Source organism: Podarcis pityusensis, assembly GCF_964106645.2.
Source record: "Podarcis pityusensis genome assembly, chromosome: 6".
Classification (NCBI taxonomy): domain Eukaryota; kingdom Metazoa; phylum Chordata; class Lepidosauria; order Squamata; family Lacertidae; genus Podarcis; species Podarcis pityusensis.
In genome coordinates this window covers 81,412,209-81,484,297 of record NC_138030.1, presented here as the reverse complement: position 1 = coordinate 81,484,297, position 72,089 = coordinate 81,412,209, and the positions used below count along the sequence as shown (strand labels likewise).

The 72,089-nt window shown below is 45.6% G+C and overlaps 1 protein-coding gene and 1 long non-coding RNA gene across 3 annotated transcripts; one reads left to right on the top strand and one right to left on the bottom strand.

Annotated features, from left to right (window-relative positions):
- The first annotated feature begins 7,876 nt into the window (after nucleotides 1-7,876).
- Nucleotides 7,877-11,284, top strand: LOC308479196. The gene is made up of 2 exons (XR_013987547.1): nucleotides 7,877-8,044; nucleotides 11,098-11,284. It is a non-coding gene; the product is annotated as an uncharacterized lncRNA (long non-coding RNA).
- A 10,086-nt stretch (nucleotides 11,285-21,370) lies between these two features.
- ATP6V1G3 (ATPase H+ transporting V1 subunit G3) lies at nucleotides 21,371-55,206 on the bottom strand. 2 transcript variants are annotated; one of them, XM_081010804.1, is made up of 4 exons: nucleotides 55,114-55,206; nucleotides 41,835-41,951; nucleotides 23,226-23,326; nucleotides 21,371-22,012 (listed from the first exon to the last, which is right to left on the bottom strand). In XM_081010804.1, exons 2-4 carry the CDS (start codon nucleotides 41,914-41,916, stop codon nucleotides 21,839-21,841), a joined length of 357 nt encoding a protein of 118 aa, XP_080866930.1. In that variant the 5' UTR covers nucleotides 41,917-41,951; nucleotides 55,114-55,206; the 3' UTR covers nucleotides 21,371-21,838. The 2 variants fall into 2 exon arrangements, with proteins under 2 accessions (XP_080866930.1, XP_080866929.1); XM_081010803.1 differs by lacking the exon at nucleotides 55,114-55,206 and having other exon boundaries at nucleotides 41,835-42,229.
- Nucleotides 55,207-72,089: the final 16,883 nt, after the last annotated feature.

Here is a 72,089-nt window from a genome sequence, read left to right as displayed (position 1 = left end):
CTTCTTTATGGTCCAGCTCTCACTTCCATACATCACTACTGGGAAAACCATAGCTTTAACTATACGGACCTTTGTTGGCAAGGTGATGTCTCTGCTTTTTGAGATGCTGTCTAGGTTTGTCATTGCTTTTCTCCCAAGAAGCAGGCATCTTTTAATTTCTTCATCCATGGAGTAAAGTAAACAGACAAGAGTGTGTGATGAGCCGAGCGCCCTTGCTCTGCTCCCATCCCCTGTCATTGTTTCCTTTGCCCTCCACAAGATCATACTCCAACATTTCTTCAATGAAAATAGGGACACCTTATTTAATCATCATTCTCATGATAATGATAATAATGATAATAATAATTTATACCCTGCCCATCTGCCTGGGTTGCCCCACCCACTATGGGTGGCTTCCAACATATATAAAAATATAATAAAACAATGAACATTAAAAAACTTTCCAAAACAGTGGTGCCTCAGTTTTTGAACGTAATCTGTTTCGGAATACTGTTTGAGTTACAAAACGTTCAAAAACCAAAACCTCAATAGCCGACAGCTACGCCTCCGGATCTTGCACTCAGAGGAAGCCGCGTGGCATGTTCTACTTCCGAGGCATGTTTGAAAACTGAAGCATTTACTTACGGGTTTATGGTGTTTGAAAACCGAAACGTTCGGCTTCTGAGACATTCAAAAACTGAGGTACCACTGTACAGGATTGCCTTCAGATGTCTAAAGGTTGAGCAGTTACTTATCTCCTTTGCTCGGTGGTTTACATAACTCCATACCCTCCAACATTTCTGTGATGAAAATGGGGACGTCCTAAGGAAAAGCAGGACATTCTGGGATCAAATCAGAAACCAAAATGGCTTTTGTAAATCTAGGACTGTGCCTGGAAAATATACACACTTGGAGGGTCTGCAAGACATAGGGCAAATTTCTGAAGCCGGTAGCATCCAGTATTTGGGCACGGGGCATCCGAGAGAGTTTTAGACCCCTGAAAGGTTCTGAAAGGTCATCCTCCTATTCACGCAGGGTGATGAGAAGAGTTCTGGGGCAGGAAGGAGGCCCTTTCCCCTGCTCTCCCTGTAGAGACTAGAGTTGAGGGCTGGCCCAAAATTTCTTGGGAAATAATTTTATGGCAATTCATCTATCATCTATCTATCATCTATCTATCTATCTATCATCTATCTATCTATCTATCATCTATCTATCTATCTATCTATCTATCTATCATCTATCTATCTATCTATCTATCTATCTATCTATCTATCATCTATCTATCTATCTATCATCTACAGTATCTATATCTGCTTCTGAACCATTGCAGAATTTCCTGTTTGGCAAAACGTTCACCCATCCCTAACTTAACCAGCCACAAATAGTCTGGAGAATCTTGGGAGGCCATTTTGCCTAGCGCTTTCTGAGACATGAATAAAGGAAACCCGTGTGTGTGTGTGTGTAGACTTGCCCATCCTGTGGAACACTCTTCCATCAGATGTCAAGGAAATAAGCATCTATCTGACTTTTAGAAGAAAATTTAAAGGCAGCCCAGTACGAGGAGGTTTTTAATGTTTGCAGGTGTTTGTGTGTTTTTTAATACTTTGTTAGAAGCCACCCAGAGTGACTGGGGCAACCCAGTCAGATGGGTGGCATAATAATAACGATGACAACAACAACAACAACAACAGAGTAGCAAATGTTTTAAAAGACAAAATAAGGTGAAAATAGGGGCCTCCATTTAAAACAAAAAACCTGAGACAGACGTCAGACAATCAAGACTATCTCTTTTTAAAAACAAAACAAAACATGTGCTCATCTTTCAAGAAGCCTACCCTACAGTCCTTTGTACATGCTCAGGAAAGCTGTCTCTTCATTATGACTTCACACATCCCACAATTAAGTACGCAGTTTCCTGCTGCCAGTGACCTGGCATAGTCTTCGCCATGCTCTTTTCATCACGCGGCAGCCGAGGAAGAATGCCAGCTGATTCTTATTGTGAGCTGAATGTGTGCGGAGGGAATGCTTTGCAAAACATACTGGTTTTCTAGGTAATTCTTCCTTGAGTGTGGTCCTTGGTAACATTAACAAAAGGGCTTTTTAGAAAGCAGAATAAATTGGGACAGACCCGCGATGTGGGAAGAATAGCGCCGCATTTAGTCTGAGAGCCCTCTCCACCCCACCCCAGAGAAACAGCTACCATTTAGAGTTTTGTACATCGTTGCCTGGAAAGGGGAGGGGAGTAGAGTGGAGAGAGAGACATGAAAGGCATAGACAGAAATATTCTCCCTCTATATCCCCCGATTTCATTCCTCCTTAAATCAGAAACAACCTCTCCCCAGCCCCCGATATAGCATTAATACGTCTCCTAGCTTGGCAACCCTGAAACAATAGCAGGTATGGCCCATGCAAATATCTTACCCTTCATTAAAAAGAAAACGGAAAGTCGGTTACTGGATTGTGGCTCTCCATGGTTACCTGTCATTCAAAGAAATCTAGCTCTGAAGAATGCTAATTGGCCGTGTTAAAGCTGTGGGTAATTGAACTGTGGTGATAGGCTGCAGAAATGAACGCTTTGGATTTTTCACAATGTGGACTTTTCTTGCAGTCATCCCACTACAGTTGACCAAAGTGTTGGGTGGTGGGTGGAGTGGAGGAGACAGAGAAATTTTGCTGGGCCTGTCACTTTTCAAAGTTGTGTGTACCAGAACTCTGGCTCCCTGAAGACCGGCCGTGGGCATCTCTGGGTACAGCAGGAAAAGACCCTCGCCATTACCCCTAGAGAGCTGTTGATAATCAGCGTCAACGATACTGAGCGTCCAGGGTCTGGCTCAGTAGGCGGCAGCTTCTTATGTTCCCTGATTTGAGGAAGGGTCCCAGTCTCTCCTCAAGGGACGCGGGTGGCGCTGTGGGTTAAACCACAGAGCCTAGGACTTGCCGATCAGAAGGTCGGCGGTTTGAATCCCCGCGACGGGGTGAGCGCCCGTTGCTCGGTCCCTGCTCCTGCCAACCTAGCAGTTTGAAAGCACGTCAAAGTGCAAGTAAATAAATAGGTACCCCTCCGGCGGGAAGGTAAACGGCGTTTCCATGCGCTGCTCTGCTCTGGTTTGCCAGAAGCGGCTTAGTCATGCTGGCCACATGACCCGGAAGCTGTATGCCGGCTCCCTCGGCCAATAAAGCGAGATGAACACGCAACCCCAGAGGCAGTCAAGACTGGACCTAATGGTCAGGGGTCCCTTTACCTTTATTATGAATGCAATGCGGCTACTGCAGTTTGATAATGAATTATATGCAAAACAGCTTACAAAAACAAAAAGGTAAAACAATAATCTGTTAAAATATACCCAAAACACAATGGTTCTGCATTGCCTGGCCTGAGAGCTCCTCTGTACTCCCTGGGCACTCTGTACTCCTAGTAGATCATGGGATCTTCCCCCAAAAGCTCAACAACTCTGGGCAATCCACCCACCCCATGCACATTCCTCCTCCCTACAATGACAATGGGTAGATCACTGTCAGTGTTTTTTTTTATACTGGGAGTAGATCACAGTCTCTTGGGAGCTGGACATGCCTGCTAAAACGATTTAATTTCTGACTTATTTATAGTGGGGGTTTCCCCCCTGTGTGTAGATCCACCCCAGGAAGCTTCCTGCCTCCAGTAGTGGAGGTAGTAAGAGCTTTGTCTTCCAGAGACAATGCTCCAAACTTTGAGCATGTTTTACACATTTTTGCTAGGATTTTGGGAAATGATATATAATGAGTTGGAATTTTTTTAAAAAATAACCTTTGTTAAAAAGCCTGAAGCTGTCCTTTTAGGAATTCTAGGTGCCCAAACCACAAGGGAGCAGAAAAGACTATTTATGTATGCGACCACGGCTGCACAGATGTCACTGGCTCAGAGACAGAAAGAAGATAAAGTTCCTACCAGAGAAGAATGGCAGATGAAGTTAATGGACTATGCTGAAATGGCTAAAATGACTGGAAGAGTCAGAAATCAGGAAGACCAAAATTTTAACAAGGAATGGGGAAAATTTATAACTTATCTTAAAGACCATTGTAAACTGTAAAAATCGTTAGTAGGATTGGAATATCACTTGTAGTTTAAGGGTGAATTTTGGACACAGTGGAGAGGTAACAGATTTGGATCATCATAAAATATGTGGGAGGAAATGCTGAATAATAGGACCCACGATGGGGAGGATGGAAGTCCAGGAGATTCATTGAAACCTTGTTTTCACAATTTATGTTTGATATATTTCTGTAAAATTTTAATTTGAAAAACCAAATAAATAAATTTAGAAGAGGGAGGCTTTGCGAAGCAGCAAAAGCATGGCTTCCACAAGGGTAATTCATGTCTCACTAATCTTTGGGAGTTCTTCGAGTGTTACCTGTTCTGGTTTGTGGCGTTGCATAGGTTGGCAGCTCACTGTACAGAATATTTCTTCTCCAGCACTGCTTTTGATTGCATTGGGACCCATCTATGCCTGGACCCCATATGCACGGTGAGAATTCCTCTCATCCTAAAGGTTTTGCAACATTGGCCACTCCAGTCCCAGACTAGCAGACTGAGGTAAAGTGTCCCTCTACTTTTTGCCATGTACTCAACGTTTTTTACTCCCTCTCTTTTCTCTACACATCTCACTCCTCAAGTTGCCGAATAACACTTGAGTACATGCTGCCTCCCCCTGGCTCCCAGTTCTAGGAAGGCCACTTGCAAAAGATCCCTGGAGGGAAAGGAATTGCTTCGGAAAGCAAGGCAATCTCCCACAATGCTCTCTGTGGGTCTCATTCCGTCGTGCAGACATTCTGACTTGACACTTGGAAGAAAAGGGCTCACACACCTAGCAAAGAATGAAGAAAAAGAGGACTGGTTTTTCTGACTTTAACACCTCTACGAAAAAGAGCATAATGTCCCGCATGAGTACTGTCTGGGAGTGTCGCTTTCAAATTTCAGAGGCAGAAGTATGACTTTTAGCAAGAGTTAAAAGGTTTGTGCGTATCTACATACAAGATAAATTAGTATTTTGTTGTGATTTCTTTTTATAACCTCAAATAGACATATGAATAACAGTGAAACAATCGCCTTGGGTTGTTGGCATGCAAAGGTACATGTTGGCACGTAAAGGTAAAGGTAAAGGGACCCCTGACCATTACGTCCAGTCGCGGACGACTCTGGGGTTGCGGCTCTCATCTCACTTTATTGGCCAAGGGAGCCGGTGTACAGCTTCTGGGTCATGTGGCCAGCATGACTAAGCCGCTTCTGGCAAAGCAGAGCAGTGCTCGGAAACACCGTTTACCTTCCCGCCGGAGCGGTACCTATTTATCTACTTGCACTTGATGTGCTTTTGAACTGCTAGGTGGGCAGGAGCAGGGACTGAGCAATGGGAGCTCACCCCGTCACTGGGATTCGAAGTGCTGACCTTCTGATCGGAGAGCCCTAGGCTCTTTGGTTTAACCCACAGCACCACCCGCGTCCCTAATCTTAGTATAGTTCACCCCATATCATGGAAAGCATGCTAAGGGCAGTATCCAGCTTGCAGAAGTGAGCTTTCCCTTCCTCTCCTATCTCCTGCATCCTCCATGCACTCTCAGAATTACCTCTGGAGGTTTGGGGGACCCTTTGGAGCTGAGTTGGGTGGGGCGAGGATGGGAGCAAGAGGAGGGTTAAAGTGGTGTTCCTCTCATGGAGAATTGGATACAGCCCTAAATATTTCAACAGGACTAACAGCTTATGATCTCTTAAGCCTGCCAAAAGATGGCAACTGAAAAGCATCTTACTCAAAACGCTCAGCTTGGAGTTTTGTCAGTCAAAATTTGAATCGGTCATCAGTCGTCCACTTTGATTTTTAATAAAGGTAAAGGTAAAGGTAAAGGTAAAGGTAAAGGGATCCCTGACAGTTAAGTCCAGTCCTGAATGTCTCTGGGGTTGCGGTGCTCATCTCGCTTTACTGGCTGAGGGAGCTGGCGCTTGTCCACAGACAGTTTTTCTGGGTCATGTGGCCAGCATGACTAAGCCGCTTCTGGCAAACCAGAGCAGCGCACGGAAACACCGTTTACCTTCCTGCCGGAGTGGTACCTATTTATCTACTTGCACTTTGATGTGCTTTCAAACTGCTAGGTTGGCAGGAGCATGGACTGAGCAACGGGAGCTCACCCCGCCGTGGGGATTCGAACCGCTGACATTGTGATCAGCAAGTCCTAGGCTCTGTGGTTTTACCCACAGCGCCACCCGCGTCCCATTTATTTGTAATAGAACCCCTATAACTTTGTTCTCAGAGTGGTTTAAAAGATGTGCAATTACAGTTCGGACTCTTACACAAGAAAAGCACTAAAACCAAGTATAAAGGTTGCAGCACCAAGAATAATCTGTAAAACATAAGCTTAGCAGCTACAGCAACTGCAAAGCAATATGAAACCAGCTAGGTGGTCTTCTCTTGGCAGAAGAATGAACATGGACTAACAGCTCCCTTTCCACCCAAGAGCGTTAGGATCTAACCTGGCATAACATTTAATGTTCAGGGTTTTGTTTTTAAATTTTTTTTAAAGATAGTGCATATAGTATCCACTGGTGGGGCTGATAATTACTGGGGCAATCAATGGTGCCCACAGGGCTTTCCTCACATTGCAAATAGCAGCTTCAGAAGAGGGATTATCCTGAAGACTAAAAAGGTAAAGGGACCCCTGACCATTAGGTCCAGTCGTGGCCGACTCTGGGGTTGCAGCGCTCATCTCGCTTTATTGGTACAGCTTCCGGGTCATGTGGCCAGCATGACTAAGCCGCTTCTGGCGAACAGAGCAGCGCACGGAAACGCCGTTTGCTTTCCCGCTGGAGCGGTACCTATTTATCTACTTGCACTTTGATGTGCTTTCAAACTGCTAGGTTGGCAGGAGCAGGGACCGAGCAACGGGAGCTCACAGCAAGCTAAATTTGTCCTCCACATCAAATAATTATTAGCCTCTTGTGCCCTTCCTCTGCCATTCCTGAGTCATTCATATATATATGACTGGGGAAACCCAACCAGATGGGCAGGGGATAAATAATAAAATTTATATAGCATTTGTTGTCACAGCCAGGTGACTCTTTGATTCAGTAACCGGATACTTAACTCTTGCTCATTGCATTTGAAAAGAGTTTTTAACTTTTACAGTACTCAGTCAAACCCACAATACGTGGGTTTATTTTTCATCCACAACACAACTTCCTTTTGTAGTCCGCTAGAGTGAAATTCTATATACTGAACGCTTTGGTCTTGGCTTGCCCTTCCCTATTTAGGCAGGTTCTGCACCCAGTTCTGACCTTTTTCTGTTTACCGAATGTCCTCCATGCCACATTAAAGCGGCTGCAATAGTCTGTGACGTGCGAATTATTATGCATCATCTTTAGTTTATAAAAACTAAAGCCGGCAACTGGTGTCCCAGCCAGCTTCCCTTGTGGGCCATTGCACCCCTGGACCGATTTACAGTGGTACCTCGGGTTACATACGCTTCAGGTTACACACTCTGCTAACCCAGAAATAGTGCTTCAGGTTAAGAACTTTGCTTCAGGATAAGAACAGAAATTGTGCTGCGGCGGCAGCAGGAGGCCCCATTAGCTAAAGTGGTGCTTCAGGTTAAGAACAGTTTCAGGTTAAGTACGGATCTCCGGAACGAATTAAGTACTTAACCCGAGGTACCACTGTATTATTTTATTTGTATAAATAAATAAATAAATAAATAAATAAATAAATAAATACCCTACCCCCCATCAGTGTTACATTGTTGTTATGGCGACGTATTTCTGGTATAATGCACTTCTTTCTTGCGCATGAACCTTCCCCCTGGCATGCGCTTCCGTTACTATGGTGACGGTTGGGCCTTCCTTTCGCCCCTCCTTTCAATGGTAGAGCACCTTCTGGTGTCTTGAGCGTCTGTGTGTGGCGACAGTAGATGGCTGCGGGCACCGGGAAATAATAGTGGTGACAGAAACTTGCAAGCAGCCCCAACCTGCCAGCTCATCCATCTATGGAGCCAAGTCCGTGTTGTGTGGTACGGGCGGCTCAATCAGGCTTGAGATGTCTTGCAGCAAGTAAGTCGGTCCAATTTGGGAAATGTCTGTGAAATGCAGTGCATGTCTATGCAATGCTAGGAGATCACAGATTCAGAGATCAGATTCTGAATGGGATGTGGAGGGGGGAGGGGGAGGGAGAAAGAAATTCAGAACAGGCACATTTAATTTACACTTTCGGAGGTGGACACGCAAACTAAAACACGGCGATCGTCTGGGATTGGCGCTTCTCTGAATTTTTCAAGGCAGTTCTCTGGCCAAGTAATGTGGGCAGAAATGCATAGAAAGTGTGCACAGAAATGCCCGTAACATACAATAATGTGTTGCATTATGGGAAATTGCTCTGAGGAAGTCTGTACATTAGGTAGATTGGATACAGAAGTGTGTATCTATGGAGAATTTTTCAGTAAAATGCCGATGAATTTTTGTGACTTTTTTTTTTTGAATGGAACGTGTGAACTGATTTGGAAATATGTAGAGCTGAAGACTCTTGAGAGTCCCATGGACTGCAAGAAGATCAGACCTATCCATTCTGAAGGAAATCAGCCCTGAGTGCTCACTGGAAGGACAGATCCTGAAGCTGAGGCTCCAATACTTTGGCCACCTCATGAGAAGAGAAGACTCCCCGGAAAAGACCCTGATGTTGGGAAAGATGGAGGGCACAAGGAGAAGGGGACAACAGAGGACGAGATGGTTGGACAGTATTCTTGAAGCTACCAGCATGAGTTTGACCAAACTGCGGGAGGCAGTGGAAGACAGGAGTGCCTGGCGTGCTCTGGTCCGTGGGGTCACGAAGAGTTGGACACGACTAAACGACTAAACAACAACAACAACAAGAGCTGAAGAATGGAAAATGAGAAACTGAAATTAACAGATGGCCCACCTACCCAGTTCCTTCCTCCATACAGTGTGGAGAACAGGCCTGGCTCTCAACATAGCATAGGAACCATAGAGGCTGAGGTCTTTTGGCACCCGCCAATAAAATATTTGAGGGGGCTGGCCCCCCCCAAAGATGATGGGCATTGCCATTCAAATGGTGTGCGTGCACTGCGTCATGTGATGATCATGTGGCGTGGGGCTTACTTGGGCCCCTCCAATATTTTATTCAAGTTGGCACCCCGGCACCATAGGTTTTTGTGGGACTGATGTAGCCAAGTGAACAGGCATTAAGTCACCATCTCAGAAGCTGTGCTTTCTTCTGAGTTAAAATTGGAGGCACGCTTCATTCCTTTACCCCCAAAAAGCTGACTTCTTGAGTGTCTAAGAGGAAGAATTTACTAGCCCCAGAGGGGTAACTTACTCTCTCACATACACTGGGGTATGTGAGGTGTGTGGCACCGTGTCAGGACAGCAATGTGGCTAATGGGAGGTCAGGTGTCCCGTGACACCTCTTCTCATTGGCTGGTTCTTCATCCTGCTTGGTTGTAGTGGCAGTGGCCTTAGGTGGAAAGGGGAAGGTCTAAAACAGTTTTTCTCAAACTTGGGTCTCCAGCTGTTTTGGATTACAACTCCCACCATCTCTGACTAGTGGTCCTTCTAACTAGTATGACCTGGGGAAGAGACCCAAGGGCCAGACAGAGAGGATATTTGGCCCCTATTCCTGACCTAGGGCATAAACGCTGGCAATGCAAACTAGTTTTGGGTGACCAAAGACATACAGCAAAATTAAATCTCAGAGTGCTTGGGGAAACATTAACGAAACGAGTCACCACTGTGAACATAAATTTCACAGGCTTCTGCAGCCACATCTCACACTGCAAAACAGATTGCCCCTTACCTTGCAACTTTGCTATTATTAAAAATGACGCACTTACTCTCGAAATCAACAGACGGAGTTCTTCATACTCTCTTGTTGAACCATTGTGTTCAAAATATATAGATGCTTTCTTTGATGGCATCTTTCTCTCAAATCTCAAAAACCAATTTGCAGCCTCCCCACCCCCCTCGAGCTGTCACCCTGTTCGGTGGCACATGGGACGGCATGTCACGGAAAGATGACCACCCCCAACCTGGGGCTCCCCAAAAGGAACAGCAATAAAACACTTCTTAAGGAATGCACTTCACAGCTTATTCTTTGTGAGAATTGCTTCTTTCGCCACAAACCCCCACGCTGCTAGGTGAAGCGGAGCAGGGGCAGTTTCCCTGGAAAGCTTTCCTTTGTTGGAATGAAGGAGGGTCTTCCGTAATAGAGAGAAAGTCCGGCTTGTTACATGAACTCCGGCGAAAGTGAAAATGGAGTTCTAATAAGGATGGCTGGCCTGTGACTTCTTTCAGATCGGAACAACGAAGGCACCCTACTCGTGTTGAACATCATCTCGCCGTAAGCATCTGGTGATGTGTTACACACACCACCTTCTTTTAACACACCTGGTGAAACCCTAGTGGGTTTTTCCCCCTTCCTTTCTTTCCTGGTGCCAAACGGCAGCGCATCACATGATTACACAGCAGCGGAGTTCAACGGGGCCAGTTTTGTGTAGAGATGATATAGGATGCTGTGGCTGATGTTTCTTTCCTTCCATGTTCCAGTTGGTATAAGCCAATTGCTGGCTACTCAGCTTACTCTTCGTTTGCAATTTCCCCTTTCTTCCATTTCTTATGCATTCTCTTCTTAAATCTCAGCTCATCTGTCAGCTCCTTATGCAATGGTCCCTCAGGCACCCTGCCCACTGCTGGGGTTGTGTCGCTGCGGCAGGTTCTGATGAGATCTCGTGAGATCTCATGGAAGTCTCGTGAGATTTCACCAGAAGCCGCTGCATAACCCCAGTAAGCGAGGCTTTGGTGGGGGGTGGCAAGGGGGTGGCAGGAGCTGCTACAATTAAAACAAAACAAAACATGATTTCACCTTGGCTGATCAAATCCGGCCAACCGATTTTGAGTTGATGCCTTGTGGTTGGATGGACTCGTGCTCCTCCGAGACCGTGGGCTGACCTTTATTTTATTTTATTTTTTCAGGTGGAAAGGGTTGCCCGGGAAAATATTCAATAGTATGCATGGCCTCATTAGGGCACAGACAGTCCCTCATGAGACAATTTGTAAAGAGAATTTGTTTACTGCATTCCCTGCTTTCATTACAGATTCTGTCTTTGGCAATCTCAGACGTCAGGCTTATCATCACTTCGTTTCCTGGAGGTAATGAACGAAAATTCAAAGAAGATCCTGATACAATCGGAAGAGGTTAACACTTTGCATATTGCACGGCTTTCAACTATATCTTCCTCTTCAAGCCTTGCGTGGGGAAATTAAATGCCTCGTGTAGATGTCTATAGGGTTAAGGCTATAATGATGCAACACAACACAGCTAGTTATTACAATTATGTGATGTCACAAAAATCCTGGGATGCAAAGGGATCCAGTTAACCTATAAATGTCAGTGTTGGGATACGAGACTCTGGTGAAGGCTTAAGGAAAATTTCTAGAGGCGGAGAGGAGGGCAGGAAGCCTCAAAGTAACAGATGGGCAGAAGGGCGTCACACACCTACATGATGTGTGGGAAAAGTGCAAAGCTTATATCTTTGAAGACAGCACAGTCTGATGGTGGGCGAGCTCATCTTGTGTATAGTTTGGCACCCATGGAAGATAGGCATCTCCTCTTACACTCAGCATCAGTGGGTGATGTGTGTGTGTGTTTCTGGAGGAAGGGAGGCTGAGGGCAACTAGGTTGGCAGAGAGACGGGAGTCATTTTGCCAGCATCATTCAGCCTGCCCCTTGGGAACCCAAGCTCAGAGTAATTGAATTGAATGAGGTCCCCAAGAAGACCAAAGGAACATAAAACCATGGCTGCATACACACGCCATGGATTTACAGCACATGACTCCCCCCCAAAGAGTCCTGGGAACTGTAGCTTGCCCCCAAACTACAATTCCCAGCACCCTTCGCAAACGGCAGTTCCCAAAATTCTTTAAAGTGCTTTAAATGTAAGGTGAGCATTCAGGCCATTAGGTAGTTTATTTGGCCAGTAGTTCAGTAAATCTTTTAAGTGTCAGACCTTTGTATCTCAAAGAAAACTGCAGATAAGGTTTTACTCCTGCAGATAAGAAGGTTTTACTCCACATCGATGCTTTTGAGCTACGTAGAGCAGCTAAACCACACAGAGGATAACTAAGGCTGCAGTCCTGTATATTATTATTATTATTATCATTATTATTATTATTATTTATTGAATATATATATCCCTGAGAGTAAGTATGACTGAACTTAGTGAGGCTTACTTCTGAGTAGACATGCCTAGGATGGTGCTGTTTGACTTTTAGTGGGGTAGGAGAGCTGGGGGGTGGGGAGAATTCACATATGGCAACCAATGCACCCCTTGGGTTTCAGATAGTACATGGGTAGACGAGTCTAAAAAGCCCTGGAAATGAGTTTTCAATAAGGAAATCGATAAGGAAATCCTAACTCCCAACAACCAGTGCAGACATCACTGTTTACACTGGTCCTTCAATTCTCCTTAGTGCTCCAAGCATTTCATATACACTATGTCAGTAATCCTTTGGCTGCTACTCCCAACCTCATTCCACAAACCAGGTAGTGGTAGGCCAGGCAGCTGAAACATGGGGGCAGTGGCCTCCCTAAAACTAAAGGCAGGGCTGGGATTTGAAGAAGGGACATCCTGACTACAGGTGGAGGAGAGATTCAGTTCAGTCAGGGCTGTCCCAGGACATTTTGGGCCAGACGGGGTAAGTGAGGATGTTCATCAGGAACAAAGGTGGTGGAAGAGGAACTAAAAATCAACACTGGGATCTGCTGCCTCTGCAGATCCTGCCACCTGAGGTGGTTGCCTCACCTTGCCTCATGTGTGGGCCGGCCCTGAATTCAGTTCACATTTAAATGTGACTCTACCCAGTTCACACTGTCCAGAACAAGAACTGAAACATGGCCATCCTTCAAAATTCTCCAGGTTTTGTAAAGCAGTTCTCCAGCCATGTTCTTGGGCATAACAATGCAAATACTGAGGTAAGTGTGGCGTAAAAATGCATATTTGAGTGACAATCACATTAAAAAATGCATTATGTTAGAGGAAATTGCTCTGCAGAAATGTTTATATTTCATATGAACACAAATATTGGGAGAGATTTGTGTTAAAACGCTGATGAACTTTCATGATTTATTATTATTATTATTATTGCCAACTGATGCAGAGATAAAGAGAACCAAACACTGGAAGAATAAGAAACTGAGAGAGAATTGACATCCTCAAATTCCTACTCCTGCCTCACTGCTTATTCTTGTAGGCCACAGTCCTATACACACTTCCCTATGCCTCCCTAAACTCATTGGGACTTACTCCTGAGGAGATATAGATAGGATTGCGTTGTTAATAATTACGCTATAGCAGCGCAATTCTAATTACAACTGGGGGTCCAAACGAGTCTCGTAACATCTGCTTTGATTCTCCACATCCTTTTTTAAGGTTACCTCAAGAGCCCCACAATTATTTCCAGGATTCAATTGCTAGATTACTACAGCGACCACAGGGCCCCCATATTGGTTATTTTCTGGCATTGTTGGGCTGAGAAGCAGGCATGCAACTGGGCAAAATGGCCTAGCTGTCACAAAGGGGCTAAATCAGTATCCTGGCTATTCTACATCTGATCACAGGTAGAGGTTCATATGCCTGAATACTTATATACAAGAGGAAAAAACCCTGCACCTGGAAAGTTAGATATCAGGTTTTTAGCTTAGCCGTACCCCATTCTGCTAATTTTCCATGTGAGCCTACACACAAGTTTATCACTGCAGTGGAACCTAGGAAATGGTAAATGGTAAAGGACCCCTGAATAGTTAAGTCCAGTCAAAGGCGACTATGGGGTTGTGGCACTCATCTTGCTTTTCAGGCTGAGGGAGTTGGCGCTTGTCCACAGACAGCTTTCCGGGCCATGTGGCCAGCATGACTAAACTGCTTCTGGCACAATGGAACACTGTGATGGAAACCTGAGCGCACGGAAACACTGTTTACCTTCCTGCCACAGTGGTATCTATTTATCTACTTGCACTGGTGTGCTTTCGAATTGCTAGGTTGGCAGGAGCTGGGACAGAGCAACGGGAGCTCACCCTGCTGCGGGGATTCGAATCACCATCCTTCTGCGGGGTGAGCTCCCGTTGCTCTGTCCCAGCTCCTGCTAACCTACCAACTCGAAAGCACGCCAGTGGCAGGAAGGTAAACGGCATTTCCGTGCACTCTGGTTTCCGTCACGGTGTTCCGTTGCGCCAGAAGCAGTTCAGTCATGCCACCTGTTTCCCTAAAGGACGCCTCCTCTGGGGCTAGTAAGCATATCTCCACATTCTGCGATGCTGTTCTCCAACAAGAAAAAATGTGCACGTTAGCCAAAAGCACGCATGCAAATGCATGTATTTGTGAAATGTGTTGCAGAAACATGCAAAACTGCATACAAATTGTGTATACGAGTGGAAATGTGTATAAAAATTACCACACGGGGCTCCTTTGCGAGGATGGGTGAGATATGAATTGGGGAAAAACACGCACAAAAGAATCAATAAAATGCTGGGTGGTTTTTGTGTAGGCTTTAGAAAAATCACAAACTGCTGTGGAAATAGAATTAATTGAATTTAAGATTGGAGTAGAGGGGGGCTGAGAGAAATGGCAATTGACAGAATTGCTGAGCCCAAATCCAGAGACTCCGAGAATAAGGAAGCAAATGCCGAATGGCTCCCACTTTTCTGTGGTCCACAGGCTTACTTATCGTATCTTAATTCCTTGGCTATTCCATTTCAAGGCATGGGAGCTCTTCTGAGACACATCTAACCAAGAGGAAAGGGAAAGACCAAGAAACTAAAGGTGAGAAAACGAAAGAGGTCCCCAAGAATGTAGTCAGTGGCCTTTTTGGTATAGCAGTTGTGGTGAACCTCACTGCTAAAGATCCACCACACACTGGCTATTTTATAAGAGAGAGAGGGAGAGGGAGGGAGGCAGAAGAAAGCTGGCACCACAGAGATTCATTTCATAATTTATACATGTCAAAATATGTCAAATCAGTGTATAATTTCTAAAATATCCTCTTGTTTCTTTGGGTGAAATGGACACAAGTGAGGGGATTAGGACTTTGCTAAATCCGCAGCGCCATCTAATGGTAAACTGCAATATTTACTTCTGTTTCCTCTTTATCTGTGGGATAAAAAACAACAACCCAGAAAAGCAGTTCATCTACAGGTAATGGTGTGTACATATATTACGGGAGAATTAAGGGCAGAAGAACAAAGAGATGAACAGAGTAGATATTTCAGTTTCTCTGTATTTCTCAGTGCAGGCAAGTGATGCCTGTACAACAGCTGCAAATACGTGCAGTAAAAGCAAGGTACCCCCAGGAAGGCAGCAGAGACAGGAAACTGAACCATGAATGAGGAGGAAGAGAAGGAGGAATAATATTTTCCAGAAAAAAAAAATAGTTCTGCTTCATGGAATATGCTCATTTCAAAGTGAGTATCAAAAACAGAAGGCATTTGCCACCATCTTAAATACAGCTCCTCTTCACAGTGACTCAGCGTCTCATACCCTCCGATGAAAATAGAGATGTCCTATTTCATAATGATAATAATTTTATTATTTATACCATGCCCATCTGACTGGGTTGCTCCAGCCACTCTGGGCAGCTTCCAACAAAAAACATAATATAAACATTAAACATTTGGTTTTTTTTTAAATCCCTACGCATGGCTGCCTTCAGATGTCTTCTATTTTTGCCGATGAAAATAGGGACAACCCTAAGGAAAAGCAGGACTTTCCGGGATCAAATCAGAAACTGGGACTGTTTCTGTAAATCTGGGACTCTCCTTGGAAAATAGGTACACTTGGAGAGCCTGGCGTCTTTATTTTTTGGCTGGATTTTTTTCTTTCTTTATTTAATTCTCACTCACTCAAGGCCTCGCCTTGACATGTTCTTTGGCGCTGCTTTCAGTGCTCCACGCAAGGTGGGATGCCATCACACACCTCAGGCAGAAATGATGGAGTCTGGCCCAAGCACCCCTCTTTCCTTTTCTCCCACTTTGGAAGCCTCGTGCAGAAGATCGCCATCTCCAGCAGATCTGGGGAAGTGACCCACGTCTGAAAACCTAAAAAGCTGGTGCCAGTCCATGTCGAGAGCGATGAGATAAATGGACCAATGGGCTGAGTAAGTATAAGGTCGCTTCCTATGTTCCTATCCCACTTTAATGGTCCTGAAGCAATAATTTATTAATAAATACTTCTATATCAGTGTGAGATGATAGATAGATAGATAGATAGATAGATAGATAGATAGATAGATAAGCTGAAACCCACTGACCAGTTTTCTTTTGGGGGAGGGGAAATTCTCAGTGATTTTTTTGTTTGTTTGTTCTGGAAAAGCAAAATTCTGTTTAAAAGAAAGAAAAGGCTTCTTCCCTCAGTTCTGTTAAAGCCCTGAAAAGTCCCTGGGAAAGTTTGCCCTCTGAAGAAATGGCTACTCCAAATTTGGCACATGAGAATAGCATGGCAGAACAGAGTGGCCGTTTGAACGCGCCGCTGCTACCTTTTTCCATGGGAGGAAAAGATAGCGAGGGACCATTTGGAATGCCGACAAAGTGAGTGGAGAGAGTGAGTTTGCCATGTCCCCCCTCCTCTCTAAATATCCTCTTCTGTAAGCGAGTTTGCTTTTGACTCCGGATTATCGGTTTCTGCTTCACCAGCCTCCCAGTGGTTGAAAATGGAACACGATGCTAGAAAAAGAAGATGTCTTTTGCAAAGTTATTCACACAGGATTAATTGCATTAACCGAGAATGTTCCTTCCCATTGAGGTCTGTGGTGGAAAAGGCCATCTTTGCCAAGTTAGAATGTTATAGAAGCTTGAGGAACAGCCCTACTATTAGGCAAAATGGGCAACTGCTTTTGGTGGCAGATGTTGGGAGTAAGGCGGCAGCAGTAGCTGTTGATCCTTAGGCATTGTCTCTGCCACCACCATATTGGCAGTTGGAGGACTAATCTTCATATGCTACATAGCTTGTTCTGGGACCCTAAAATCGCCTTCAGGAGCAGTGGAAGATGCTGCAATGCAAAGGCTCATTTATGCCAAACTGCCACTTCAAGATTTTATTCTCTATTCCCCTCAAAAAGGGAAAAGGTCCCATCTCCCCCTGTATGCACAAACTATAGAATATTTTCTGCCTGGCAGGGAGAGGGTGAAATCCAGCAGTAGTTAACACTGAAGTAGCCCATCTCCCAACTTCCAAAAGGCATCAAGTCATAGCTCAGTTGGTTAGAGTGTGGTGCTGATAACACCAAGGTCGCAGGTTTGATCCCCGCATGGGTCAGCTGTATATTCCTGCATTGCAGAGGTTTGGAAGGGGGACTTGCAGAAACCTGCCATGGGGCAAGCCCATTCAGTCTTTGTGCACTGTTGTCAGTACAAGTGAATGGTGCTCCAAAGAGATGATAATAAGTTTGCAAGACAGGACAAAACTCTGTATGCATGCCCACAATTTGTTTTTGAATGATACTCCCAGTCCTGGTATTCAAAGCATTTTGCAAGAGTTGTGTATTCACAACAAATGATTATGTGCCTCACAGCGCAGTGGTTTGAAGCATTTGCTGTCTCAAAATAAGGGACACTGCACTGTCAACAAGGGCAAGCCACTCTGTTAATGGCCAGAAAACAACATTGCACCAGAGGCCACTGATAGCTATAAATATAGATAGCACAGAATTGAAGTGATCTTGAAACCATGGTTAGGTGCAGATCTGTTTGCGATGTCCTATAAACCTATATAGATTTGTTTTGCCGTGTATATACAAAACAGAGCCTCTTTGCTGCTTAATGAGAGGAAGCAAACGCCACACGCAGTGATTTGTAGAACCTCAGCATGTTTATATTTCTCTTGATCTTCCAGATTCTTTTACTGTGTTTAAACAGGTTTGAGCAGTTCATGTTTTCCCCACACTGATTGCTGTAAGGTTGCAAAGCTAGGCATACTATGCACCTGAATTGATAGTAGGGCTTATTTTATTTGCAAGGGAGATCTTCCTGCTTTCCCTTATTTATGGCCTGTGTGTGTTATAGCTTTCATTTACCAGCAGCACTAACAGCAGTCCTTTGTCTCCTTGGAAACACCGAGATCAGGAGTCCAAAGATGCTCTCTCTCAGAATCTCTTGGTGTACCTGCATGGAACTCTGCACATGTTTTGAAACCTCTTGTGCACAGTCGCACCCTTCCCCCTTTCCCCTCTACTGCCCCCTTTCCCTAATAAACCTCTCTTGGATATTTGGCTTCATTGGAGGCGACTTTCTCACTAAAATCTTCCCTGCGTGCAAAGGCTGCACAATTAAGTGGCAAATATTTCTGAAGATTCCATTAGTTTTGCATCCACTGGGCTTTGGGGAAACAATTCCACAATGTCTAAAATTTTCCATAGAGCTTGGGCTCAAGCGAGGAACCATTGGTTCAACCAGCAGGATGAGGGTAGGTTTTCCAGGTATGTTTAGTTTGTGGTGGCAACATATTTCAATTATTTGGAGGTCAGATAGGGGCTAATACACATCAGTAAAATACAACCTCTTTCCCTTGCCCTGATCCCATTAGGGTGTTCCTCAGTGGCTAAATTTGTAATAATTATTTCCCTAGTACGATTTCCAGAACTTTCTGTAGAAGGTGATTAAGGGGCTCTGAGCTTAGAGTGATTTTGAGGGGATTGGGTATATACTCTCTACACACACACACACACACACACACACACACACACTTGCAAAGAATCTGTAATCCAATATCTGCTGAGGGATGATATTGTTTCAGGATACTTGGTTGAGATCTTTTAAAGTCAAATTTAAAACTTATTAATCTGACCTAATGATGGCTACTGAGTCTTTTAGATGTTTTATGTGTTTAATATGTCTGGACTATTAATGTTTTGTGGATGGGTTTTTTTATTGTCTACATTATGCCAATAAAGTCTAAATGAATGAATGAATGAAAAAGGTGCATTCACAGAAGGTAAATCTGTTGGTGGGAATTAGCTGTGATGGAACCGGAACATAAGTTCCCACTGGAGAGGAAGGCTGTTGTTGTCTTTGTGCCTTGTTTATGGGCTTCCCAGAAGCATCTTGCTGGCTGTTGAAAAGAGAGTACTGGGCAACATGGACTCTTGGTGTGATCCACTTGGGCACCTCTTCTTCCTCGGGAAGAAGTCTCTTGAACTCTCCTTCCTTCTGGCAATTTCCCCTGCCCTTTTCTAACCTAAGTCACTCCCAGTGCAAACCTCATGATCACCCTCATACAGGACTTCTTTTTCTTTGTCTTGTCACGGCAGGGTTTGGGGGAAGAATGAGCAATAGGGACCCCAAATCCAGCTGGGCAAGCTCACCCCATTTCAAAGTAATTCATCTGATTTGCTATTCTGCTTAGCAGGTGACCGCACCAACCCACTTCGTTTGACATTGGCTCCCCATCTCTTCTCTCCAGCTCTTCTCAGAGAGCCACACAGATTCTCCACATTGTGAGGAGATGGATGCATAAGGCACAGCCAGAGCAAATTCCTTTCATAGAAACATGGAGCTGCAGAGTTGGAAGAGGTCTAGTCCAACCCCTTGCAACGCAGGAATCTCAATGAAGCCATCCATGACAGATGACCATCCAACCTCTGCTTAAAAACACCCAAAGAAGGAGAGGCCACCACTTCTTGTGTGAGTCTGTTCCACGGTAGAACAGCTCTTACTGTCAAAAAGCTCTTCCTGGTGTTTAGTCAGAATCTCATTTCTTGTAACTTGAATTCATTGGTACGGATCCTATCCTCTGGAGCAAGAGAAAACGTGTTCCATGTGCAAGTCCTTTATCTGTTTGAAGAGGGCTATCATATCTCCTCTGAGTCTTTCCTTTTCCAGGCTAAACATACCCAACTTCCTCATAAGGTTTGGTTTCCAGACCCTTGATCATATTGGTTGCCCTCTCCTCCACATCATCTAGCGTCTCAAAACCCTTTTAAAATTGTGACGCCCAGAACTGGACACAGTAATCCAGATGTGTTCTGACTAAGATAGAACAGAGTGGGATTTTGACTTCCCTTGAGTGGGGCACTTGACTTCTTTTGAGCTTTTTTTGGCTGCTGCATCATCCAGTAGCTTCACACCTGCATGTCCATTCCTCCCCCTTTTTACTGGGATCTTTTATCAAAGGTGACTTGGGGCTTGGGACTAACCTGTTCTCCTTCTGATATTAGCAAAACATAACATTATGAAAATAATAATGATCTCTTTGTCGATGCTTCTTAGACAAATGTAATCCACTACTATTAACTTTGTGTTGCATGAGCGGGTCTGAGAGATGGCTGCTCCTTTTTAGAATAGCAAGTGACATATTAGATTATGTAGTCTGCAAGAGATTGGCATCATCAACTCCATAAACTCTGCTCTTTTGGCAGCACCAGTCTTGCCTTCCCTCAAAACCTTTCCCAACTGACCCCTTTTCCTTCTTCCTTGTCTTGCCAATGTAAAAATCTTCCCTTTAGCAGCAGAGGTAGCCAATGTGATATATATCTGGGACTACAACTCCCATCAGCCCAACTGGCATGGCCAAAAGCAAGGGATGATGGGAGCTGTAGTCCAACATCTGGTGGGCACCACGTTGGCTACTCATGCATATATGCTTATGAAAAGCACAAAATAGTGACTAAATATGGAAAGACCAGCTGTTATGCATCGTAGTGCAGGAGAACAAAGCCTGCTTTGATCAATAACATGGATAATCCATAACTGCCGCAGAAGACTCCCTTTAAAGGAGCAATGGGGGTGCAAAATCAGAAAACTTATACCCAGATATTCAACATTATATTTATATCAGAACATAAAACTGGATGGCTCGCTGGCATTGCTGGAATGCTTCCTGTTTCAGAACATAGTTTTAAAGCTGCACCTGGAAAGGCCTAAACTAGCTTGCTGACCAGCTTGGCCAATTCACACATTCAGCTGGGAACCAAATTGGAGCGGGGTGATCCATCTATCCCTAGTATGAAGCCTACCAATGTTAGGTCTTATGAGATTCCTGTCTTAGAACAATAAAAGGGGAAGGGGCAATTACTCTAACTACCAATAAATCCACAAACACGACTTCCTTGTCCTACATCATTTCTACACAATTTTGTCTGGTCTGTAAGGCTACCTAGTGTAGATGATTGTTGCCTCTCCATATGCACCACAGCCACACTCGAAACAAATGTTTTAATTTTAAAACTAATTATATATCTATAATATTGATGGCACACTCGGTTATTTTAAACCCTCCACATATTGTGACAAACAGATTTCCTGCAACAGGCCAAGTCATGCAAAGCAAACACGTTTTAAGTAGTGGGGAACATAAGTACAGAAGTAAAATACACCCACTGAAAAGCTGCTGGTGTCAAACAATTCTTTATTCTGCCATTGCCCATATTGACGTGACACATTCTTTGCTACCAAAAAAAGGGTATGTGTGGACGGGTGGTGGAGGAGAAGGTGGGGGAGAATCCATCCGACCAAATGTTTGCGTGAAACCTTGCAGGAACTGGTCACATCACATGTCTTAGAAACATCTACATGCTTTGGGCTTTTGTGTATATCACATGCACAATGGAAAACAGAAAACAATAAAGGCAGGGAGATTATGCTTTCTGATCAAAGGCAGCTCAAGACAGCTGTGGTGTCAGATGCAGAAAATCCAAATGGCTCCTGCCCAATTCTCACCAGTGCTTAAAATGTAATGATTGACAGCACACTGCCCTGTAACGGTACCCGCAAATCTGCCACCTGAATTGGAAATATTCACTCTGCCAAATAGTAGGGCTGGCATTGCTCCTTTGGAAACTTTTCCATGGAAGGATTTAAATGGTGTATGCATAATTTGCGTGGAGTTCAGGGTCGATGTGATACACCTCGTTTAAGAGGCGTCCAATCACGCTCTCCATGTTCTTATGATAGTTACTAGTGAGGTCCCGGATCTTTGCTGTGGTTTCTTCATCTATTTTTGTCGATAGGTTCCCTTGAGAGCCCATGATCTACAAAGGCAAAACAAGACATATCCCATGAACAAAAGAGAAAGAAATGAACAAGCTTGTGCCACTTTCTCCAAAGCCAGGCCCGAAACAAGAGAAACCTCTCCCTTAGTCTTCTGCACATACAGTCAACATGGAGGAAGCGAGGTGCGGATATCTTCTCTCCTTACAAACCAAGCTATGGAAAGAAGCATAACAAATCTCTCCCAGTGCTTCCCCTTTCCGTAACACGTGTTGCACAGTGATGTATGACGTTGCTTCTGCAAAGCCCAGCATGAAAGTGAGAGACCATGGGTGGAATTCAAGGTTGTGTTAGTTGGTCATTCCACCAGTAAAAGCATTTCTGCTTGCCAGAAGAAATTATCTCCCCTCTCGCATCCGTTCAGGCTGTTCTGGGGCTTCTTCCAACCAGAGAAGATTTGGGGTAGGTGCAGAGGGAGGAGAGGGGGAAGCCCTGCTGCTCTAGTGGAAGTACTAGGGCACTGTGTTAGTTGAGTTCGGTCCCTTATCTCAGCCTACCAAGGTTTCACACATGAAAAGAATTGGAGGAGGGGAGGAATTGCTAGTAGACTACAAATAATGACTGGAATTCCATCCATGGTCTCTCACTTTCATGCAGAAGGAATGTCAGACATCAGGCACCCCTGAATTGAAACACCCACAATGGTTTGATGTGCATGGATGATGTATTTAGAGTTATTACTCTAGTTCAGGGGTCAGCAAACTTTTTCAGCAGGGGGCCTGTCCACTGTCCCTCAGACCTTGTGGGGGGCCGGACTATATTTTGAAAAAATAATAATAATGAACGAATTCCTATGCCACACAAATAACCCAGAGACACATTTTAAATAAAAGGACACATTCTACTCATGTAAAAACATACTGAATCCCAGACCGTCTGCGGGCCGGATTTAGAAGGCGATTGGGCCGGATCCGCCCCTTGGGCCTTAGTTTACCTACCCATGCTCTAGCTTATGTAGTGTGTCTGGAAACAAATGGAAAGTATCTTTAGCTGCAAGCATGTGAGTTGGGCCTTTTGAACAGGAAGTACTGTAGGAACTGGACCTATGCATCTAAGCATCTGGGATGCATGTAACCATTCATGCACAGAGGTGAAATACACATGCTCATTGACATTCCACAGAGAGACTATCCTCAGCCAAGTAAGTGTGAGAAGCAACCCTTAATCCAATCTTCCCTTGGTACTCTTACTCACATTGGACTGCTTATGTCTGAAATCCTTTTCCCTTTGTAGCCTGTAGTGGTCAATCTCTGCTGTAGCTTCTTCTTTGGCTTGCTTCAGTCTCTTTCCCTTTCCTGGGAAAACAAAAAGGAGAGGTGATTCAGCTGGCATTACAGTACAGTACAAGTTAATATTATTTCTACATAGCCTTTCTTTCATGCCTGGAAATCTCAAGCCTGCGGCTTAGAAAAGGGCGCAGAGAGCACCATCCTTGTATTCAAACACAGCGAACTTGCTGCCCGCCACCCCCTTAAGCTGAGCATTAGCCTCCCCTTGGACTAGACGAAACTGCTGCGGGCTTGCATTCAGTGTTTACAGCCCTGCAAATAAACCTGTTAGGTTACCAACCACCCTGTGGAGAACGGATTCAATGGCCGGAGTTCAACGGGCAACACAACATTTCTCTCACAAGTTATCTTTGCTCCCAGTGTAGAGATAAGGAATGAGATTCCCCACCCGTGTTAGTTTATCAGGGCTATTCCACAGAGACTCCTGGTATTTTGTATCTGCATGACATGGGAGCAAGTCTCAAGGTCTCCTGTTCCTCTGCCTGGTGTCAGAGAACACGTCGACAACCCAGGGTTGCTAACTTTTGATTTTAAAAACACTGTTCCTCTTGGTGAAACTGGGATGGATATAGGATAGGTCATGCGTCTGAGCCACAGTAGAATCTCTGGCAGATTAGGCAAGGTGTCATGGCTGGTTGGACAACAGAGGAGTGGTGGGAGGAACCAGCCGGAGAACCAGGAAGGGAAGAAGGATCAGAACCCAGGGAGCAGTGGCTTAGTGAGCGGGGAGAGTCTGTGGCAGAGAGAAGTCAAGAATCGGAGGCAGAAGCTGGTGAGTGAGAGGAAGGAGGCCGAGAGGTAGAGATGAGTTAGGCTGGTCAACAGTCATGGGTGTGTCCTCCTTCCTGCTATGGCAGGCTCCCCTCCCCCTGACTCCCAAAACCAGGCAAAGCATGAAACAGAAGGCACAAAAACAGGCTGCACACAGCTAGTAAAAGCTTCAAAACACAGCTCCGTAAAAGCGAATCTTAAGTGAAGCTGGCTGGAGATTTGACAGGTAACTGGCTCTAAAAAGGACCATTTTTAGAAGGGGGAACCAAGGAGAGCAATTAGAGAATTTGATCGCTTGCAGATCACATAGTGATTCTGTCCAGTGGCACCAATCCCTTAATTGGCATTTGTCTGTGGATATAATCTCTAGTTTATGTAAATAATAAGAGTTCCAATAAGGCTGGGTGAAATAGTGATAAAAGAAAGGTAATTCTACAACACTTTCTGTCCATTGTTAGTACTACTATTGTTTATATGATTTCATATAAACACTCCGAGAAAATTTCTGGCTGTGATAAAAATGACAGTTTCCGTGCTATTCTGCTAAGTGGTATTTTTTTTCATGTTTCCCTTCCAGGCCCAACCTTCCTCTTTTGTCACTCAAAAAGTCCAAAATGGCTTCTCATCAATTAATTTAACGTGATTCCAGATTGTATTACACCTGATCCTGTGACTCCAGGGATGATGGGATTTGTAGTTCAATAATGTCTGGAAGAACATAGGTTCTCAGCCCTGTTTAAATTTGTTGAACTGTGTGAATCTTTCATCTTGAGATCAGCTATTGAGGCAGCGCATAGTTTCTTATTTCTTTTATTTATTTAAAGGGAGGATATTATTATTGTTATTATTGAGTCTGCCTTTTTAACAATGTACATAAACTTCCGAGAGGAAGCACAATTGCCTCCATTGTCACTGAGCCTGTCTTCTTCCTCTGTTCCCCACCTGCTGGCTACAGGAAGGAAACTCGTATGGAGTTTACTGGGCATTTTGATTATGTGCTGACTCCATGATCAGGACCACTTTATTTACTAGCTCTCACATCAGCAACTCAAATGTTCCCAGGCTCCCTAACCGAAAAGGCACTGGGCACTGTCACAATGCGTTCCTTGGTGCAACCGTTGATGACTCCCTATCATGCTTTCAGCTTCAAATCAAACATTTCTTCTCTCTCCCCCCCACCCCCAATTTCCAACAGCCACAGCCAGAGAACAGATTTTAGTTGTCGCTGATGAGAAAAGACATTATTCTGCAAGATTTGCCATATTGATTTGCAGCCAGGAGCCTTTCAGTCAACACCAACTGGATTCTATTTAATGCTGGCAGATTTCCAAGGCACTACAAAGATACAGTTCAGCCACTCGCTGAGTTGCAACATTTACATTTTATGGGGTTCCCCCCTCCCTTTTCTCAACACTTGCTAAATGCAAAGGTGGGTGGGAACATCAAAGGAGGTTTCTAGCACAAATATGCCGCCGACATGAAAGCGAAGGTAAAGTCGAGAATGGGCGGAACAAATCACGAAATGAAGGACGGGAAAGTGACGATCTTAAAGGTAATCTTTAGGGAACACTAAAAACAAGGCCGCCATCCCATGCCCACTTACCTGGGAACAAATTCCATTGAACTCAGTAGGACTTACTTCTAAAAAGGATTGCACTGTAAATTTTGCAAAGACCCGGGTTACTGCAGGACCGGCCCTACCGTTAGGCAAAATGAGGCAGCTGCTTCAGGCAGCAGATGCTGGTGATGCACTAGCAGCATTCCCAGGCCACCATTCCTCCTGGCCTCTCCAGACATTTCACTCTGCTGCCACGTGGCCCGTCCTGAGCCCCCTAATCTGGTTTGATGCCTCAGGTGTAGTGGAAGATGCTATTCCTCCACTGGTGTTGATGTAAGGTTCAACTGGTTCTGTGTGCTGAACTGGGGTGGGGGAGACCATCGTGTCCTTTATCTGAGGCAGCAAACTATCATGGGTCAGCCTCAGGTAAGTGCCCACATTCCTGAGTGAATTGCATTTGTTTACTTGGATTTGTAGGTTGAAATCTTAAAAATAAATCCTATGACTTTTTTGGAACCTGAAAGCATAGCGTTCAGGGATTCCTTTCATATTTTACTGGGGTTTTATAATTTGTTGGAAGCCACCCAGAATAGCTGGGCCAACCCAGTCAGATGTGTGGCTATCTATCTGTCTGTATCTATTATCTATCTATCTATCTATCTATCTATCTATCTATCTATCTATCTATCTAGTAAATGGACCTCTGGCTCCCTGGTGAGAGTTAACCATTTCCATGGCCTCTTCAGCAAGGGAGGGAAATCTGTGTTATGGAAAAATATGTCCATTTCAGTTTCTCATTTTTTCAATCTGAAATTCAGTTCTCCACATTTCTACATCAGTTGCGATTTTTAAAAAAGTCTCCATGATTTATTTATTTTTGTGTAAAGCGATTTTAACCAGTAAAATGTGTTGATATATGCTACTCTTTGCTAATAGACACAATTATATGCACACTTTATCCCAGTATATGCAATTTTGTACACATTACTTGACTGGAGACCTGCACGCCAAACTTCAGAGAAGTGTGAATTTCAAAGGATAGCTGTGTTTCGGTTTGCATATTATTTCTGATACTGCAAATCTGGTAATTTCACCTTCGAATGAGGACTGAATTGGATTTCTTCCCCCATCCCTAGTGGAGAGTTGGGTGCTCCATCTTACTGAGTAAGATCCCTTTAATAAAAGCTATACTGAAAGCAGGGAGGGGAGAACCCATCCATTTGCAAAAGGCAGAGACATGCCCAGGACAGGACATAATAGCCAGGAGGGAAAACTGGATTGTTTACTAATATGAAGTTTGCTTCTGTGGCCTAAAAGTGATTGACAATTCATGGCAGCCTCTTGCATTCCTCTTAACATTAAGAGTAGCACAGACTGGGGTTGGCACGAGACAGAACATGTTCTACAAATCAGCCTTTCGGTGACTTGCTGAGTTTATGACTCCCAATAATTTAGTAATATGAAGTAAAATTGTTTGGTTTTTGTGGACTGGTTTTTTCCCTTCAGTTTTTAGAATTCTGTGTTCAAAACCCTTGCAGAATTGTACGCATGCATGCAGGCTATTCCAGTGTATGGCTCAGTGGCGTAGCGTGGGTTGTCAGCACCCGGGGCAAGGCAAGTAATTTGTGCCCCCTAACCCGTGGATTTGCGCCCCCTAACCCGTGGATTTGCGCCCCCTAACCCGTGGATTTGCGCCCCCTAACCCTAACCCCCAGATGTTGCGCCTGGTGCGGCCGGCCCCCCTGCACCCCCCACGCTACGCCACTGGTATGGCTTATGGCACAAATAGCCAATGGGCTGATCTTCCAGGGTTGTTGGACTCCAACTCCCATCAGCCCTAGCCAACACAGCCAATAGTCAGTGACGATAACTGTAGTCCAACAACAACGACTAGAAGGCACCACATTGGCTATTCCTGGCTTATAGGATGCAGTAGATGATTGGTTCCACCCCCACAGCCAGCATTTTGTACCTGGTTGGTGGATCTTGGAGTTTAAGCTAAAACATAAAGTTGATCCCATAAGTCAGTCCACTCATGGCACAGTCCTGCAGTTCATAAAAGGGGTGCAACACGACAGCAGCTAAGAGCTGTGGCAAAGTGGTTCCCACTTGCGTGAAGAGGCAAACAAGCAAGTTCAAACCACACAGCTCGCTTCACACAGGATATGACGTTAAGGTGCAGTGCTGCACGCATAATCAGCTTAGAGGAGCAAGTCGCAGGTGGATGTTGAGAGCTGTTGTTGTGGCTGAAGACTGTGAGCTATGAGGTCACCAGTTTGAATCTCACCTCAGCCCAAAGGATGTAAAGAAAGCCACTATTTTCTCAGTCACAGCTCACAGGGCTACTCTAAGGATTGCTCAGATAGTGTATCTTTTCTTTGAAAATGTGACATGTGTCACTGAAAGTCTACTCAATATTGATCCAGAGTAGAACTCAAATGTATAGTTAGCAGAATAAAAACCTAAACATGTTGCAGGATTCCCCCCAAAATAGACCAGAGGCAATTAATATTTCTTCCAGCAGAGCTTTACTGCTACTGAAGGCAAATGAGCATAATGGTCACAAATCCGATATATTCAGGATTGGCACTGTCCACAAGAAATCCAGTTTCAAGCTGACTTAACTTAAACTTACAATAACTTATAATAAGTCTAAAACTTATTTTAGACTTGCAACATGTAAATCTTGTCATGCTGTAAGCCGCCTTGAGCATTGTTTTTAACTGTGGAAAGGCAGCAAACAAATAAAAAATGAAATGAAATGAAACTTAACACTATACAGTGGTACCTCGCAAGACGAATGCCTCTGAAGACGAAAAACTCGCAAGACGAAAGAGTTTTTCGTTTTTTGAGTTGCTTCGCAAGACGGATTTCCCTATGGGCTTGCTTCGCAAGACGAAAAGCGAAAAAAACGAAAACGTCTTGCAAGTTTGTTTCCTTTTTCTTAAAACTGTTAATACCCAGGGTGACTTCGAGGAGCAACTCATAGCACGCAGTGTGGTAGCCTTTTTTGAGGTTTTTGAAGACTTTGGTGATTTTGAAGACTTTGGGAAACCGTGCTTCGCAAGACGAAAAAAATCGCAAGATGAAAAAACTCGCAGAACGAATTAATTTCGTCTTGCGAGGCACCACTGTATACAGAATGCCACACCAGAAGGAAAAGAGATAGGAAGAGAGAGTGAAGCCCAGGCTCCTTCTGGCCTTCCTTTTATAGTCAGCATGATCTTGACGGAAAGAGATAACAGAACCAGTTTAAACCAGCTGCACTCAACTTCTCTGAAGGAATAACCCAAACATCACGAACCTTCTGCTTGTTTCCCTCACACAGAGAAGCTTCTAGAAGCTTCCAGAACTCTCTTGAATCAATTAGAACAGGAAAGATCTCTACACATCAGATCAATACTTTCTGCACTAAAAGTATTGTTTCCTGGTTCTGCTGGATCTCTCAGCGGCCTTTGATACAATCGACCATAACATCCTTCTGGACCGTCTAGAGGGGCTGGGAGCTGGGGGCACTATTATACAGTGGTTTTGCTCCTTCCTCCTGGGCCGTGTTCAGAAAGTGGTGGAGGGGGATGAGTGTTCAGACCCCTGGGCCCTCACTTGTGGGGTGCCTCAGGGTTCCGTCCTCTCCCCCATGCTTTTTAACATCTATATGAAGCCGCTGGGAGAGATCATCAGGGGATTTGGACTGGGTGTCCATCAATATGCAGATGATACCCAGCTCTACCTCTCTTTCAAATCAGAACCAGTGAAGGCGGTGAAGGTCCTGTGTGAGTACCTGGAGGCGGTTGGAGGATGGATGGCGGCTAATGGATTGAAGTTGAATCCTGACAAGACAGAAGTATTGTTTTTGGGGGACAGGGGGCGGGCTGGTGTGGAGGACTCCCTGGTCCTGAATAGGGTAACTGTGCCCCTGAAGGACCAGGTGCGCAGCCTGGGAGTCATTTTGGACTCACAGCTGTCCATGGAGGCGCAGGTCAATTCTGTATCCAGGGCAGCTGTCTACCAACTCCACCTGGTACGCAGGCTGAGACCCTACCTGCCCGCAGACTGTCTCGCCAGAGTGGTGCATGCTCTAGTTATCTCCCGCTTGGACTACTGCAATGCGCTCTACGTGGGGCTACCTTTGAAGGTGACCCGGAAACTACAATTAATCCAGAATGCGGCAGCTAGACTGGTGACTGGGGGCGGCCACCGAGACCACATAACACCGGTCTTGAAAGACCTACATTGGCTCCCAGTACGTTTCCGAGCACAATTCAAAGTGCTGGTGTTGACCTTTAAAGCCCTAAACGGCCTCGGCCCAGTATACCTGAAGGAGCATCTCCACCCCCATCGTTCTGCCCTGACGCTGAGGTCCAGCGCCGAGGGCCTTCTGGCGGTTCCCTCATTGCGAGAAGCAAAGCTACAGGGAACCAGGCAGAAGGCCTTCTCGGTAGTGGCGCCCGCCCTGTGGAACACCCTCCCATCAGATGTCAAAGCGATAAATAACTACCTGACATTTAGAAGACATCTTAAGGCAGCCCTGTTCAGGGAAGTTTTTAATCTGTGATATTTTACTGTATTTTTTGTTTCTATGGAAGCCGCCCAGAGTGGCTGGGGAAACCCAGCCAGATGGGCGGGGTACAAATAATAAATTATTATTATTATTATTATTATTATTATTATTATTATTATTAAATGCAAACTGACGACATGAATTAAGTAGTGTATAATTAAAATGAGGCCCATGTGCACCCACTCACATTCATCCCTTGTTTCCTGCAACTTTTATTTGCCTCCTCCTGTCAGAATTTAGACTGTAAGCTCCTTAGGGTTTAGGGTGGCCAGTTGCATATCACTTGCAACAGGGATGCCAACTTGAATAAAATATTGGGGGGGGGGAGGTAAGGCCCATCCCTAATGATCACATGATGTGCTGCACACACACCATTTGAATGGCAATGCCCATCAACTTAGAAGGGATGGTCCCCTCGAATATTTTAGGGGGGGTGTGGGCAAAGGGACCTTGGCTCGTAGGAGTTGACTTGCATATTGCATTTCATTCCTCTGGAAAGTAGGAGACGTGGCAATCCTGTCAGGGGAAGGAGGGCCTTCATTTTCTTGGTATGTGTACGTTGACTGCACAACTGCAACAACAACAAAATGCCCGTCAAATGCAAAGGAAGAAACAAAAATAGCACCACAGAAAGAGCAAAAAGAAGAAATAGAAAGCAAAACTTACTGGGGGGGGGGGGGAGATCGGGTCTACAGTAGTGACTCACCCTGAAAGTGCTACGTGACTTTTTATCACCCCACTAGAAGTAAAATTTTCCATGTTATGGAAACCGAAGAGATAACAGAAGTCGGTATAGCTATCAAAAAGTATCTCTCACACAAAAGGAGGATGAGGAGAGAAGAGCATGAGGAAAAGAATCAAACTCAAGACACCTATTCTTAAAATCACAAAGCTCCTTTAAGTACAAGCTTGGATGGAAAGACCAAGGGAGCTGGTCTTTCACAGCCGAGGCAGCCATGTGGACCTTGCTTCCTGTCTTCCCCTGTGCTGCACATAAGCTCTGTATATGCTATTGGGAACACTGCAAACAGCTAATTATAAAAGAATTCCTATTCCACCGTCTCATAAAATACCAGGGCAGCATACAACGATAAAACATGAAAAGTAAACCATTAAAAATAGAACAAAATAACCATCAAAATGACTGGCTACTCATGAAGATTTTAAACAGTGACATAGACCTGTGGGCATAAAAATGTCATCAAGAAATGCCTGAAAGTGATTGAGGCTTTTAATACAGGGGACAACTGTCTGCACTGCTCCGGACAATATCAGTGATCAGGCTTGAATAAAAAGGCTTGCTTGCTTAGGCAAGGCCAGATTAAGTCTTGTGGTATCTTAAAGACTAAATAATAATAATGGTATAATTTTTGCAGACTACAAGGAATACTATGGGCCTCTGGTGTTTCAGAGATTCCAGCAAAACACAAGTGGTTTACAAAGATCAGTAAACAATAATAAAACCTCAGAGTTTTAAAATCACCCATCTATTTTCCTCATCCATGTCACCATCGTCGCTTTGCACAGAAGTCCAGCACAAACCTTAACATGCAACGCCTGTTCACATTATACTTCATCAAAGACTCTACTTCGTTCACACAGAAAACTACAAATCACTTCCTGCTCCCAAACCTCCAAACTCTCTCCCCATGTATTAATTACTTTGTTTGTGGGGCGGGGTAGCAGGTGGGGAGAGATACCTCAGATAAACAAGGCTATACTATATTAATTACAAATGAACATCGTTTCCTCTGACCTGACTGACCACTGTCACTAGGCCTGGGCAAACTGCAGAGATTCCATGGACCGGGAAATAAGAAATTATACTAAAGGGAAGGGAGAAAAGAGCAGCTCTTTAGGACAAAGGGATTCCTATCTCCATGTGCCGAAACAATTCACTCTTCAAGCATAGCTCTGACTTCGTTAACCAGAAGGTTGGTGGTTCGAGTATGTTTCTGAGCAAAATTCAAAGTGTTGGTGCTGAACTTTAAAGCCCTAAACGGCCTTGGTCCAGTATATCTGAAGGAGCATCTCCACCCCCATCGTTCTACCCAGACACTGAGGTCCAGCACCGAGGGCCATCTGGCAGTTCCCTCACTGTGAGAAGCCAAGTTACAGGGAACCAGGCAGAAGGCCTTCTCGGTAGTGGCGCCTGCCCTGTGGAATGCCCTCCTACCAGATGTCAAAGAGAACAACAACTACCAGACTTTTAGAAGACATCTGAAGGCAGCCCTGTTTAGGGAAGCTTTTAATGTTTGATGCATTACAGTGGTACCTCGGGATGTGAACGGGATCCGTTCTGGAGCCCCATTCGCATCCTGAATGGAACATAAGATGCGATGGCGTGTCTGTGCATGCGCGGGTTGCATTTTGCTGCTTCTGTGCATGCGCATGACGTCATTTTGAGAGTCTGCGCATGTGGGAACAGCGAAACCCGGAAGTAAGGTGCTCCGTTACTTCTGGGTTGCAGCGGAGCGCAACCCGAAAGCGCTCAACCTGAAGCACATTCAACCCGAGGTAAGACTGTACTGTATTTTAATATTTTGTTGGAAGCTGCCCAGAGTGGCTGGGGAAGCCTAGCCAGATAGGCGGGGTATAAATAATAAATTATTATTATTAAATTATTATTCGAGCCCACCCAGGGACAGTTGTGGGCAGGATTCCTGCATTGTGGGGGGTTGGATTACATGACCCTCAGGGACCCTTCCAACTCTACAATTCTATGATAGTAAAGGTAAAGGGACCCCTGTCCATTAGGTCCAGTCGTCTCACTTTATTGGCCGAGGGAGCCGGCGTACAGCTTCCGGGTCATGTGGCCAGCATGACTAAGCCGCTTCTGGCGAACCAGAGCAGCGCACGGAAACGCCGTTTACCTTCCCGCCGGAGCGGTACTTTTTTATCTACTTGCACTTTGACGTGCTTTCGAACTGCTAGGTTGGCAGGAGCAGGGACCGAGCAACGGGAGCTCACCCCGTCGTGGGGATTCGAACCACCAACCTTCTGATCGGCAAGTCCTAGGCTCTGTGATTTAACCCACAGCGCCACCCGCGTCACTGAAAGGGGAAGAAACCAGGCTAGCTCATCTATCTGCACATTTTGCTTCCTAACTTTCTTAATAGGAGGCTCCTTAACTTATGGCTGCTTTTTAAAAAGGAAAGCTCAGAGCCTTCCCCCCTTTGGAGACGGGGCCCTGGTGTACCTGCTCCAGGTGCACCATTGATAATCTGGACTTGGCTCAGGTTCTCCTTAAGATATCCCGATCCCAAGCTGTTTCAGCAGAGATCAGTTCCTGATCAAATGGAGAAAGTAGACGCGCACACGGTTTATATAAACAGCAGATTTAGGATCAATGCTTGGAGGCTGGCACAATTGCCTCCCGCCCATGTCAATTCTATGTACAACTGATGTTTAAAACCATCTAATATGACATGGGAACACAAAGGAGGTGCAAGAAGAGCAGCACAGACCCAAATCCCCTAATGAGAGCACACTCTTATGCGTTTTGGTTCGCCGATCAGCTCGCTGTGGATGCTGTGATCTTGGTGAACTCGTAAATGGGAAAGCACAATCTCTCGGCAGCATATATTGATTACAAGACAGCCTTTGATTCTCTGCAGCCTTCTTGGCTGCTTCAAATACTTAGAGGGTACAAAGTGAATCCTGCTAGTGCAATAGTCCTGCTATTGATGAAACGGAACGTAAATATTGCCACAGGATTGCTACCAGATTATTGGGGGTGAAACTGTTGCCGCTGCAGTTTCAAGGTAATACGTGACCAGAGTTGGGGGCTTGACAAAGGAATCTTCACGGTGCCCAGAATTTTTGGAAGGAAGGAATGTGCTTTGAATATGCTGTACAGTGGTACCTCAGGTTACATACGCTTCAGGTTACACACTCCGCTAACCCAGAAATAGTGCTTCAGGTTAAGAACTTTGCTTCAGGATGAGAACATAAATCGTGTTTTGGCGGCGCGGTAGCAGCAGGAGGCCTCACTAGCTAAAGTGGTGCTTCAGGTTAAGAACAGTTTCAGGTTAAGAACAGACCTCCGGAACGAATTAAGTACTTAACACGAGGTACCACTGTAAATGTGTTTGCAGCCCAGCAGTAGGCAGAGCCAGCTAATTCTGGTTTTGTCCCCATATTACCGTATTTTTCGCTCTATAAGATGCACCAGACCACAAGACGCACTTAGTTTTTGGAGGAAAAAAAAATTTCTGAATCTCAGAATCCAGAACAGCAAGAGGGATCGCTGCACAGTGAAAGCAGCAATCCCTCTTCCTGTTCTGGCTTCTGGGATACCTGCGCAGCCTGCATTTGCTCCATAAGACGCACACAAATTTCCCCTTACTTTTTAGGAGGGAAAAAGTGAGTCTTATAGAGCAAAAAATATGGTACTTTCGGTTGAGTTCTACAAAGGCAACACAGACACTAAGGACGAGGGAGCTGACAGTCAGGGCCATATCTCTAGACCAGATGTAAATAAAAAGAGAGGCAGGTGGTGCTGCCTGAGTTGAGACTGAAGTTAGCAGGATACTGCCCCATCTGCCAAAACGGATCACCTTCCTTTTTATGTGTGCATGCATGCATGTGGATATATGTGCATTAAAAAGTTATTTTGTATCATTATTCCACAATTGCTTCTATGCACCTATCTCAATATTACTACTAATACCAGTTGCCCAATGTATGATTGAAGATTTCACTTGTTCATTTTTTGTTTCCCATTCTACTAGCATCTTATATATTTTTGACAACACATTAACATTGCCTTCTAGCAGGTTTATCTCTAATTGGGAGGTTTGACTTCCAAAGCCCAATTTTTAATCTATTTTAAAGACTTCATCCTCTTAGCCAGGGGTCAGCAAACTTTTTCAGCAGGGGGCCGGTCCACTGTCCCTCAGACCTTGTAGAGGGCCAGACTATATTTTGAAAAAATAATAATAATGAACGAATTCCTATGCCCCACAAATAACCAGAGATGCATTTTAAATAAAAGGACACATTCTACTCATGTAAAAACACACTGATTCCTGGACTGTCCAGATCCGGCCCCCGGGCCTTAGTTTGCCTACCCATGCTCTTAGCCATCTAACGATGGAAATATGCATACACTTTAACATTTAGCCGATGAAAATGGTGACTTCCTATTCTATTTAATAAATTATTATTACTATACTATACTATACTATACTATACTATACTATACTATACACTATACTATACTATACTATACTATACTATACTATACTATACTATACTATACTATTATGATACTATTTATACCCCGCCCATCTGATTGGGTTGCCCCAGCCACTCTGGGCAGCTTCCAAAATAAAAATAATCATCAAACATTAAACATTATAAAACTTCCCTATACAGGGTTGCCTTCAGATGTCTGCTAAAGGTTGTATAGTTAGTTACTTACCTCCTTGGCTCAGGAGACACATATCTCCATACCCTCCAACATTACTCCAATGAAAACAGGGACACCCTAAGGAAAAGTGGGACATTCCGGGATCAAACCAAAAACCGAGATGGCTTCTGTAAATCTGGGACTGTCCCTGGAAAACAGCGACACTTGGAGGGTCTGAAATATGTTAGAGCTGGAGTACAGCTTCTCCTCCTTCTAGCCGCACTCAATCATCCTGCCTCTGATATTGGAATTCTCCCCTGTATCCAGAGGAAAGCAATCCTGTTAACCGAGCCCAGCTCACTGAAATCACCTCACACACAATGCTGTTTCTTGTCTACATGCATCTTATGAGAAATGGCGGGCTTTCATTTCTGTATCTGTTCCACTGGTGTAACTCTGGGGGTTTCTGGGCGAATATCAGGAGGGTGGAAGCACTGTAAGAAGGATCAGACTCAGACCCTAACAAAGCCACATTTGATGAATGCTTAGCTTTTAGACTTGAGGCGATTGCTCACCCCCACCCTGTTTTTCTCTGGCTTGCCATGCCACGTTGGATTGCATGAGGTTGCAGCGCACATGTGAAGCTGTATCGGAAGTGACACGTAGCAATGTAACTCCTCTGGGCACAGCAATGAGGATGACGCTTGGAAAAACTAGTCTTGTCCGTGGTTCTGTGACTTGAGACGACTCTGGATGGAACTGACTGATCCAGCGGTAAATTATCCGCTCGGTGGGCAGCGCAGTCCCATGTCAGTACCTGTCTCTCCGTGAGTAGATTTAAGCTGCGGGGAACACCAAACGAAAGGAAAACCTTTTGAGGCCTTGAGTCGATTTACGGGCATTTGTCTTGCTGACTCCGCTTATTGCAGGATTCAAAGAGAGATCAAGTGTGATTATACAAAGCCTCGCCAGTGCAGAAACAATCTGGCGAGGAACCACATGGATTTATTGAATATCGTTTCAACTTCTGGGATGCTCATTCTTCTGCCTACCCCATGTTATTTAATTGCAGTTGCCAGACTCTATATGTTAGGGTGATCTCTCGGATTATGTACAGATGGGCACAAACTATTTTAAAGAGTTATTCCGCCCTCCCCCCTTCTGCAAAGAGCCTGAAGTGCATGTTTTCCCAGGGTTAACATTCATTGAATATGACTGAGCTTCTATGTGCTCAGCAACTGTGCCGAAGCCTCCAGCAGCCGCTGGCCTGGAAGTTGGGCTGACTCACTGCAAATGTTTCATGATGCCTGAAATCAAATATTTTGATTCAGGCTCATGCTATCTATCAAACCTCAATATGAGGACAGTGTGTTCCTATTGGACATAGACGTTTTGCTACGTGGTAATGTGGCATAACACAAACTGGCTGCTGTGGGGCCATGGCAAGCTGTAGAATCGGAGAGAATATGCTATCCTTTCCCTTGAGATTTAAAAGCTTATGGTTTCAGAGAAGGAAGTACGATAACCAGAGTCACACCAAGGAATGGGAACAGAAGGTGGTGGATGTGAACATTAGCACGACATAAAGCTATTCATCACTCATACAATCAGTGGAAACACTCCTCAGACTTGATATAGGAGACAAATTTTCAGAGTGCATTTCAACAGAAGAGGCACTATTATGGGCAGTGGCATAGCATTCGTTGGCAGCACCCGGGGCAAGGCAAGGATTGCATCCCCTAACCTCCTTGGGGGCATTCGCTGTGCCCCTGTGGTGGTTGCTCCTCACGGAGGTCACATTTGCCCACTCAGCTCCCAGTGAGAGCAGCAGCTGGCACTCCTTAGCTGGTCCAGTGGCATCCCAGCAGTGCCAGAGCCACAGCAGGCCTAGGATGAGTCCTGGCTCTGTTTGGTGGGCATCCTTTCTCTGTGAGGAGAAGGCGTGGCCACAGCCCCAAAGACCTGGCCCAGGAGCAACTCACATCTTTGGAAGGTGGCCGTCACGTGGCCTCAGCGAGGGAATCCATCATGGGGGCACTGGGTTGCACCCCCTCAGCATTCTGCCCCAGGGCCACGGCACCCCTTCCCCCACGCTACACCACTGATTATGGGAAATGCCTTTTGCACACGATGCAAAGATTCATGGTTTGCCAAAAGAGACAAGTGCTTTAACATCACATCTAATCTAGGCCTTAAGTCTTTGACCATTTCGATGGGGCCTCAATATGTGACCTCTTAAAACACCTCAAAAATATTAAGAGAAATAAGTCATTTCGACATTGTCTAATAAACTACTGAAGCAGCGCTGGGCACTCTCAGTTGTAGTCTCATGACATTGCTTCCGTTTTTAACCCTGCAAAATCAAAAAAGGTGTGCTTGACGCACGGTGTGTATATTACGAAGTTCTGGATGTCATGCTAGCACGGCAGCCTCTAAGGTTTCCCACACAGCCATTGGTCCAGTCACACCAGCGACCTGCTGTTTCTTATTTCACTGAATTTGGACACTGTGAGTAAATTGGCAGCGGCACTGCAGCGCTGTGGATGGATTCAACCACTGTCTCTCTCTGGCTTGGGCTGTGTTACACCTGATTGCGTCTCATGACAGGACCTAGATCTAAACCTGCTGTTTTACACAAGGAAAAGCGAAAATTAATGAAAGGTTTGGATCGCATTAACCTTTTCTTTTATGCACTAAGCGGCACAAACAAGGGCCTGTTGTTTGGTCACTCAAGGACACAGCTGACATCAAGGGTCGGGATATAGCAGACGTTTGATTCATACCAGATGTGTAGATCTCATCACGCAAGAGGTGGTGGCAGAGATATGAATTTAGGTTCAGTGCCTTCTGAGCTTTAATATGGCAATAGGTGAAAGTGAGTAGGCTGAATGCCGGATGATGATTGCTCTATATATTACAACCATGCAAAAAATAATAATCATGTAATCAATACATTTCTAACAACAGAATAGTTTCCTTCCAGGGTTCCTCCCCCCTTTTCCTTATCTAGGTGCACACAGAGAGTAGAATATTTTCCCCCACAGGAATAAGTTCACACACGTACTCCCATCACTAGTGTCAGGGTAAAAGGTAAAGGTAAAGGGACCCCTGACTGTTAGGTCCAGTCGCGGATAAAAATTTGAGGAAAAGCTGCATTTGGCTCAACAAATCCTCTATTCGGGTCTGTGGACATAAAATCAAAAGATATCTCCAGGTGTGTTCTCCAGAAGTGATCTAAACTGACCTTCAAGCTTGCATTGATAGCTATGCCAGCAACATGGATGCTGGCTGAAGCCTCTAAGCCTTTCTCCTTCCTGCTGGCCCCAATGATCACCAAGTACCTCTGCTTCCACACGTTGATCACTATTGCCTTCTCCTTTTCATCCTCCATGTGGCAGAAGCACACACCACTAGGTGCCTGAGGATTGACCCAGTTAGAGAAGATAACAGCACTAGTGGGTAGGGAGGAGGCGGTGCTAGTGAACAACAGAACCAGTGGGGAAAGGTTCAGCCTGTTCAGTTCACTGAAATATCCTGGTGCTTTGGTTTGATGGAAGGAAGGTATGAGCCATCTGGGAGTTGACTACACAATGACAGGCCAGCAGGGATGTCCCACTGGCCTGTGCACAAGGTCTTATGGCTTACTCACAGTGCAACCCAAATTAGATAAGGGAAGGATGTCAAGGAGATGAGTAACTACATAACCTTGAGAGGGCATCTGACGGCAGCTCTGTATGGGGGAGCTTCTTAAGGTTTAATGCTTTATTATGTTTTTATATATCTTGGAAGCTGTGCAGAGTGGCTGGGGCAACCCAATCAGATGGGCAGGGTACAAATAATAAGTTGTTGTTATTACTATGACTTGGCCTCCCTGGCCTGTTAGTATTACATGCTTAGCATGGTGTTCATATCCCAACTTTCCTCCAATCTACTAGCTCTTAGCTGAACAGCAAGATCATAAGCCTTTAAAAGAGGCTTCAGAAATACCTTTTCTTGCCTCCTTCCCCAGAACAGAAAAGCAGCAATCGGTGAAGCTTGTAAAAACTCAACACACAACAATCTCTTTGCAAGAAAACGAAGGTCATGTTTTCCAGTTTAACATGTCAGGCCCTTCTCTGTTGAGAAAGGGCAAGCTCAATGTTTTGCTTGACAACTGAATCCAGCACCAACAAGGGCGGACTGCAACTGGCTGGAACAGATTGCCTCGGAACTGGTGCTTTCTGAAGGAAGGGCTTATGGAGGTGGGTGCCACCGGTCTGCAGGTTACTAATTAAAAGCCCAGCACTCAGAGAGGAAGCAATTCTGGATTGTACATACTGCAGGCCACAATGCAACATAAAAACCTCTGGGGCTGTATAAGCAGTTCGCAAACCATCTCGCCCGTTTGGGTGAGTGGTCTGCAGCTAATCTGGTTAATCCAACTGAATCAACCGTACCAACTGCAGTGGAGATGGCCAACCCGTGCGACGCTGTTCTGAACTGCTGGTCCAAAGGAGGGCTTGTGGGAGTGGCTGGGTGCAGGGATACCAAAGAAGGAGGTCCAAAACACCAGAGTGATCAGTTCTAGTGCCTTATGAAGGAAAGGTGTAGACTTACAGCAAATCAGCCTGCCAGGTCTCCCAGGGTTTACTGACGTAGGATGGATGCAGCAGCAAGAAGATGGCTTATCTGCACCCAAGCAAACATTCATGCATTCTTTATACACAAAGCAGCATACGCCACTTGGGCCTGGATTCTCTCCGCCTGACCAGGTGAGGGCACAGGTGGCAAATACCCAGATCTTACAGATAGTTCCCCTTTCTGGACTCAGAGCTCAGCACCCCAAGCCCCCATATAAGGATAGTATCAAAGCAAGCCAATTATCAAAGCAAATGAATATAAATATACATGAGCTCATTGCTATAACAGCTACCAATTAATTGTGGAGGGGTTTTGACTACCAAGATGGCGTCCGCAGTGCTTCCAGAAGAGTTTGCCTTTGGATCAATGCAGACACCCAGCCCTGTGTTGTTGGACTACAGCTCCCATCGTCGCTGACCATGCTGGTTGAGGAAGATGGGACTTGAGAGTCCAACCACCTCTTGAAGGCCGCAAGTGGGTTACAGTCAACTACAGTAGTACTTAATGGAAGTGAATGAAGGGAGAAGGAGCATAGCTCTGAATGGGTTAAAAAAGCCACACCACACACAAAAAACACTGCAAGCAAAACTCTCATTTCATGGACTTGAAGCCAATTTCATTGGTTGAAAGCCCAGCTTCAGATATATCCCAAGATAGTAAGGAGAAAGAGTTTAAGAGAGAAATGGAAGCAGAAGTTAAAATGTTGAGTAAAGATGAACTAGCGCCAGAATTCCTATGCTTATTCTACAGATGTTGCTGCAAAACAAAAAGGCATATGATTTTATATTTATGACTTCATACTCCTCATAAGTGAAGGAAAATGTACTAGCTACTGTAATAGCTAGTCTGGAGAAAGAAGCAAGATGTCAAGATTTTAACCACATTTGGGTGGGAATGTAAAGTAGCAAAGCAACTCTGTATTAATGTGATCAATGCAACTGAGGGCAATTGGAAAAGCCCACAGTTTTGTTCTTGGGTGGATTGGAATAACAACAACAACACCAACATTTATACGCCACCCATGTGACTGGGTTACCCCAGTCATTCTGGGTGGCTTCCAACAAATTAAAACACAATATGGGTTAATTTTCGGTTAATATTGATCCAATATAAAAATAAACATGGGAAATATGTTAGTTACAGTGGAAATATTAGTGGCCATTAGTTGGAACAAAAATAACTCATCATTTGAGGCCTAGAATATATTTTTATGTGTGTGTGTGCGCGTGCGCGTGTATATATATATATATATATATATATAGGACTAATATACATACGACAAACTATTATAAGAAATGACAGGAAGAATAAGTGGGCAAAAATAAAAATCTGTGGATTGTTGGTATAAGTTTATTTGCTACTGGAATGAGAAAACAAATGACCAGAATGATATAAAATACGTGTTGGAAGTAATCTGCAGGAATAATATGACGAGGAGATAACTTCATTTATAACAATACTACAAATTTAGTTACTCACTTGGTATAATTTATCTTAAACAGATAGATTTGTTATGCCTTTCTGTCTATGCCTCTTTATGTGTAAATGACTTATTTAAAGCTAAAAAAAATACATTAAATAAAAATTCCTGTCCTTTTTCCATTGACATTCATCAAAGAAATGCAGTCAGCCCAGGGGCTGCACAACTTACTTTTTTTGGCTTCCTCAAGCTTGTCCTTGGCACGCTTTTCAGCCTGCAAAAGCTGTTGTATTCCCTGAGACTGGCTCGTCATTCTGGCTCCTTGATTTCAGAGGTGCCGTGCGGTGACTGGGAAAGAGGAAGGGGACTTTATCCTGTGTCTTGTTGTGTCAACATTAAGAGGATTCACTTTGCCCTGCCCAAGCCTGCTGAAGCGAGATTCATGCTCTGGGAGGTGGCTGTAAGGGAGGCGCGCAGACCAGTTCTCTTTCCCCCTGGTTTATACAGGATCACGGAAATGTTTTGAAAATCTGGTGCCTGTGTTTGTCCATAATATTTGTGGACCTTTTTTTTTTTAAGAGCAAAAGTAATTAGAGTACCAGCAGATCCCAGGACACTTTCAGACCATTGCTATTTTCGAGTGGGAAATTAACACACCAGCAAATTCTGGTAATACAAGTACAGCCAGTTCCTTGATTGTGCAATGAACCCGCTTCCCCAAGAGATCAGACTTTTTTTTTTTTTGCAATAAGGTGAAACCACTGGAAAGCACAGGATGACATTAACATGACACAGTATCACATAAGCTCTGCACAAGCGTATCAGGATGAATGCTCAGGAAACACTGATTGTCTAGAAGTACCCTTAGATTTTAAACAAATTCAACCCCCATCAGCGTTATCCTATGTTTGCTGCATGTGTTGAATCTACCTTTCTGTGCCAGAACTAGTGGCAACATGCCAAGCACTGCTACTATCTAGACTTCGTGCCATCCAGATGTTGTGCTGGCAGGGGCAGATGATGGGACTTGTAGCGCAAAACATCTGAAGAGCACCACACTGAGGAAGGCTGACCGAAACCCTGCCTAAAGTAGAATTTATGTGAATGATGTGAAATGCCAACACCTACAAAGTGATTCCTGGGATGTGGGGGTTACAAAATGTGCCCTGTGGTGGCATAATTGCCTGTCACATATTTCAGGCTATCCCCACAGTCACATTTCCCCCCCTGAGGTTCAGAGACAATAAATAAATAAAAATATATCGGGGGGCCACTAGGGGCGCATTGGAAGATGGCCGACAATACCATCTCTCTGGACCACACGGGGTAATTAAGAGGCTGTTATGGGAGTAGGCAGCCTCCCTTGTTGCCCCAAGGGAATGGGGAACACTGCCCTTGCCTGCTGTGCTCACAAATCACCCCTAAATTCGAAAGAAGGGGGTGAGGGCACTAGGCAGAATGCCCCCGTGTGGACTTCGGCTCTCCTGGACGCTGTCTCTGATAGCGCACTAGCTGCAGCAATTTGGAATAATTAATTACAAAAGAAGCAAATGCACATATTTCAAGTGAAGAAGGGGAGTTAAGACTGCTAATTGAAGGGACCTCTGCAAAAGAAGACGATGGGTTGGAGCAACAGGAATATTTTACGATGAAGATACTTCAAAGGCTGGGTATGTCGGCACCGGGACTGAATTGGGGGGGACGGGGGACCTTTTTTACTTTTCTTCTATGTGATTAACCAAGAACCCCTCCTCATTAGAACAGTCGGTTTAACTGACCCAAGCAGGATGGTTAAGGTCTGTGTGGAAATAAACCTTAACCAAAAGTATGCTTTATGGAGATCGAGAAGGAATAAGAGCTTTTGGAATGGCGCAGCAATTAATTCAGAGTCGCCATCTTGCCAAAGGATTTATAGTCGGGAGGAGGAACGGAGGTGTGAATTGACCCTCTCCTGCCAGGCCAAACCACAGGAAAAGGGTGTGAAACATGGTCTGTGAAAGAGCATTGTGGCTGAGGCGGGAGCATGGCTTGGGGAGCTGGGGGGGGGCAAAGAGCAAGGCCTGGACTCAATACCTGAGGTTCTTCACCTGTGAATTAGGTAAAGGTAAAGGGACCCCTGACCATTAGGTCCATTCGTGGCTGACTCTGGGGTTGCGGTGCTCATCTCGCTTTATTGAGCCAGTGTGGTGTAGTGGTTAAGAGCGGTGGACTCGTAATCTGGGGAACCGGGTTCGCGTCTCCGCTCCTCCACATGCAGCTGCTGGGTGACCTTGGGCCAGTCACACTTCTTTGAAGTCTCTCAGCCCCACTCACCTCACAGAGTGTTTGTTGTGGGGGAGGAAGGGAAAGGAGAATGTTAGCCGCTTTGAGACTCCTGAAGGGGAGTGAAAGGCGGGATATCAAATCCAAACTCTTCTTCTTCTTCTTCTTCTTATTGGCCGAGGGAGCCAGCGTATAGCTTCCGGGTCATGTGGCCAGCATGACTAAGCCGCTTCTGGCGAATCAGAGCAGAGCACGGAAACGCCGTTTACCTTCCCGCCAGAGCGGTACCTATTTATCTACTTGCACTTTGAGGTGCTTTTGAACTGCTAGGTTGGCAGGAGCTGGGACCGAGCAATGGGAGCTCACCCCATCGCGGGGATTTGAACCGCCGACCTTCTGATTGGCAAGTCCTAGGCTCTGTGGTTTAACCCACAGCGCCACCCGCATCCCTTACCCGTGAATTACATCATTATAAAACACTGTAAGAGAAGAAGGACAAGTCGGACTCTTAACATCACCTCATGGGTGAGCCACGCATGTGGTGCCTCTAGGTGAGAACACATGCACCTCAGCAGCGAGACCTTTTGCCAAGAGACCAAGAACACCACTGCAAAGCTGTCAAGCAAGGCCGGAGCCTCCCTCAGTGGTTTGGATCCTGTGACTCTCACAGACGTGAGAGAGCACCCAGCAGCCTCTATTTTTGGAGGAGTTACTGTCACATTTCTTTTTTAAGAAATAAAAAAATGACTGCATTTTATGATACAAAAAGGGGAAGTGCAGGCCAGCTGGAGAAAATGGTTTCTACAGCAGAATGCACCCCTCCCAGTTACCTCCCTTGGGGATAAAAATGTAAAAGAGAAAATGAAAGCCTAAAATGGGAGAACAACCACTTTGCATATTTTCCCAGTCAATTGCTGACCAGTACTGCCCAGGGGTTCAGCCTGACCCCCTCAAGGAATTCCCATGTAACCAGAACTCCAGATCACAAGGGCAGGTTGCTCTTATTATGCACCACAGCCATTTCCTGACCACACACAAGTGAAGCACCAAGAGCTCTTTAACTAATTCCCATCCGGCATGTCTGAAAAGTGGCAGATACTTTACCAGGGCTTACGCACCTCAGATGTCAAGTCCAGGGACAGGCAGGCTAAATGGAAGTGAGCCTTCCACTCTGAAACCACCACAGCCTTATTGGGTCTTAAGTAATTTGCAGGTGTGCTGCATTAGCAAGTTCATAAATTGGCAGTCGTTAGTGGAGGCAGCCTTTGTTCCAAATACAGATGCAATGCTTCAGACGTCATACAACGATGAAAGGGTCAAAACAGCAGGATGCCAAAGAGCCTAGCTGGGGGGAGGGCATTTGTATGTGCTTTCTTTTTGTTTTGAGTGCAAGTTATCAAAGCCAAAGGAAAAAGGTTGTGCAAACACCTGCATGTGTGTGTTTGTGTGTGTTTAATGCTATCAAAACGAGGCCAACCATCGCTATTGTTTTAACCAAGAGAACTTCTTCAAACAGATAAAGGTATGAACCTCAGAAATGCAAAAGTCTCAAAGTTTCACATCGACTAAGGCTGCTTTTCTGCAACACCGGACTCCTACTGCGTCCTGTTTCTCCTCCTATTCGCAGAGGCTTTTTCTCACTTTAACTTCTAACCACATCCTGTTTGATTCTTGGAACAAAAATTCTTTTGTGTTTCTTAGCATGGGGCCGAGCGCCACTGAGGCCTTTATAGTCTGTTCTCTCACAGTATCTGGGTGGTGGAAGGGAAACATAGAGACCGTAGATTGCGGCGACCACAAGGGAGCAACACGCTACTCCACCCTCTCCCCTTCAGGTCAGTCCTAAGGAAGCCTGGCAGTACAACAGTGTCCTACAATGCTGCCACGGTCGCAGGAAGGTTGCAGAGGGGAGGCCTGCATTCCTTGCCAATCCCACAACAGTGGGAACATCACTGTTGATAGGAACTTGACTTTGGAGTCCCTGTGAGCTGTGAATGCCACCACCATGGCAAGAGGCCTGGAAGACTTAGGGCAATGAACTGAAGAGCAGGATAGGCTATCATAAGGACATTGCCAGGAGGTGCAAGGCTTGGGATTTGATAGCATGCCTTGAAAAATGCCCCAGTCCCTGTGTGTTTCAAATATGAATGCATTTGCAGATCTGAACAGAGTTGCACTGGTTTGTTGTTGCAAAACAGGGTTTCAGGTTTCCAGACTTCCTCCTCTGGAATGTGCAAGACATTTCCTTATCATCCTTACCCTTACAGTTGTGCGACGAAATCATTTTCTTGGATGCTTGGCAAAGAACGTCGGTGGATGAAAGCCCACCTCCTAGGAAATGGGACCTTTAGAACGCCTTGCATTTGCCTCTAGCTCAGGATTCGATCAGAGCTGGAGATGAAGTGTTAGCTTTGTCACTGTAGGAATCTCCCTACTTTCCTCTTTTACATGAGCTACACGGGGTGGTTGTGACTCTACGCCACCCTGAGCTCCGTGGAATTATAAACCAAGCTTTAATTGGTTCAAAATATAGCAACAAGGATGCTAATGGGCATGGATTATACTGTATGCTTAGCAGGTCCAGCATCAGTACCCATAATAGTAGTACAGTGGTACCTCGGGTTACATACGCTTCAGGTTACAGACTCCGTTAACCCAGAAATAGTACCTTGGGTTAAGAACTTTGCTTCAGGATGAGAACATAAATTGTGCTTCGGCGGCGCGGCAGCAGCAGGAGGCCCCATTAGCTAAAGTGGTGCTTCAGGTTAAGAACAGTTTCAGGTTAAGAACAGACCTCCGGAACGAATTAAGTACTTAACCCGAGGTACCACTGTAGTAGTAGTAGTAATAATAATAATAATAATAGTAATGATAATATAATATTTATACCTGCCCATTTGGCTGGGTTTCCCCAACCACTCTGGGGCAGCTCCCAACAGAATATTAAAAACACGATAAAACATCAAACATTAAAAACTTCCCCAAACAGAGCTGCCTTCAGATGTCTTCTAGAAGTCAGATAGTTGTTTATTTCCTTGACATCTGATGGGAGGGCGTTCTACAGCGTGGGTGCCACTACCAAGAAGGCCCTCTGCCTGGTTCCCTGTAACCTCAGTTGTCGTAGTGAGGGAGTCACCAGAAGGCCCTTGGAACTGGACTTCAGTGTCTAGGCTGAGCAATGGGATGGAGACGCTCCTTCAGTTATACTGGGCTGAGGGCTTTAAAGGTCAGCATCAATATTGACCAGCACCATAAAAAGATATGGCATGGCTCTGAGGAGGGTGTTGCTGGTGAGACTGATACCAGGATTAACATATATCTGGTGCTGAAAGGAGGAGTGCAGACCCAGACAGCTTTAGAGAACAAAATCCACTGGGACACCCCCCCCCCCCCAAAATTACTAGGACCCTATACTGTCATAACGTGGTTGGTATCTTTCAAGTTACAACAATCTCTTCCTCAGGTGTGTGAGCAGGGCGGGGGGGGGGGGGCATTGAAAGGAGGGAATAGATGCTTCTACCTTACGAGGGACCTGTAAATTCCAATTATTGCCAGAAACAGACTTTGCTAATTGCTTTCATTTTGAATTTCCATTTGAGTATGATACCTTTGAGGATTTCTGGGGTCATTTGCAGAAGGGCCATTTCTAACCTAATTAGACCGCAAGTGCTTCCCCCATTACCATCCTAGATCTACAAGCATGGACAGTTCTCCCTAGTTGGTAGCAGAGATATGGGTATATTTTACATTGCTGTGCTTTCCTTGACAAAACCAGTACAGTCATACCTCGGGTTACAGACGCTTCAGGTTGGGTTTTTTTGGGGTTACGGACCGCCGAAACCCAGAAGTACTGGAATGGGTTACTTCTGGGTTTTGGCGGTCGTGCATGCGCAGAAGCGCTAAATCACGCTTTGCGCATACACAGAAGCGCCAAATCGCAACCCGTGCGTGTGCAGACGTGCTGCTGCAGGTTGTGAGCACTGCGGGTTGCAAACGTGCATCCCGCACGGATCATGTTCGCAACCCGAGCATCCACTGTATAAGGAAAGCTGAAACTCTCAGGAAGGTCCAGTTATAATCTGGTGAACCGGGTTCACTTCCCTGCTCCTCCACATGCAGCTGCTGGGCGACCTTGGGCCAGTCGCACTTCTCTGAAGTCTCTCAGCCTCACTCACCTCACAGAGTGTTTGTTGTGGGGGAGGAAGGGAAAGGAGATGGTTAGCCACTTTGGGACTCCTTAAAGGAAGTGAAAGGCGGGATATCAAATCCAAACTACTACTCCTCCTCTTCTTCCACACAAGCACAATAACAGTTCGGTGCATAGCTAAGAGACATGATGCCCTCCAGATTTTGTGGGACTACAGCGCCCCTCATCCTTGGTCATAGGCCATGCAAGCTGATGGGAAGTGGAGTCTAACAATATCTGAAGGGCACTGGATTGGCTGACCTTGCCGTTTGTGTCTCTGCCTTACAGTGCTTTATGTACACACAAAGCAGATATAACTACATCTCTCTCTCTCTCTCTGTTTCTGCGTCACAGTGATATCAGCCTAGTTAAGGTACTTCCATAGCTTGATATGCTGAAATCAGGGGTTAAAATTGCTCTGCTCTTTTGGGTAGACTCTAGATCTGTGAGGGGCATACAATAGTTGTAAGATTGTTGAGGTGGGACCGACAGTATCCCAAATGTGAGAGACACGATAAGGCTGGATCTGATTTTGCAGCTCCCAGCATAGGGAGAACAGCAGTTTGTGCAACGAAATTGAAATTTCAGCGCTGCCTTTTTATTCTTACTAAATGAAATTCACTTGCAGCAGGGTTCGCCCACCAGATGGTGACTTTAACAAACAACCAGCATATCATTGGCCTTGTGGGACCTTACTGCCATTTAATATAAAAGTTGATAGTTACAGTATAATAATAAAAAAAGTTTCAACAGACAGAAAAGCTGTGCTTGGCAAAAACTGCAGTGTTTCCAAGAAAGTGTGTGTGTGTTTGTTTCTCTCTGGGTGTAGATGTTATTGCAAAATGACCTGTAATAAGTATTGCAAAAAGAGAAACCAAACAATCAGCTGAACATTTAGGGCAGACTCCAGAACGTCATAAGCTTGGGGAGTGGGGATGGGAGGTTGAAGCTACTGAAGCTGTGAGGAAGGATAGCTCAAGGGGGGGGGGGGACAGCACAGGAGGAGGAAAGAGAAATAAATATCATTTCCCTGTGGGCAGAGGTAAAGGTCAAGGGACCCCTGACCATTAAGTCTAGTTGCGGATGACTCTGGGGTTGCGATGCTCATCTCGCTTTATTGGCTGAGGGAGCCGGCATACAGCTTCCGGGTCATGTGGCCAGCATGACTAAGCTGCTTCTGGCGAACCAGAGCAGCACACAGAAATGCTATTTACCTTCCTGCTGCAGCGGTACCTATTTATCTTGTTTTTCTTTTTTCTTTTAATTTTTTTAAATTCAAAATTATAACAAGACATATTATCCAAAAACATATCATCCTTGTCCCCCCCCATTTTTCCTCCCTCTCCCCTCCCACACAAAACCCACACAGTTTGCTTTGTTGCGTCTTCACATACTTTGTAAAGGGTTCACAGTTGTCCTTGTCCGGTAGCATATATGTCAGTTTTGCCAGTTCTGCATAGTCCATCAATTTTTCTTGCCATGATTCTTTAGTTGGGGTTTCTTCAGTCTTCCATGCTGGTGCTACCAGAACTCTCGCGGCCGTTGTCGCATACATGAAGATGTTTTTCAACTTTTTTGGCAGGTCTTTCCCTACAATCCCCAACAAAAATGCCTCAGGTGCGGTACCTATTCATCTACTTGCACTGGTATACTTTTGAACTGCTAGGTTGGCAGGAGCTGGGACAGAGCAGCGGGAGCTCACACCGTCGCGGGGATTTGAACCACCGACCTTCTGATTGGCAAGCCCTAGGCTCTGTGGCTTAACCCACAACACTAAAGTGATGAGTAGGTGGAGGCTCACCCTGGATAATCATTTGGGCAACACTTCTGCTTACCTGTATGTTCAGTGGGCAGAAGGGGAACCTCCTCACCAGCAGAGTAACGCTGGCATCACTCTATGGGCAGAAGCCAGTGGGAGGCTGGCAGGGCTGGCCAGACAGACACCCACCCAGCCTGGCATAAAGGGAGTTTGGATTGCTCGGCCTCCAATTTAGCCCCACTAAAATGTAGGGCTAATTAAAATTTTTCCTCAGAATGCATCATTTGTGGGTGATGAAATTTGCCAAATATTCTCCAGGGAGAGGATTGACATTTTTTAACAGTTTGGGAGGAACTCAGAAAAGAGAATTTTTGAACATTGGTTAGGAAACTATTTTTGCTTGCTTTCGTAGTGGATGAAACTATTTTTTTTAGTTCTTATTAGCGAATGAAGGAAACATTGGGCTAAGGAAAGGAGAACTGGAAGGCGTAACGATCAATTGCATTGCTTTCTTATTAAATTAATTTTAAGGAATATTAAAACTGGATCCACAGTTGCACCCAAAATTCACAGGTGGTGAAATTGGGGGGGGGGGGTCCGTTTCATGGTGCTCAGTAATTAATGCAATTCATCATATATGGGACTGCCTTTTAAGATGGTTCAGAAACTGCAGCTGGTACTCATATCTTAGGAGAAATGTGTATATGACCCTTTTGTGCATCCTTTCAAAATAATAATAATAATGCTGCAATCTGATAGGAAAAACTGACAAGAAGAGAACTGTAGCAGGAACATCCTGATTCTAGCCAGACTCCACCCACTCCTCTGAGTCCAGTGCCACCTAGTGACTAACTGGCTTAATGACACTATCCACATATGTGTCACCCATGAATCTTTTGTCTGTGCTGCATAACCATTTTGGAACATCATTAGTATTTGCATTGCTCTGCCTTAGCAGTCAAAGGTAGCAGCAATCATGGATATTAAATCTTTTCTCATACAGGGCATGACAGGTGATAATGGAAGTCTCACAAAGGGAAATGGGTTGCTTTGAAAAGCTCAAAAGATTACATCTATATTTAAAGGAAGCTTTGTGCTTATGACAAAGTAATTCCTCATAAAAAAAGACTGCACAATGGTAGCACTTGAAATTTCTGCAAAATTAAATGAAACCCCATTGACTCTTCTCCATGGCAAGTCTTCAAATGGAAGATCTTTCAATTACATGCATTTGCCCTGAAGGGAACCTTACTCTTTAACTTTGATGATGATATTCTTTCCTCTTCCAAGTCTCGGCTCCTAATGCAGGTGGTTGTAAACCTGCCTTAAATAATATTTTAGAATGAGCTAACAGGATAACTCGCCAATCTCAGGTTTTCTGAAGTAATTAGGGTTGTTGGAGAATTCCAATAAAAACAGAAATGGAAGCAGAAACTGCCGATGTTAGCCTATTCATCCCATGTCCAGAAGAGAAGTAAATCCGGCAAATATAAGTGGTATTCACTGTTGTTGTTGCTTTCAGTCTGCAAATGATACTTCCTTGATTAAATTCTCCCCCTGTTTGCACTGCATCTCCCTTGCATTGAAATAAATGGAGTGAAATAACACAGTGGCATTGTAATTATGTAAACTTTGTAGTGCTGCCACAGTCAACAGCAAGACAAAAAGCACAGTGTTTGGTAGAAGACAAACTGCAGCAGAACGGAAACAACGCTAATTGGGATTATCACAGGGTGTGGAGGAAAATGGTGCCCTATTATATCCCAAGAAGCGATGCATCTGCCAAACAGTCCCAGTTTTCAGAAGTGTAATTTTTGCTTGTGTTCCCTATGTTTTTCCTATTCAAGAAAGACTCTCTTTTACAAATGTAATGCTAAACTCCATTTAACAATTGCTTGAAGCTACGGACTCCAGCTCTTGGAATTAACCGGGAGAATCCTGCAGCCTAGAATAGTTTTCTTTCAGGACCAGCCCAAGACATTTTGTTTCCTGAGGTAAATGACAGGATTCAATGCACAGAACAGGGCCGGCCCTACAATGAAGCAGAGTAAGGCAGCTGCCTCAGGTGGCAGGTGCTGAGGGACAGGGAGAGGACAGAGCTGTGAGTGCCACATGGCCTGCCCTGTACCCCCTATGCTAGTTGGCTGCCCTCAAGTGCAGTGGGAGAGACTTTCCTTTCACCTTTATCAGAGTAAGATTCAACAGGCAATCCACTTGGCTTCTGAGTGTGCCTTGGGGGAGGTTACCATCTCGTCCCTTGCCTCAGGCAGCAAAATGTCTTGAGCCAACCCTGGTACGGATTGCTGCAATAGCTGCCAACTGGAGCAGCTATTGAATCTGACTTCAGCACAGCTGACGGGACAGCATCCTCCACCATATGTGATAGCGAAGACTAGCTTAGTGAGAGTAGGGCCTGCCATGTGGCATATACAGCTGTTCTGCATCTTGGGAAATGCCTCTGGGCTTGTAGAGGAATGTCTACGATTGCTTCCCAATATTCCCCAACATCTGCTGCTTGAAATGGGTGCCCGATTCTGCCTAATGACAGGGACGGGCCTGTACATAGTCGTAGAAGGACTGAAGGACAGCATATGTCTAAATTTATAACTAAAGGTAAAGGGACCCCTGACCATTAGGTCCAGTCGTGACTGACTCTGGGGTTGCGTGCTCATCTCGCTCTATAGGCTGAGGGAGCCGGCATTTGTCCGCAGACAGCTTCCGGGTCATGTGGCCGGCATGACTAAGCCACTTCTGGTGAACCAGAGCAGCGCACGGAAACGCCATTTACCTTCCCACCGGAGTGGTACCTATTTATCTACTTGCACTTTCAGGTGCTTTCGAACTGCTAGGTTGGCAGGAGCAGGGACTGAACAATGGGAGCTCACCCCGTCGCGGGGATTCGAACCGCCGACCTTCTGATTGGCAAGCCCTAGGCTCTGTGGTTTAACCCACAGTGCCATCCGCGTCCCTTGAAATTTATAACTAGTATCTTGTAAACTTTGGCTCGACCTTGCGTTTGGCACTGCCTAGCAAAGTGCTCAGCCCAGCCCAGCTTCATGCAGCCTCACAGTTTAGGGGAGTTAGAACAATAAAACAATGAGATAAAACAATAAATTAAAACAACAAAGTGAAGCACTAAAAGGAGTTAAGAAATAAAATGGGAGAGAGTTGGCCTTAGAGCTCAAAACCCTTCTTCAAGCATTCGGCAGCCATCTTGGATCCTCAATGTAACCACATATGTCTAAATGCAGCTACCATGCCTGAGGACTGGTTCACCACTTGACTGCAGGTTCCAATGGCAACTTTGCACATGTAAACAAGCTGTTGCAGGTCAAGCACCATGAGAAGGGTCTGACGCTTCACGTCCTCCCTGTCACAATGCGTTTCAATGGAGTAATCCCACACATTCAACCGTGAGCAGTCAAGTGCTGTTAGGCACTCAAGCAATGTGATAACCAAGTTAAAAGCATCTGTGAATCAATTTGTAAGTGCCACTTCTAAAAAAACGGAGTCCAGATGTGACCTTCATAGCGCATTAATGGGAAATGGTATAGCGCAGTCCGCTGAATAATGAATTGGGAAGACACAGGTTCAGATTTCACCTCGGTTGTGGACACACAAGGGGGCCTTAGGCAAACAACTTTCAGTCTCAGTCCTTGACACTCAGCTGTAATTTGAGGGATAAAACTGACTGCATTACAGAATTGCTGTATGGCAGAGCTGGCCAAACTTTTTGGGCAAAAGTGTGAGAATGTGCCATAGAGCCTCCAACATTCTTCAGATGAAAATAGGGACATTCCCCCCCCCAACTCACCCTCCCTGACCCTTCCATTTTTTTGTCATCCCCACCATAGAGCAGAAGAAAGATGAGTGGCACCACAACCACACCAATGGGACACAGCACACATGTCCTCCACTGTGTGGTGTGGTGGTTAAGAGCGGTAGACTCGTAATCTGGTGAACCAGGTTCGCTTCCCTGCTCCTCCACATGCAGCTGCTGGGTGATCTTGGGCCAGTCACACTTCTCTGAAGTCTCTCAGCCTCACACACCTCACAGAGTGTTTGTTGTGGGGGAGGAAGAGAAAGAAGAATGTTAGCCACTTTGAGACTCCTTCGGGTAGTGATAAAGCGGGATATCAAATCCAAACTCCTTTTCTTCTTCAGAAAACCCCTTAATCCTGATTTTATTTTATTCATTGGTAGATTTACAAAAATAAAAACACCCCAATACATAAATTTTAGAAAGGGGCAAGATTAGACATGGATGCACAAAGCATTTTTATTTTTTAATCAAGACTCCTTGTGTTGTGTTCCGCTCCCCCTTTTCCCCCACCCAGGGCAGCCCTGCCCTTCACCTGCCCCTCGGAGCTGAATTCAATAAACATGGCATTTTGCTCCCCCCACCAGTCTAAAATTCTTGTTAAATTATTTCAAGTTGCGTATAGACTTGATTGTATGCACGACACTGCAAACCATTCACTGGAAGACATCCCTCATCACCACCAAACAAAATTTAGAGCTGTGGCTTTAATATAAAACTTTGGATGCATTTGTTCTGACTCCCCTGCCCTAGTGAAATGTTCTTTATTCACTCCTTAGAGGCAGTTTCACATCAGGGAAGAGACCCCAGATTTGTCCGTTATACCGTCAGTTTGTGAGCGCGTGTTGCTGGCGGTTGGGGTTGCTGATAGTATTCTGAGCTCCCTGCTGAGTCCTGGAACAATGACTTCAAAGCCTCTCTTCCACTTCTCCCCTGTTCTCTTTCTAAAACATCCTCAGGCCGTTCCCGCATAAAATGAGAAACATAAAAATAGCGAACAGCGCCGTGGTCCACAAGTATTGTGGGATAAATAAAGATTTGGTTGCTTTAAAACAAAACAAAAAAAGCACACACACAAAAAAGAATCTGAGCAAAATTGTGCATCTTTTGAAGTCGGGAGCCAAGCTCCCACTGATTTCAACAGCAACAGAATTTTGTCTGTGCAGCGCTCATCTTTGTGAACTGCTTAAACGGAGCTACCTGTTCATCCGCTTCTTTTATTTCTTCCCCACCACCACCCCACTCCTCCTGGAGATACTATTTTAAATGTGCTCAAAAAGCAGATAACAAAACACACCATGGGCAGAAGCCACAAAGAGCTAATGCCTCGTGATTGTGCCAAAAGATAGAGTGTCACTACTACAATTGAAATCAAAGGAGCTAATCTTTGTTATTTGTTTGAATCAGCATGCTTGAAATGTCCCCTTTCTCTTTCCTCTCCTTTCTTTTATAATCAGGGAAAAAGAAATTTATGGCTACTCACGGCTGCTTGAATCAGCAGAGGTGCACATCATTCATGCTCCTTTGTCTCTGACGCAGATATGAGGGTGGCTGGTCTGTCACTGATTTGATTCCACCAGGTTTCTTCAACCTGGTGTCCTCTAGATGTTTTGGATTCCAACTTCCATCAGTTCCAGCCAGTCAGCCAGCCAGCGTAAGACATGATAGGAATTATAGTTCAACAACACCTGGAAGGCAACAGTTTGGGGAAAGTCAGAGCTCAGGGTGCCTTATATATGGATCTCGGGTTCAATCCCTTTCAGAGCGATTACAGTGAGAGCCAGTGTGGTGTAGTGGTTAAGAGCGATAGACTCGTAATCTGGGGAACTGGCTTCGCGTCTCCGCTCCTCCACATGCAGCTGCTGGGTGACCTTGGGCCAGTCACACTTCTTTGAAGTCTCTCAGCCCCACTCACCTCACAGAGTGTTTGTTGTGGGGGAGGAAGGGAAAGGAGAATGTTAGTCGCTTTGAGACTCCCGAAGGGGAGTGAAAGGTGGGATATCAAATCCAAACTCTTCTTCTTCTTCTTCTTCTTCTTCTTCTTCTTCTTCTTCTTCTACTACTACAGGACCCAACCTGCTTAGTTTCAGCCGTGGAACTGCATCATGGACCTGTAGGCCATTCTTTGGCTTGCTTGCACACACGCTGCAACTTTCAGCTTCTAATCCTGTCCCAGAAGGCCCTCCTTCATTGCTGACGTCTCCTGTTTCTATCAGCTCCCATCTCATCCTTTCTGCTGACTGCTCCTCAGTGTCCCACCACCAGGCTCCAGACGTCATCTTCTGATCCCTCCATGGGAGGCAAGTTCCCACCACTCTTCTTCATCCAGCCAGTCGAAGCGAAAACACTGTTGTAAACAAAAATTGCCCTTTTCCCTTATGGGGTACCCAAGAGCCCATATAGAGTCCTTACGTAGGTTCCCTATTGGTAGGAGAAAATAACAGAGGCCAACCAGAGAATATTGAGAAGCAAAGCAGCTAGTAAGCTTGATCTTTATTGATCTGTTGCAACAGGGTGCTCCCCTCACCCGCAGGAAAGGAGGAGGAACCCAGAACCAAGGTGTGCCTGCCCCTATATAGAGATTTTAAATTCCCTGCCCTGGAGTTCAAGACCACCCCTCCATACATCATACATGCATCACAGAAGGGGTGTAACCCAAGACCCCCCCCCACAAACATCACAGAAAAGGTGGTCTACAACAGAAATTTGAATGTTGTTTTTCTCCTGTCATTGTTTATCTCCTGTCTGGCAGGTTACTTGATAGGATTGCCTGGGAAGTCTGGCCAGTCTTTTGTAATGATAAATACTTAGTTCCTGGGCCAGGTCACAGGTTCACACCCTATTCATATCTTAAATGTGCCCTTAAGACAGGATTTGTGAGGAAAGAGACAATGGGAGGTTTCCCACTTTGACCTTGCAGAGAAAACATTTGCTCAGTTTAGGAATCAAAATGGTTCCAGGTTGGTCTTTCTGTGGTGATCTATGTACATGCTTGGCTGGTACACTTATGAACATTACCATATATCTAAGACCTCAAAATTCGTATCACAATACTCAAGGAGGGAGCAAAGCAGGGCTGGTGAGGTTGTGTGGCCTAGAGAAGTTCCAAGAGAGGCCTGGAGAGTCTTACTTGGCCCCTGGACCTGAAGTACCCCATCCCTGATGTATTCGAAGGTGTTGCGGGATGTCATCCATGGATACAGAGTGAGGGGACTTCAGGATGGAGATGACACGCAGCTGTAATACTTCATATGTGACGCACTTTGAAAGTCTGACATATGCTGTATAAATTCCGCTGCTGCTTCTATGTTAAATTGTAGCCAGTCGGTCAGAGTAGACCTGTTGATATTAATGGACATAACTATCTTAGGTCCATTCATTTCAGTGGGCCTACTCTGACTAGAACTCACTTGGTTATGTCTCTTAGGGTGTAATCCTAATCCTACTTACCTGGGAATATGTCCTCGTGAATTCAGTGGAACTTACTTCTGAGTGGATATGGTTAGTTTGGATTGCGATCTTGAGGTTGCATCCAGCATTAGTCATGCTCAGGGGAAACCCATGAAACTCTAAGTAGAACTGAGTTGGATAAAACCCATGTTTATTAACAGGCAAATAGTTTCCTGCTCCTCTGGGCATATTTGGCTTCTTTTAACATCCTCTCACTCTTAATTAGCACTGTGTAAGGCTGATATTGATATTTTGCCTTGGCTTTTTTCATGGCTGTGCTGCTCTTATATTTTTAGTTCTTACGAGTTTATTTCAGCTTTCCCTACAACTAAGTGAATCTGAGAGCCATTGTTATTAGGATTTTTTAAAAACAACAACAACACTGCCACACTATGCTGTTTATTGTGGTATTTAGATGTATTCTTGCCTTTTTAAAATTCTTTTAAAATTTTTATTGAACAGTGCCCCCAAAACCATGTTATAGGGTGGTTAACAAATATAATAATTAAATAAATAAGGAACTGTTTCAGCACCTGGCAGGATTCTCAAGATTCTCATGAGGTGTTTATGAGTTTTGGAGCCAGACTTACACACACCACCATCAATAACTTATTCTTCTTTAAAACAATATACAGGAGGACAATTCTCCTTGTCACACCTTGAGGAGCCACAGGGCAGTTGCTCTGACAGGAAGGGTGTTTCTTTAACAAAAGTGCAAATTTGGCTCCATGATGTCTGACAATTTTAAACAAAGGTGTTGGTAGCAGGAGCCCTTCAATGTATCTTTTGTTTTCCCAACAGAGTGGGAGAGAAACAATTTAAGAATGGGTAATTCACAGACCTGATTTTATCGTAAATCAGTTAAGATGCAGCTCTGGTCCCAGGCACTGGTAAGGCTCTGCCAACAGTTGTTTATTCATATATTTGTTCAAGCCACTGTTTAACGGCTTGCTTGTGATTGAACCCAGTTTCCACAGACTATAATAATGCTGAACCTCCAGTTATCAAAGAGGCACTGACTTTCCTTGTCTGAGCTACTACCACACAAGTCAGGTTTCATTTGCCTCAGCCAAAAGCTGTAATGGAAGTATCAATATCAGTACCTCGTGGCTCTTTAAAGAAAACCAGAAAACACAATGGCAAGAGATGCAGGCCCTCTTCTCATGCCTTGGCCCCAGGAGCAAGAAAGACAATTGTAAACAAAAGACAAGTTTGGTAATTCTGTTTGTATGATTTCCCTTGAATGCTGCTAGGCACTGGGAAAGTTCTGTTGAGCTGCCCGTAGGCTGTTGGTCCAAAAAGGTTTGGAAGGCAGCAGTAGCTATAGAAGCTTACCTATGAGATCCATGTGGTCAAAGGATAAGCAAAATTGTATGTTGCCTTCTGGGATGACTTTATTTCTAATGCCACAAACGGAATTATGCTCCAGTTTGGAACGATTAACTGTGGACAGGGCCATAGGGTTTGGGTCGACATGAAGGGGGATGCTTGTAAGATCAGCATTAGCATTAGAGCTGGTGATGGATTGGAAAAGGTGTTTTCCCATTGTCTCGGTAACAAGCAAACGTGCAATTATTTTGTTGTTGGACGGTTCATTGGTCTAAAACAGGGAGAGGAAACCCTACAGCAGAGGCGGTTTTACGGTAGCACAATTGGTTTGGCCGCGCTGCAGGGGGCACCATAACAATGCTATAGAACAATGCTGTGAGAGGTGTGGGCACTATATTTTAATGTCTCACAAGGTGCTGCTGAAATTTGAGAGCTCAATGTCTGCCACTGCCCCCAGAGCTGTCTATATGGCCCTTGGAACTGTCTGCAGGACACACATCCCTCCCCGTCAAACCCATCATCAACCCAGCTTTGCCCTGTGCTTGCCTGGCTGGAATGTAAACTCTAACCATGCTTCTTGCATTGTGACTCCGTACACCATCAACTCCAAAAGGTTCCTTGAAGGAAATGCAGTGTTTGAGCTGAAACGGTTTCCCCACCCCTGGTCTAAGCTGCTTGAGGTTTTGCACTGACAAGTTTCTTAAGCAAACTGTTTTTCAAAAAGCAATATCCTATCAATATCAATATCAATATCAAAGTAATGCCATTTTTGTTGGAAGTACAATAGCAGGGATCTTTCCTATAGTAACCCAAGGGCTAATTCTGTTTACAGTTGGTCAACCAACCAAGAGAGAGGTGTGGGTAGATACGTAGGTAGGTAGGTGTAGGTGTTGCCAAGCAACCAGCCAGAACTGTATAATCCTTGACTCGAGTTCTGATTGGTTGCTAGTTCTGAGGGAATTTCCCCTCTGTATGTGATGCCGAATATCTTTCTGTTATGAACAAGGCCTGAACTACTAAGACAACACCTCCCTGCGTATTATATTGTGTACTGCTTTTGTTCAGTTTACCCAGTGAAGCATTATAAGTTTCTTTTTTCTGTGGACTCCATTTGTGTGATTTAAGTGACTTTGATAACAATTTTGCTGCTGCAAAGGTTAAAGGGGACGTTCGCCTCACCCTGCTTTTCTCACCCTCTTACAAGTGTTTGCCACTGCCAGTAAATATTTTCTCCCAGCTGAAGAACCAGTATTCGTACCCCAAGTAACAGAGACAGAAAATTGATGCTGTACATCTTTTGAAGTATAGCACCGCTAGACTAGTAGAAACAGGAAACATAGTGAGATATGCAAATAGTGCTTCCTGATGCTTGTGGGTAGGAACCAATGGAAATGATGGTGCATCTCAGACTTAAGCAGTCATCTCTTAGCTTACTCATAAGCAGGAAGGGGTTTTGTGAGGGGTTTTTTGTAATAATACTCACCAGCAGGGTCAGCCCAGGATAATTTGACACTTGAGGCAAACCACAGAATGGCGCCCCACTCCCCACCAGCGAAGAAGGGTGAGTGAAGATCTACATCAGGAACAAGGGGCGGAAAAGATCTACATCAGAATCTGTTGCCCCTGTGGATCTTGCTGCCCGAGGCAGAAGCCTCAATTTCCTCATGGGTGGGCCAGCCCTGCTCACCAATATAAAGTATTGGCACTTATTTATTTATCTTTTGCTGCCCATGGCAGCCATTTTGTGCTGGCACTCTTACCGATATACAAGTGCTGGCACCTCATTTTTTTACCAAGAAAAGAAAAGAAAAAAGCACCGCTCTAAGTGGCTAAGTGTAAAGACCAAACTAAATGCTCCCAGCGCAGCCAACTCCAAAATAAGCATTGTTCAGTTCCAGTCCACATCAACAAAACTAACAGGGGATGTGTGTGTTGGTTGGTGGCTGGGATGATTAACTCCTTATTGCAGGAGTTTGAACTAAATGGCCCTCAGGGTCCCTTCCAACTTTACAGTTCTATGATTCTTTGTGTCAAACAACCCTCCCTGAAAATGTATTGCCCCACAAAGCTATCCCCCCCCCCCAGCAGCCCCACAAGTATGGCCACTGACTAGGGATGATGGAAGTTCAGTAACATTTGGAGGGCAAAAGTTCCCCCACACCTGCTTTCAATTGACCCTGGGAACATTTTCAGGGGGAAACTGTTTAAGCAACCTCTCTCGAACATGGTTTCTATATACTACACATAGCCCCCAGTTCCTACATTAGCATCAGTCTTTTTACCTTGCTCTAGCCTAAAAGAGCTCCCAGGGGCTTACTAGGTTCAGTAATATGACAGCCCCTGTTCTTTAGGTGATCAGTCTGAATGTCATGACACACAAGGAAAAAGGTATGGTGAAGGAAGAGGAGGAGGTGGTTGGGGAAAAACAGCTCAAGCATTAGTTGCAGTTCTTAAAACAACCACCTGGGATGGAAACAGTTCTTATGTTCTTAGCTAAGCGATGTCTAAACAGACTGACCAGGATTTCAGATGAAAGTCTTTCCCAGCCCTACCTGAAGAAACTGATGATTTAATCTGCATGCAAATCACAATAATATTCTGACCATCTTTATAACTTTGCTTATAGTATTTTTTTTTAAAAAACCCCAACCCTTTTAAAAAACATGCTTAATTGTGTTCCTTTTCGCCCGTTTAATTGTGATCCACCCAAACTCTCTCTTGCAATTATACAGGATTCCACTGTTACGGATCTCTAAATGCATCTCTCAGTTGCAAAGAAACTTTGTGCCAGAGCTCTTTGAGAATTTATTGCAAAAAATAAAATGAAATGAAATGATAGGAGAGCATAAAATCACAGCATTCAAGAAGCACAGCCTGCAGTTTCCAAGTGTTTCATTTCCCAGTTTCTGGTTTGCCTTTCCCCACTACACATCATTTTAAATAGCCTTTTACTATCCTGGCTCTCTGCCACCACTTTGTAAAAAAACAAAAACAACCTACACATTAGTAGCTATGTTCCTTCCTATCATATTCAATCTACATTCAGTCCAACAAACAAAAAAGAAAGATGTGTTTATGTGTGCCTTCATTATTTCTCGACGATGGCATCAGCTGTTGCCTTGTATGTGTGCTTGAGCCGTGACAGATTAATAACCGCTGATATTAATTAATTAATATACTACTTACAGTCGTACTTTGGAAGTCAAACGGAATCCATTCCAGAAGTCCGTTCGACTTCCAAAACATTAGGAAAACCAAAGTGCGGCTTCTGATTGGTTGCAGAAAGCTGCAGAAGCCCCGTCGGACATTCAGCTTCCAAAAATAGTTTGCAAACTGGAACAGTCACTTCCAGGTCTGCAGTGTCCAGGAGCCAAAACATTTGAGAACTAAGCAGTTCGGAAACCGAGGTACAACTGTATATGCAGAAATGGCCTCCAAGTGGTTTACAACTGCAAAATCAATACATGCACAACAACTATCAAATCAATACACAATAACAGATCCACTGGGACTTTAAAACATCCTTAATTAAAATGCACAATAAAAGAATCAATTGAAAAGCATAGCAATTTTTTAAAAGCTTAAAACGGTCATAACAATGGAATCACAAGTTCAGTTCAGGGAAATACTTCCTCAAACAGGTGTATTTTCAGGAGCTGGAAGAATTACAGTGTTGATGCGTTGACTTGTATTTCAGCAGGGAGAGCGTTTCTCAACACTCGTTCCACCAGCGGTAAAGAGTTCAGAATCACAGCCCATAGGGTACTACTCTTTCTCTACGGTTTAGAGTAATATTTGTGAAACCCTGCTACGGCACCCCCAGCACTTCCCCACACTGGGAACAGTTAAGCTAGGATTTGCCCTGCAGAGCAGGAGAGGTTGCAGAGAAAGGATGCTGATGCTACCACTGTGGAATAAGCTGGTGCGTTCTGGGGTTCTGGTGCTGTGATCCAATTCATAAGCAGGCTCAGGTTGTATTTATGTGTGGCCAATCAATGGTCAGGGAAGATGGAAGCTGCAGTCCACCACCTTCTGGAGGGCCACAGATTCTCCACCCCAGCTATAAGGGGATTGATGCAAAGGCAGAAGCATGTTGAGTCGGCTGCCCCCGTGCCCTTCTGAATTGGTCCACAGAAGTCCCAACTGAGGCTAAACCGAAACCCTGCGGCTTTCATTTCACAAGTTTACAGCTGGTTGGCTATAATGACTCTTAGCTTCAGCAAAGAGTTTGACTGAAGAGCCACATCTTAAGTGAAGAGGAAATAAGCTGCTGATGTACCGGGGCCTTGTACATCATCAAGTGGGTATTTTTCCTCCCATTTCTGCTCTGTGTTCTGAAACTCATGCAATCAAACCAAGCTTATTTGAGATGGCCTGCACTACGAAGGCAGGGGAACTTCATGCAAAGCTCTGATTGCTGAAAGAGAGGAAGGAAACGGGGCACAACACACATATCAGCCTGCATGTGGAACACTAGATAAATCAGACTTTGATACTCCAGAGCAATGCTGTGAGGGTTCTGCCATTTGACAAAGCTTTTAAATAGACATTTTTCTTATATTTCTAAGCACACTTTTGAAAAAAGAACAGTTTTGTCATTTTTGTGTGCAAATTTCAAATGGCAAAACAAGAATATCATCCCTTCCCACTTCAGTACATATCGATCAGGAGGTTGTAAATGCTTTGCTGAGAAAGGTGGAAATAAGTCACAACCTGACCAGCCTTTGCCAACTTCTTGCTAACCAGAAAAAGGACTACAACTCCCATCACCCCTGGCTATTGGCCAGGATAGCTGGGACTGATGGGAGATGGAGCCCAAAAAGATATAGTGGGGGCACTAGGTTGAGGGATGTGAATTCAACCACTTCTGCAGAAACTTAAGTAGCCCGGACCCAGAAGATATCAACAAGCAGAGGTCAGTGGCTCACATTCCCTTCCTGGCCAAAGTGATTGAGAAAGTGGTGATTAGCCATTTCCTGTCACTCTCGGATGAAACAGATAATCTAGATCCATTTCAGTTGGTTTGCAGACCTAGTTTGGAACAGAAACTGCCTTGATTGTCCTGTGGGATGACCTTTGCTGAGAGAAAGACAGGTGGAGTTTGAGTTGTTGATTCTCTTGGCAGCTTTCAATATCATCAACTATTGTATCCTTCCAGATAGGCTTATCGGGTTGGATGTGGGAGGCACAATTTGGTCATGGTTCCCTCTTGCTTGAATGGCCAATTCCACCACATAGCACTGGGGTGAGATATTGTTTGACCCCTTGGCAGTCATGCTTTGGAGTTCTGTGGTGTTCCATTCTTTTCCTCATACTTTTTCACATCGATCAGTGGTAAAAGGTTATCCAGAGATTTGGTCACAGGTGCTATCAAAATGCAGAAGACACCCAGATTTACATCTCCTTTTCATGATTCCTTTGGCAAATGATGCATGGCAGTGATCACCAGGGAGGGGGCGCTTTCAGAAGTGGGATCCTAGTTATGGAATAGGCTTCCCAGAGAGATTCACCTGGTGCCATTTTCGTGACCTTTCTGGTTCCAGGTGATTACCTTTCTAGCACAGTCAAAATAAACAAGGTAAAAGGTAAAGGTCCCCTGGATGGTTAAGTCCAGTCAAAGGCGATCATGGGGTTGTGGCACTCATCTCACTCCAGGCCGAGGGAACCGGTGTATGTCCACAGACAGCTTTCCAGGTCATGTGGCCAGCATGACTAAACCACTTCTGGCACAATGGAACACCATGACAGAAGTCAGAGCGCACGGAAACACCGTTTACCTTCCTGTCGCAGCGATACCTATGTATCTTCTTGCACTGGCGTGCTTTTGAACTGCTAGGTTGGCAGAAGCTGGGACTGAGCAATGGGAGCTCATTTCATCGTGCAAAAGAAAAAAGAAACCACAACAGTTTCACACCCAAAGGGGAAAAAAATCATTTGTTATAATTTCTATTCTTCTATGCTGTATAATTTTTATTCTTCTATTTTGTTCGGGGTGTTTTTGCTTTGTAGGCTGCCCTCCTATTATGGGACAGCTAGAAAATGCAGCAAACAAACAAACAAACAAACAAACAAACGACAATTTATCCATCAGCATAATAAATATAGTTGTAAACATCTGGTTGATTAGCAAGAGTGCATCCTATACAAGTTTCCTATTAGTGGGGCACTAATATTAGATATTTTCCTCCACTTGCTAATTTGACTCTTCCTTGTTTTGAAAGATTGTCGTATGCAAGAGCTTTCTTATCCATTCTATTATCTTTTTTAAAAAAGATTGTTTTTCCCCAGTGTTTAGGCAATCAGCATATGATCAGAAACCACCAACAGCTAAATAATGAAGTCACGATTGCACAATATACGGTTTACATGTTCGTAGTTAAAGCCCTATTGCTTAAGTGGAGCTTTATACAATATGATGTTATACTCAGAAATCTTGGCTAGTAAGACCTGTCTACCAGATTCTTAAGGCAGATGTTAAAGAGGATTTTTCACTTTTCTATGTTGTGGCTTTATTCTTAGATAGTACCTTTTTCATTCCCTGCTTTTATGCGAAATGAAATGTCCTCATTCTGTAACCTTACATTAGGGGTTAAAGTACTACAATACTTGCCCTCCAGACAACGCCATGCTCCCCTAAGGTTCAGTGCCTAAGCCAGGCATAGGCAAACTCAGCCCTCCAGATGTTTTGGGACTACAACTCCCATGATCCCTAGCTAACAGGACCAGTGGTTAGGGATAATGGGAATTGTAGTCCCAAAACATCAGGAGGGCCAAGTTTGCCTATGCCTGGCCTAAGCCAACTGCAGATGATTATTTTTCGATGTACCTTTAACAGATGGTAGAACTCAAGGCAATAGTGAGGTGGTTCAAATGGTGAGGAGTGCTTGCCGCTTACTTGGTATCAGTAATGGCAGTAATCTTCACTTATTTGATCTGAAAATAAGTCAAGATATAGAGACCTCACCAGCAGAATGCCTTAAGGAAAAGAAGGGATTTAGAAAAGGTATGGCCTGCCATGAAAGGATAGCAACATACAACGGAAACATTAACTGAAGGGTAGGAGCCTCAGGCCTAAATGTGGTTTTTCTGGACCTCTCTGACCCTCAGGACGGTCTCTAGGCCACAACCTCTCTCCCCAGACCACCACACTTATCTACCCTGATTTATTGCCCCCATGGGTGCTTGTGCCCAGCTGGCCTGCGTCTTGAACTGTAATAATGCTCCTGGCTTTTGTGTGTGGCTGGAACACACACTACTGTCCAAAGAAAAGACCACATCAGTTGCTCCACCCACTTTTGCCACTGTTCTCAAACAGGTTTGGCCTGACCCACCCTCCATTGTCATGTGGTTCTCGGAAGATTGACCGTGGTAGGGAAGGCAAAAGATTCCCCAATCCTGATTAAACCTCAGACTGCTTGCCAGTATTGTCAGATGGAGATCCTAAGGCACAAAGACAAACACATCCTGGTTTTAGTAGGATGTTGGTATCAGCTATTGCCCAAGAGCATGACTGTGAAACCATGATGCATTGCAAATCAGACAGAAATCTGGATGGAGCCTGATCTTGTCTGCAGGAAGGCATCCAAGATGATTAGTGTTCTATCAAATTATTTAGGAGTCAAGTCAAATCAAATAGTTTTATTGGCATCACAAGATAATACGTTTCAAATCACTGGGATAATTAAAAGGACAAGGGTGAAGCTGCCAAGGGCTATAGGGTCACACTGTGGTCGTGTACAGTTAGATGTTCTGCTATGCCCAATCTATTTCCCGAAGGAATGGTTCGTTGGGAGCCCTTTCGGTTAAAATTTTGGCTAAAAAGGGAACTACTAGAGCAGTGGTATCTTTGTCCCAATCTGCCAGGAGAAACCTCATTTGATTTCTTCTCAGAGTTGTAGGCCGGAGATCCAACATTTTACTCAGCATCAGTTGCCGAGGTCTGCTATGTAAAAGGCATTCTAGGAGAATGTGGTCTGAAATATACTCAGAGTCGCAAAGTGATTTCATGCTCTTTATTCAGCTCATAGTGGTGAGGAGGAATGAATAAAATGTCCCCTCACAGTATCTGCTTTATATACATTATTTACACAATGGGCTGCACATGATTGGCTAATTCTGGAATTCTACTGTAAGCCAATCAGGTTGTGGATTCACTTCTATCTGGAGCAGGATTGGGTGGTTCCTGCCAACCAATCATACTGCTGCATTGTTCTAGGACCAATCAGACTGCTGCATTCTGAATCCTATTGTTCTAGGACCAATCAGACTGCTGCCTTTTGGATCCTATTGTTCTAGGACCAATCAGACTGCTACAGTTTGGATCCTATTCAACTCAGTACATAACACCCCTCCCCTCTAAGTTCCAGTCCTGCCCGGGAGGTCGCATTCATAGTCCTCAAGGTATGCCGGCGGCCTACGTGTGCGTTGTGGCCTGGGGTGTTCCCTGGTCCGGGCTCCGGGTTCTGGCTCGTGTTCCAAGGATGCTGGCTGTGATGCGGCTGTTTGGTCTGGTGCAACCGGCTCGCTCAGTCGTGGTTCTGGTTCCGGTGTCCTTTCGGCCTCACGGGTCCTCTCTGTATTTACTGATTCTGCCTCTCCTGCTGGCCCCTCCTGCTCTATGGGCCTCACTGCCCCGCTGTTCCCTTGGGACTCCTCTGACCTGTCCTCCTCCTGGTTTTCTCCCGGGAATCGTCGCCGTATCTGGTCGCAGTGGCGGCGCCAGCATTGCCCCCCATCCGTTAGCACCTCGTACGACACGGGGCCAGTGACCCTGGTGATTGTGGCGGGTACCCATGCTGGGCCTGCCCCAAAATTCTTTGCGTACACTGGGTCCTGGGCCTCGAAGGTCCGGGGGTTCCTGCCTTCCCCCACCACTACCTCATCCTGAGCTCTATCGGGGTGAAGGCGGTCCAATCTGATTGCAAGGCGCCGACCCATTAGTAGTTCAGCGGGGCTCCGGCCAGTCGTTGAGCTGGGGGTGCTGTGCTGTGCTAGAAGGAATGTGGCGAGGCGGTACTCCCAGTCCCCTTGCGTCATGCGGCGAAGGGTGTCCTTGGTGGTCCGCACCATGCGTTCTGCTTGGCCATTGGTGGCAGGGTGGAACGGCGCCGAACGGATGTGGCGGATGGCGTTCTGCGCTGTGAAGGTTTGGAATTCTCCTGACGTAAATGCAGTCCCGTTGTCTGAGACGAGAGTGTCAGGGAGCCCGTGGGTTGCAAACAGCCTGCGTAGTACCCGGATGGCTGCGGACGTGGAAGTGGACGGTACCAGTGCGACTTCCAGCCATTTGGTGTAGGAGTCCACCACTATGAAGAATGTTTTCCCCTGAAAGGGGCCAGCGAAATCCACATGCAGGCGTGACCATGGTGCTCGGGCGGACTCCCAGGACTGGACTGGGGCCCTTGGGGGATCTGGGCGGGATTCTTGGCAGGCCTGGCAGTGTTTGACCCAGGCCTCTATCTCTCCATCGATCCCCGGCCACCACACATAACTCCTGGCAAGGGCCTTCATTCTTACTACCCCTGGATGTGTCTCGTGTAGGGCTGTGAGGACCCTTTTGCAGAGGGGCTGGGGAACAACGACTCTGCTTCCCCATAACAGGCACCCCTTGTGGGCCGACAGTTCATGTTTGCGGGTTGTGTAGCCGGCGAATTCTGGCCCGGGGCTGCTGCTGGGCCATCCCCTCCACACCCAGTCCAGGACCCGGGAGATGACCCTATCTTTCTTGGAATGGTGTGCAACTTCTTGTGCCTGAATGGGGCGGTCGGGAAGCAGCTCCAGGCTCATAACCTCTTGTGCAGGTGCTGGGTCAGGGCCTGTTTCCGGTAGTGGTAGCCTGCTGAGGGCGTCCGCATGGCCCATCGCCTTCCCAGGTCGGTGAATCAGTGCATACTGGTAGCTGGCAAGGAAAATTGACCACCTGAGGACGCGAGGAGACAGCACTTGGGGGGTCTGCTTTTCGGGGGCAAACAAGCCGAGCAACGGCTTGTGGTCAGTCACCACGGTGAAGGGCCGCCCGTACAAGAAATCATGGAATTTTTTTACTCCCTTTACGATTGCCAGACCCTCCTTGTCGATTTGCGAGTAGTTCCGCTCGGTTGTGTTGAGTGTCTGGGAAAAGTACGCCACCGGTACCTCTCTTCCATCCGGGAGTTGGTGCCCCAGGACAGCTCCAATGCCATAGGGTGAGGCGTCGCATGCTAGCACCACCGGCAGCCTCTCGTCGAAGTGTGCCAAGACCGAGTTTGAGACAAGCAAGTCCTTGACTGCCTGGAATGCGGCCTCCTGGCGCTGGCCCCACACCCAAGGGGCCCGCTTGTCCAGGAGTCTGTGTAGGGGCTCCGCTACCGCCGCCTTGTGGGGAAGGAAGGAATGGTAAAAGTTCAATAGTCCCAAGAAGGCCTGAAGTTCAGTCTTGCTCTTGGGCGCTGGGGCATCACAAATGGCCCGTACCTTGTCCCCAGTCGGGTGGACCCCTTCTGCGTCCACCATAAATCCCAGAAAGTCCACCTGAGGCACTCCTAGTAGACATTTTTCCCGCTTCACCTTGAGACCCGCCGTCTGGAAACGGTGCAGAACGGTGCGGAGGCGGTCCTCAAACTCCTCTGGTGTGGGGCCGGCAATCAACACATCATCGAAGAAGGGGGTGACGCCAGGAATCCCTTTAAGGAGAGAGTCCATTATATTCTGGAATATGCCTGGTGCCACGCTGACACCGAATTGCAGCCGCTTTACCCTGAACGCTCCTCTGTGCGTCACAATCGTCTGTGCCTCTGCTGTGGCCTCATCTACTGGCAGCTGTTGATATGCTTGGGCCAAGTCCAGCTTGCCAAAAATTTTCGACCCAGCCAGGGTGGCAAGGACATGGCTGACCACTGGCACTGGGTATGCGTGGGCCGTGAGGGCCTTGTTTATGGTACATTTGTAGTCTGCGCAGATGCGGACCGAACCATTAGGCTTGACGGGTGTGACGATTGGGGTTTCCCAGGGAGCATTAGGCACCGGCTCCAGCACTCCTTGCTCTACGAGTCGGTCCAATTCCTCGTCTATACGGGGTTTCAAGGCGAACGGGACCCGGCGGGCCTTGAGCCTGACCGGTCGTACTGCGGGGTCAAGCTGTAGCGCAATGGGGGGGCCCGTATACTGTCCCAATTTCCCATCGAAAACCCCTGGAAATTCCTTGCATATGGTGTCCACGTCCACTTGTAAGCTAGTGTGGTTCACCCCGGTGACAGCTAGCCCCAGTGGTCCAAACCATGCCAATCCCAGTAAGCTAATGTAGGGGCCCTTGACCACAAGCAAGTCCAGTTGCCGCGTCCGCCCTCGGTATTGCACCCTGAAGGTCCCCACCCCCATTGTGGGGACCTTACGTTTCTGGAAGTCCCGGAGGGTGAATGGGGCCGGCCTGAGTTTGGGACCCCCAGTGGGACACAGTTTCCTTAAGGTCCTTGCCGAGATTATGGATAGAGTTGAACCCGTGTCGAGCTCCATGCGGCATGGGGCCCCCTCTATCTGTACCTCTACATAAATTTTCTCTACGTTGGGGTGGGGCAACTGGTATACCTGGAAGTCCGTGAGCTCCGTCGAGTTGCCTTGGTGCGTTGGGCCCCGGGACCTGGGGCTCTTGGATTGGTCATCTGATGCCTGGTGTCGGGTGGGCCGAGCCCGACACACCCGGGCGATGTGTCCCGATTTTCTGCACTGCCTGCACTCTGCGTTGCGGAAACGGCAGGTCCTCCTCTCGTGACTCTCCCCGCAGCTTGCGCAGTTCCCTCCTTCTCGTCGAGGCAGCTGTGGTCTGTGCGCTGCTTGAGTGCGCTGCTGTACTCGGTGCACCTCCTCCCTGTCGGATCCTGAGTCGTCGGTGAGGTCTTCATGGTGGACCCTCGGTTGGGATGGCAGGCTCGGCCGTGCCTCTTGGGTCGACCTCTCGGCAGCTTCTGTTGCCAGGGCCTCCTCCAGAGCGACCTGGAACGTTAGGTCCTTCTTAGCGTAGAGGCGCCGTTGCAGCTTCTCATCCTTCAGGCCACCGACGAGGCGGTCACGAAGCATGTTCTCCAGCTCTGAGAAGTTGCAGAACCGGGCGGCTTGGCGGAGAGAGGTCACAAACCCAGTTATGGTTTCCCCAGGGGCTTGCCGCTTTGCGTAGAAGGCATTTCGACGAGTCACCACTGAGGGCTGCGGCGAAAAGTGCCCCTTCAGCTGTTCCATTATTGTTTTGTATGGAACAGTAGCGACGTCTTCAGGCGCAAGGAGAGCCCGGGCGATTTCAAACGTCTCCTCTCCGCAGACGCTGAAGAATATCGCCCTCTTCTTGGCGTCTTCTTCGTCGGTGACCCCTTTGGCTTCTAGGAGGAAGGTGAAACGGGAGGCGTACGCTTCCCAGTCTCCAGATGCTGGGTTGAATGGCGAGAAGCTGCTGTTGGCTGCCATTCTGAGTTCCTTGTGCCCCGGAGCTGAAGCCTGGATACACGGTGCGAGGCAGCGGTGCGGCAGTTGGCGGTGCTGCGGTGCTGTGTGTGGCAGTCAGCTCAGCGGGATCCCATCCTCGTCGCCAGTGAAATATACTCAGAGTCGCAAAGTGATTTCATGCTCTTTATTCAGCTCATAGTGGTGAGGAGGAATGAATAAAATGTCCCCTCACAGTATCTGCTTTATATACATTATTTACACAATGGGCTGCACATGATTGGCTAATTCTGGAATTCTACTGTAAGCCAATCAGGTTGTGGATTCACTTCTATCTGGAGCAGGATTGGGTGGTTCCTGCCAACCAATCATACTGCTGCATTGTTCTAGGACCAATCAGACTGCTGCATTCTGAATCCTATTGTTCTAGGACCAATCAGACTGCTGCCTTTTGGATCCTATTGTTCTAGGACCAATCAGACTGCTACAGTTTGGATCCTATTCAACTCAGTACATAACATGGTCCATTGAATCTGGTACTTCTTGGCTGCAGGCATGCAAACGGACTTGATATGGAGTGTGTGAGAATCTGCCTTTAGTCACTGCAGAAGGGAAAGCATTTAATCTCGTGAGGATATCCTTTGGTATTTGGCACAAGTTCCGTAGAGTGTTGTGATACCTAAGGCCTCTGAAGAACAAGATCTCGGAATGTGAGGTAACAAGCGCTGTCTTTTGTGGTCGTAGAGCCGCTGCTTGATTAATTGGAATACAGTGGTACCTCAGGTTAAGAACTTAATTCATTCTGGAGGTCTGTTCTTAACCTGAAACTGTTCTTAACCTGAGGTACCACACTTTAGCTAATGGGGCCTCCCGCTGCTACCACACCGCCGCCGCGCAATTTCTATTCTCATCCTGAAGCAAAGTTCTTAACCCAAGGTACTATTTCTGAGTTAGCGGAATCTGTAACCTGAAGCATCTGTAACCTGAAGCGTCTGTAACCCGAGGTACCACTGTATGTGATTTTCATCACATTCTTGAAGACTCTCAAGAAAAATGCCCAAACTACGGATTTTGTCTTGAATTGCTCTATACCATTTGGATGAGATGTGGTCTTCAAGCATAGAGGTTAAGAAGGAGTTAGATGTTGTTCTAAAGTGGACTTTCAGCCACGCCTTGATTGTAAAGAGCCATACTTTGGTTTCCATCAGCTGTTGGTTGGTTTCAGCACATAAGGTTAAATAACATGCATTTAGGAGTCTTTTCAGCCAAGGA

Coding starts and splice junctions, on each gene's coding strand:
- ATP6V1G3 (XM_081010804.1), bottom strand. CDS start 41,916: ATGACGAGCCAGTCTCAGGGAATACAACAGCTTTTGCAGGCTGAAAAG. Junction 23,327..41,834: donor GCTTGAGGAAGCCAAAAAAA/GTAAGTTGTGCA, acceptor TTGTTTTCCCAG/GAAAGGGAAAGAGACTGAAG. Junction 22,013..23,225: donor TCAGACATAAGCAGTCCAAT/GTGAGTAAGAGT, acceptor TTGCCTTTGTAG/ATCATGGGCTCTCAAGGGAA.